This window comes from Vitis riparia, chromosome 18 (genome assembly GCF_004353265.1).
Source record: "Vitis riparia cultivar Riparia Gloire de Montpellier isolate 1030 chromosome 18, EGFV_Vit.rip_1.0, whole genome shotgun sequence".
NCBI classification, from domain to species: Eukaryota; Viridiplantae; Streptophyta; class Magnoliopsida; order Vitales; family Vitaceae; genus Vitis; species Vitis riparia.
The window spans coordinates 21471442-21543530 of record NC_048448.1 but is presented as its reverse complement, the minus strand read 5'-3'; the positions used below and the strand labels follow the sequence as shown (position 1 = coordinate 21543530).

The 72089-nt window shown below is 34.8% G+C and overlaps 4 protein-coding genes, 1 non-coding gene and 1 pseudogene across 7 annotated transcripts; 2 read left to right on the top strand and 4 right to left on the bottom strand.

The window, feature by feature from the left end:
* Nucleotides 1–6974: 6974 nt before the first annotated feature.
* Nucleotides 6975–9728, bottom strand: LOC117906455 (laccase-15-like). The gene is made up of 6 exons (XM_034819477.1): nt 9610–9728; nt 9208–9359; nt 8701–8945; nt 8481–8609; nt 7223–8173; nt 6975–7114 (listed from the first exon to the last, which is right to left on the bottom strand). Exons 1-6 carry the CDS (start codon nt 9709–9711, stop codon nt 6984–6986), a joined length of 1710 nt encoding a protein of 569 aa, XP_034675368.1. The 5' UTR covers nt 9712–9728; the 3' UTR covers nt 6975–6983.
* Nucleotides 9729–14426: 4698 nt separating this feature from the next.
* On the top strand, nt 14427–16762 carry LOC117905536. Its single transcript, XM_034818440.1, has 2 exons — nt 14427–14754; nt 15246–16762. Exons 1-2 carry the CDS (start codon nt 14427–14429, stop codon nt 16760–16762), a joined length of 1845 nt encoding a protein of 614 aa, XP_034674331.1.
* A 3213-nt stretch (nt 16763–19975) lies between these two features.
* Nucleotides 19976–20069, top strand: LOC117908014. Its single transcript, XR_004650134.1, has one exon. It is a non-coding gene; the product is annotated as a small nucleolar RNA Z122 (small nucleolar RNA).
* Nucleotides 20070–20324: 255 nt separating this feature from the next.
* On the bottom strand, nt 20325–26857 carry LOC117906432. 3 transcript variants are annotated; one of them, XM_034819453.1, is made up of 14 exons: nt 26485–26857; nt 23677–23732; nt 22984–23559; nt 22737–22877; nt 22563–22643; nt 22292–22472; nt 22082–22168; nt 21760–21955; nt 21578–21662; nt 21421–21498; nt 20974–21105; nt 20780–20883; nt 20595–20670; nt 20325–20498 (listed from the first exon to the last, which is right to left on the bottom strand). In XM_034819453.1, the coding sequence occupies exons 2-8, from the start codon at nt 23710–23712 to the stop codon at nt 21858–21860; spliced, it is 1200 nt and encodes a 399-aa protein (XP_034675344.1). In that variant the 5' UTR covers nt 23713–23732; nt 26485–26857; the 3' UTR covers nt 20325–20498; nt 20595–20670; nt 20780–20883; nt 20974–21105; nt 21421–21498; nt 21578–21662; nt 21760–21857. The 3 variants fall into 3 exon arrangements, with proteins under 3 accessions (XP_034675344.1, XP_034675346.1, XP_034675345.1); XM_034819455.1 differs by having other exon boundaries at nt 22082–22126; XM_034819454.1 differs by lacking the exons at nt 20325–20498; nt 20595–20670; nt 20780–20883; nt 20974–21105 and adding an exon at nt 21139–21329.
* A 7088-nt stretch (nt 26858–33945) lies between these two features.
* Nucleotides 33946–51649, bottom strand: LOC117907811 (annotated as a pseudogene).
* LOC117907812 (pentatricopeptide repeat-containing protein At4g14050, mitochondrial-like) lies at nt 49442–51456 on the bottom strand. Its single transcript, XM_034821471.1, has one exon. It carries the CDS (start codon nt 50164–50166, stop codon nt 49507–49509), a length of 660 nt encoding a protein of 219 aa, XP_034677362.1. The 5' UTR covers nt 50167–51456; the 3' UTR covers nt 49442–49506.
* Nucleotides 51650–72089: the final 20440 nt, after the last annotated feature.

The following is a 72089-nucleotide window of genomic DNA, read 5'->3' as shown; positions in this document are numbered from 1 at the left end:
CCAATGTAACCTATTTCACTTTGAGAAGCATTTTTTAAAGAACTATTTCATTCATTATATGAAAAATTATCAAATTTGACATAATTTTCATGAATTTCATAAATCTAAAATCTCATTTAGAAATCAAACTTAGAAGATTCCCTATTAATCAAGAAAAATAGAAAATCTTACATTACCTATACATCAAATTCTATATTTACTCCAATCTTAGAGTCTAGAGAGTCATTAAAATATCTCTAGGGATAATAGAGAGAAGCCTCACATTTAAAAGAACTTCACAAATGAAAGATCACTCAAAATAAATAAAATAGTGAATGTATTTTCAATATTTAATCATTATATATATAAAAGAGTTAAAATAAATAAAATAAATTTAAAGTATAATATAAAAATAATTTATTATTTAAATTTTTTGTCTTACTCTTTTTCCTTTCCATTTTATTATTTTCAGATATTTTAATAAAGAAAAAAAATGTTAAGGGTCTTTTTCATATTTAATCTCATCATAAAAAATATAAAAGAAAATTAAATATATAGTTAAAAATTTTATATTTTAAATAATTTAATATTTACATATGAGAATAAGTGAAATCGGTTTTAAACCAGAAATTTAAATTTCTTTAATCTTTGCATATGAGAAATAAGTGAAATTTATTTTAAGTAGTATATAAAAATAATTTTTTAACTTTTTAATTTATGTTTCCTTCTTATTTTCTTTTTATTTATTTATTTTTTAAGTTGTGTTTTGTTTTTAGAAATTATTAAGAAAAAAAGAAAATAATAAGAAAAATGATTTTCTCGTTTGATTACAATATAGAATATAGCAATAAAAATAAAATATAATTAAAATTAATAAAAACTTATACATTCTCAAATTATTTAATCTATGTATTAAAGAAATAAAATAAATAAAATAAGTTCGAAGTAACATATAAAAATAATTTATTGATTTTAAATTTATTTTTTATTTTTCTTTGTGTTTTTTTCTTTCTTTCTATTTTCTTCCCCTTTCATTTTCCCAAAAATGTTTTTGAGCCAAACATAGCTTTTGAGTTTTAGTAACCAAACATAAGCATGATGTTAGAACTTTGAGGAAACATGAATACAATTTATAGTTATAATGATACATGTGATCTCTCTTTCATGATCAATCCAAGAAGAACTTGGAGGCCCCATCACCTAAACCCTTATCAACTGCTATTTTACATATCAACTACTATTTTACATGATCAATCCTAATAGTCTCATACACTTCTTTGTTAGACTTCAGCCAGCCACAAGTATTGGTTGAAGGAAATAAGACAACATTCAACAAACAAGAATTGATTTCTTAATTCATGATACAATGAAAGGTGCTAATTACTTGGTCAATGTTTTATATTAACACACTACTAATCATGACTTGGCTAATAAAATAGCCTTACAATAACTAATTGATAAGAAAAACAGCCCACGTTTTACACTAACAAATAACGTGGTAAAGAGTAGAGAATAAGTCAAAGCTGGAAACTACCCTGCTTATAAAACTACCCTGCTAAATAGGGATTATTAAAAAAAAAAAAAAAAAAACTAAACAATCAGAAAACTTAAATCTTGACAAGGACATAGTTCTGATCAATTATGAGAAGATGAAAACTTGTTGCGAAGACAGATTCTGATTTTGCAAGCTTGGGTAGACCAGACATAGCATTACTGGTACATGTTGATGAACTAGCTGTTGAAGATTCCCAACTTGAAAACTATTGATCTGTCTTGAAACCAGCCTAGGAGTGAGACACCAAGGCTAATCTACTGGAATGAAGCATTGCAATACCTTGGGCTGCCATGGAAATGCAATGAAAGTTGGCTTTCTTGACAAGCTTGATCTTGGGATGCCAATCATTGCATTACTAAGTGATGCTTATGGGGCCACATCCCCGTTATGCTTGTTGGAGACTTTAACAGCATGCCACCAAGTACACCGTATCAGTTTCTGGCCTCATCTAAAATGGAACATCAGTCACAACATATAGCATCCAGAACAAGGCCATTCATGCATACATGGAGCAATGAAGAATTAAGGCCCGCCACTGGCAGCGCTGGAGTTATCTCATATGGTCCTTGTCAAACTCCTATTCTTGGCTTCTGTGTACAGCACCACTGGAAGTTTTCCCACTCCAATATCAGAAAGTTGAAATATTCTCAAGAAATGACCTGACCTCCAGGTTGACCTTGGCTGTTGATGCTGCTTCCATTGGACCTCTTCCTCTCTTGGATTCATTCATCACTGAGATGGGTACAAATGACTACAGTTCAATTCCTTAACAACTCAAAGATCACAAATGCGAGGGATCATATGGAACTAGATGGCCTATAGAAAAAAGATGGTAAAAGAACAGAGAAGGTGGACTCATTAACAGCTGAAGTCAAAAGGCTAAAGGATCTTTGCTATCACAGACGCAATCAGAAGAAGAGGCCAAGCAAGCTGCCTCTAGTCTATGTGGCACAACCCAAATAGATGGCATTGGAGATATGCTTGAAGTGAGTTTGAAAGAGGTTATTTAGGCACAAGCACAACAACATGAACTGTCTTTTAAGCTAAATCAGTCAGAATGTATAATGGTCACAAGATATGTGGTTTTGGTAAGACAAGCATGAAAGTGGATCCTCTAAATCAAAAGGTACGTGTTTGCCCAACATGAGGAAAGATGGTCCTTGACAACCATAGAGCAGTTGCATTTCTGGCTTCCTTTGAGGAATCTAAACTTATGGGTTTGGGAGTGATAGCAGGCCTAGTTCATGGAGACTTTCAAATCGACAATCTTGTATCTCGTCCCATTGCGGATAGAGTGATTGGTATTCTTGACTGGGAGTTCATCAGCAGCTTCATTGGCACCGTGTTCGGACCAAAGATGCAATCTAGGAGTATAGCCTTCAGATGATAGCTGTTTAAGTAAGGGCAATCAGTGCAACTACACATTTCAGTTTAGCAATGCTAGTAGATAAGCGTAAAAGGGCCATAGCCTATGTATGCTCTGGCTTATCAGTGGCAGGCGGGATCTAGGCAGCAGGCTGCTCCTTCTGGGCTTGAACCAAATGAAAGCAATTGGGATGGGAATCAGTTGGAAAGATAAAAGCAAGCGGGATAACTCCTTCCCCACTAAATCAGCAACGTTTCAAGAGACATCCAATATAGTTTCTACCAGATATTACGCTTAGAGCAAGAAGTGGTTGGGAATGACACATCATCCTTGCAATGTGTTCTTAACTCTTATATTGAAAGAACCCAACTTTTTGCAGAAAAAATCCCAGATCAATAAGACTATCTCCACTCATTTTTAAAGAGGTAACTAGGAGGGTTCACTTGGAGAATATCTAGCAAGTAATACTCAAAGCAACTTGGAGAACCCCATGGAAATAATTAATGAAACTAGAAATTTCTGCTTTGAGGTTCCACCGAGCACTGGTCAATATACATGTGTTGTAGTCTACAAGGAAGGCGTGACAGAGTTGAAAGAAGTTGGACGCAACCTTCCTTAGCCAGAGACAATTAGTTTTCCTGTGTCAAAAATACTGCTGCCCACATACTGAATTCAGCAATTGCTCCCTGTTGATATTTAGTCCTTTTTCTGGTCTCTTAATTCTGAAGCAAATATGGCTTTGCAGAATATAGGTGCTGGGAATAGTGATGATGCCTTTTACAGGTATGAGATGCCCAAAATGGTTGCCAAAATAGAGGGTCGGGGAAATGGTATTAATCAGAAGAGTTCAGCGTTTGCTCAATGAGTTCTGGACCTTGCATGTGAGTATCCTGAGCTGAAAACACTAGGAAGTTGTGACTTGTTGCCTGTCGGTTGGATGTCTGTGACATGGAATCCCATAAACTGAATACCCATGAGACAAGCATTAAAAAATTCAGATGCTTGCCTTCTAGCTTACCATTCTCTTTCTACGCCTATGAAATATAGTGGAAATACACAAGCTGCAGTGGAGGTCTATCCCAGTGAGATGGAGGGTGCCCCAACCCGGTGATTTAGATTTTCTTGAAGTTTTGGAAATAAAAGATGGAGCTCATAATGAACAAGAGAACACAGAAGTTGAGGTGCAAAAATCCAGAAGTGAATTGTGAGAAAATGGATGAGTCAGTTACAATGTTGAGGACTTGAAGATGGAGAATGAGTAGCAGCACAGGGAATCTGATCTGGAATTGGACCTCACTACTCTACCATAAGCTTTTGTTGATGATTCAAGTTGGGATTCTGAGAAACTAGAGTTGAGTTGGAGTGCCTTGGCTGATGAGGTAGTGCGCCAAAACCCAGTGAGCCCTCTAAAATCAGTATGGTCAGTTTCTTTTCCAGACTACCAGCAATCTGCATAGGTCTCCTCATGCAACCACCAGCAGTGCAGTCTCAGTCCTATCCCTGGGCCTCACACCTGCATGGCTACCTTAGTGCACACTATCCTCTCCCAAATGCATTTCTATTGTTTCTTTGTGATCTTACATGTTTTAAATCGGGTTTTCAAAAGTTTTTTCATTCAAATAATCTCGGGTTTAAAAATTAATCCTTAGACATTTTTAGGCATTAAAATCCTGATTTTTAATAAACACTTGCAGCCATTCTTCTCCTAGCATGAACCTTCCTAATTTTCTTTAATTTTCAACAATTTTCTCGATTTTTAATAAACATGAATAAATTCCATAATTCCAAAAATAATGGAATTCCTTCCAAATTCCTGTGATTCCTCTATAATCATTAGAGTTAGAATTTATAGGATTAGCTCATGCAAAAATAAAATTAGGCCTTGATGGGAGCCCAACATCCATGATATTTTCCTTCATAATAATCCAAGTGAAATGCATCTTAGGTATTTATTGACTTTGATCTGTTTGTGAAGTGTGTGATTATTTGCTATGGTACACTAACCTTGTTTCTTTGAGGCACTTTTCTTGCTGCACAGGTATGCTCTCATCTCTACCTTGTCTATTTATTTATTCCTCATTATCATACATGATTTGTTTTAGTCCATGACTCTTGCTCCTTGGCATCTACCAATTAACTAGTCAATTACCATACTTGCTTCAACTTGATTAGTAGAAACCTGATTTTAGGGCTTGAAGGAGTGCAATGGCTTATCATCATACCTTCTTGATAGATAACTTGACCCTCGGATCCTAACTCGATTTTCACAGACTTGCTTTTCCCTTTTAAGAATCACAGTTAGGGTTTTTTTTTTTCCTTCTTATTTTGTTTTCCTTTCTTAAAAATAATAAAAAATAATTGATGACTCCAAGTCTTTTCCTAAAAATAAAAAAATTCACAAATAAAAAGCGAGTCATGCTATCGAGTGGAAATGCATGTGAAAAATGCAACTCCACAAGATCCTATAATGGGACATGATTCTATTCTTGAGACTATCAAACCTCTTGTCATTCTGGTCATCCTTTCGAGATTTGATTTGGAGCATTTCGTTTGAGACATGGACAAATTTATATTTTGATTTCTTAGTTCATTATCATTGAGTTGGAGACGTCACGATTACCATAGTTTCTTCAGGAGTATTTTTACCCAATCAGATAAGTGAGGATGTTTATGCTTTTTAAATATGTAACAAAGTTCTATAATTGCTTCAATCCATGTTTTAAAAATTGTATTTCTTTCTAATATTGGAGCAAACTTTTTCTTTCTTTCTTATAAATTTCATTTGGGAATGATTTAAAAATAAATAAATAAAACTCCTTCTAAATATTAAAAAGTAACACTTTCTTATAAAAGTGGATGGTAAGGTCAAATTTGGGATAGCTTCATATTTTTTTCTTTAACTTAAAATTAAAATCAAAATTAAAGTAATAATTTTTAAGGGGTAATATTGATATTGTAAGAGTTTTACTAAACATGAAAGAACTTCTTATATATATATATATAAAATAGAATTATAAAATTCTTATAAAAAAAATAACATTTTGATGACTTCTACATGAAACCTTTTTTAAAAGTTATAAGTTTTTTAAAAATATATATGAAAATTACTTTTTAAAATCCAAAAAATCCCTTAAAAATAATTTCTAAACATTTTTTTAACTTAGATTTAAAAATAAAAGAGTAAAAAATGATTTGTTTTTACTAGTTATTTAATTTTAAGGAAGCAATAAAGGGTTTAATTTGATGTAAAATAAAAGATAAATAAATAAATAAAATGAGGGTTGAAAAGTAATTAAATCACTAAAAAATGGAATTGGAGTTCCTTCGGTGTGGGGTTAAACTCAATTTGTCCCATGCAATGGAAATGGACGATTTTTAATTTTTTTTTTTTCCTTTTCCTTTATCTTGGTGTAGTCTTGTGATATTGTTACTAAAATAGCAGGTAAAAATATACATTATGTATCAATTATTTTAAATTTAGAAAAAAAATGCTTATTTTAATTTGAAATAAATAAATAGAAAAAAAAAACTGATTTTATCTCAATTGTGCAAGACTTTATAAAAAATTTCTTATTTGCAAAATATTTTGAGTTGTAAAAGTAAAATTTAAACAAATCATTTCATGACCTTTTTCACAAGTATCCATTTAGATCATAGTCTAATTTTAAATATTTGAATAATCCAATTACTCTCAACTATATCATTTATAATTTTTTTTAAATTATTAATAGGATACCTAAGCTTCTACAGAATTGGAATAAAATATGGATAAGTAAAAAATGTCAAATAAAAGATAATTTCAAACTTTTCTAATACAACATAATATTTTATCATGTTGAATAAAATTGGAATGGGCAAAAGTTGTCAAATCAAGACTTACATGGCAAATTCCACCATTGCATATCTCAAAGATTATTCTACAACATTATCTTTGTAGACTTTTAATAATCCAAGAAATTGACAAATTATATAATAATCCCAAACACACAATATTCTACAATTTTTTTGAATAAAAAATAAATAATGAAATTTGAATAATGCAAACATTCAATGAAATCTTTGGCATGTTAATTCTTTGCAGCTTCAACATGGTGGCATGTCGGATGGCGGAGGTAGCATTTGAGCTTCTGGGTGTTTACCATTTTTCACTATGAACGCAGTTTCCATGCCCCAAGTCACATGGCGTTCTACATGGCAGTGCATGAACCACACTCCTGCAATAGTGCAAATATACCAACATTACACCTAACTTATTGCAATATTAAGAAAAATTATTTCAAGGGTTTTTTTTTTAATAGAGGATGTGAGTGCTTGCAACATACCAGGGTTGGATGCCTCGAATCTGATTGCAACCCAACCATTCGTAGGAACGGAGATGGTACTCTGAAGGGGAGGATCCACCAGATTATAGCGCAAAGGGTCCCTATTTTTATCAAAATTCCCAAATCCCCATCCAACAAGGTAGAAACTGTATCCATGGAGATGCATGGGGTGGTGTGTCCCTGCAACCAAGTTTGTCCCTTGAAAAACAATCTCCACTGTGGAGTTATACTCGAGCACCCTTACTTCTGTTTCGATTTCTGGCGTCTGATACTCTAATGGAAGATAATCCGCTGTAAAATCGAACACCAGTGGTGGAACGCTAGGAAATTTATCTCCATATACACCACTGATGTTATAATAGTAAGCTTGTAGTATGTCAATCGTAGGGGATTGGAAGCTTATGTTGTTTATACTTGCGGAGAATCGCGTCCCATTGGGCCCTGCACATGAATTATTGGGGCATAGGAACGAGTTTACAGAAACAGTGTAAATCAGTTTAGTGCTCGGGCTCAATGGGACATTGGAAGGGTGTTCCACATCTGCTAAGCTTCGGAGGCTAGCCATGACTTGAACCGATGCATTTGTGTCATTATATGCAGGAAAATGAGGCAAGGTGAGAGGTGAAGATGGAGTGTAGTATCCTCTGTACTGTACAATAGCTGTGGTGGTTGTGTTATCATAAAAATTTTGAGCTACCGGGGCAATGGAATAAGTTTTAGCCGCCATGTAATAGTGATCCGGGCGTTGGTTAGCTTCTAGTAAGACATCAAAGGTTTGGCCAGGATATATCGTGATATAATCTCGTGTCAATGGTTTCGTGTAGCTACCATCTGTTCCAACCACTGTCATTTTATGCTTGGCAATGGAGAAGAAGAGAGCCTCATGCAAGGCAGCATTGATTATGCGAAGTAGATAGGTCTTTCCATGATCCACTGTTAGCTTGAATGTGCCTGCAATTAGAAAGGAAAAGTTGTATACTTATGACTAGCGAAAATAAAAAAACTTTCCATGAGCATCCACCAATTATGAAGTGATTGATTAATTAAGGGTGTAAATTTGGCTCCATAGTTCAAAATTATATTTGGACTAGCCTTTTCTTATGTGTTAAGTCATGGCTCTACCATCCTCATAGCTATATTCCTCTTTCTTAGCATTAAGTTTTAAATATGTTTATATTAATAAGAAAAAGTAATATGGTTAACATATAAGAAAATGACATCAGTGCACAATTTTAAAATGGGAAGTTAAACTTTATACCTGATTTTGAGCATGGATATAGATCACCGGGTTGTCCATTTATCAATAAAGAATCAGAGGCATTAGGGTCAGCTCCGGTTGCAAGCCCTTCATCTCGAACCGCATTCACATCACTCTTCCACCATTGTCCTGCATTTCAACAACTCCAATAATTTAGATTTCGCTTTGTTAGTTAATTCATGATATGTAAATTAACCTTTAAAAGGAACTACACTTATACCTAATATGATGGGAATTTCTGCGTTAGGTTTGGGAAAAGGATACTTGGTTCCATTCTTGAAATAAACGATTATAGCTCCATGAACGGTGGCTCGGGTCCAGTCACTGTGAGCATGCCACCATAGAGTGCCTTCCTCAGAGGAAAGGATGATCTTCTGGCTAAACTTTGACCCTGGTTGAATTGGGCATTGTGTGATATACTCGGGACCATCTGTCCATGGATATCTAGGCATGTTCACCCCATGCCTGCAAAACGATAACTATACGTTAAAACTAGTACTAATTTTTGGACTAACAAAAGATGGCATGTAGCAACATACTATCATAGTAACAAGAGGCATCAACTATATTTCAATGGAATTGATGCAAATAACCCTAAAATATTATTTTAAATTTAACTTTATTTGCAAAGCAATACATTGCAGCCCCCTCTTAGAAATAAAAGAATGTATGTCATGCAGGCATGTTGCCCACTGCTATCTTTCTCCGAGACACGCATAGGACTTACCAGTGAATGGTGATATTTTCTTTTCCCCTGTTATAAACGTCGACAATGATCGTCTCTCCTTTCTTAGCATATATAGTTGGTCCTGGAAATTGTCCATTTACTGTTAAGATGTTCTTGGTGCTACAAAGCCTTGTATATGAAGCCTCCTTCACCTGTAACCAATTAAAAGTTAACCATGCAATCTCATCCCAAAAGAAATATTACAAGCATGAATAGTTGCATCGATCCACTCATGCAAGTGTATAACCAATTAGAAATTGAAAGCATGCATGAACGACTCAATGACACCAGGGTACCCAAAGACACCATGAGGGTCATACGGTGGAAAATGAGAGCCATACTGCTCCCTAAATATTATGAACAGAAGATGGCGTTAAGGCTAGAATCATATATAGCATTTACCACAAAAGTAAGCCGACGAGTTGAAGCTTGGCAATGGATGCCACCAGTAAAAAGTAGAAACGCTAAAATTTGCAAGAGGAAAACCTTCATGATCAGCCACATCTTCTTTGGAATAAAAGCCTCTTCTCTTTTCCTAAACACAACTCCTTCAATTCTCTTACTATTTCTAATAAGCACGACTTATCTTCTCTTTGACATGAATAGATGAATTCTTAAAGGTATTTATAGAGGCTGGAGAGAACCAAAACTGGAATTGGTGAAAGCTGAACAGCCGGTTTCTCTCGAACTTTTGATGTATTTTTTTAATATATAATTCATAATCTATTCAAGATGATTTTCCTGGGGCACAACAATTCCTTGCTGCGTATCAATATAAGAGAAGTAATTTGAATGTGTACTGGTTTTGAATGTTCTTCCAGCACCACTTCAAAGAGCAGGTTGTGTATGATATTTGATTACTCACCAAAATTTAAATAAACCAAATGCCTGAAGAATGCTAACAATTGTGAAAATTTCTCACAGCTCAGCTTCAATCAGGCTGTGTACCATAGAAGACGAGTTTCTTAGAATCTCTTGAATTTTCTAATTCAAAATACAAGTTTGACTTTGAGAATTGACCAAGAAATTAATCAAACACAGTATTTTAGAACAAATTTAAAATATATGTAGAATATTTTTAAAACTTTGACCTCGCATATATAATCATAATCCATCAAAGATACACTATGTGCTACCGTGGGCGTACCGGCCATTAGTAATGGGCCAAAATGTTCTCTAGAAAGAATTATTTTCCTTTTTATTTTCTCATTGGGAGAAAGTTGGAGATTCACATTGTTTATATTTTTATAATAGTTTTACAGTAGTTTTAAAGTTTCCAAAAACTTCTCCCTTATTTTTATTTATTAGATTGGCTTAGTCGGGTACCCAAAAACAAACCCCATAAATTATTATTTATTGAATTGGGTCAATCTTAATATTTTCATAACCAAATCAGACATTAAATTAAAAAAATTATCGATTCATAGTTCACTGGTCAGACTAGTGATCGAATCGGTGACATCATAAATACATAATTTATATTTTATTAAAATTAAAAATAATTTTAAAATATATACATATATAATTAAAAATTAATAATATTTGTAATATTATTTATTCATTTTTATATAAATGTATTAATATTGTTAATTTATTAAACAAAATATATATAATATTTAAATATGAAAATGGGTATATATATAGGTAGTCTTTGAGTCAACATGCATAACAAGATTGGACATCAATTAATTCATTTAATAATTATGTTGATTAGTTTAATTATACTTTTTAAAATATTTAACTGTGTCCACTTCCAACCCACTTGTAGCTGGTGGTGGGGTCTTGTTCAATACTTCCGTGCTGATTTGAGTTACGTGGAGGGGATTACTGAGAAAGTAGTCAATTTTTAAAAAGGGATAAATCTCTTGCGCTGTCTCATTTGACCATTGTTTTGGCTGAAGCATTTTTCTTGCGTTAAAATATTTGGCAGCATTCCGAACAAACCTCAACTTGAATACCCTACTTCCTAGAAATATATATATATAAATTTGTGCTTTTATTTTTATTTCTCATTTTATAACGAAAATTGAATTTAATTTGTAAATGGTTGGATTCATATATTTTTTCTGTTTTTAAATTTCACAATAGTCTTTTTGAGACTATGAGAAGCCTAAAACAAAACTAATAAAATATATTTATTTTGAAATTTAAAAATATTTATTTTTAAATAAAAAGAAAAATAAAATTACATCCAAATGACATACGTTGTCCGAGTTCAACGAGTGTTGGGCTGATGTGATCACATAAACCTTTGAACCTGTAGCTTAAGGCCTTTTAATTGTTCTAACTTACCATTAACTGTAATTTAAAATAAAATTATTTGAATAATAAAAATAACTAAAAAGATGTATATAGTAAAATTTGGTGACAAATTAAAAGTAGATTTAATACAAACAACTTAACATGATTCGATTTTTTTATTAAGCATTATTTTCTGAATTATAAAGGCCAATATATGAGTTTCATAAACCATAATTTAAAATAAAGTTTTTACTATTGTCATTAAATATACATTTTGAAACATAAAATACGATATCTCTTTAAATATTTATTTAATTTTGAATGTGCCAAAAATTCCCTTTTTCCATCAATTCAAACTACAGAAACTGCCATTCAAAAAGGGAGAATTACCCTTAAGGGTAGGCTGGGGAAAAAAATGACCAATGAGGGTGGGTAAATTTGATAATTATTGTAAAGGGTAGGGTAAAATTATGATAATTCCTCCAAAGGCCTTATTTTGTGTAAATGCCAATACTACCCTTAAAAGTGAAAAGCAAGCAAAGTGAAAAGCAATAGAAAATAAAAGAGTTTATTCTCCCTTTCTTTAACTGGAGCCGAGTTGTAGAAGAAAAAGGGGAAAGGAAAAAGGTGCGCACTTCAGGTTATTAAATTCTCCCTTTCTTTAACCTACCTGGAGCCGAGTTGTAGAAGAAAAAGGGAAAAGGAAAAAGGTGCGCACTTCAGGTCATTCTCTGCAACCGATACACAAAACTTGTTTTTTTTTTGTGAATCTAGCAAGAAATCCATTAAAGGTCAGTTTTTTTTTTAATACAAAAAAAAAACGTTAGTTTATGGAAAAATAAATAAATAATTTAAAAATCGGATCGAATGAAGGAAAAGTTAATTTTAACAATGTAGTTGTAAGATATTAGATCTGAAATATTGAATGAGGTTTTGAGAAAGAAATTACATTTATTTTTAAATGTTATTTAAATTTATTATTTTGAATTTTTTTTATATTATTTAGGTCATATTGAAGATGTGTTTTCATATTTAATTTATTTTCTGGGTGGGTTGTTTGATATGATTATTATTGATTTCCATTGAAAATGTTTGCACTTTAGTTTGTTTGTTAAGACTTTTTGACATGATTGAAGAAAAAATGTTCTCAGTTGTTTCATGCTTATTTGGGACCACTTTGTTTGTGTATTTATAAACATATTTGGATTGTCATTGAAAACTGAAATCCCCTTTGTACGAGATCACTTTGTCTTTTATTATGAATTTGATAAAGAGTTAAGATCACTATATTTTTGTTATAAATTTGTTACCTTTTGTATAAGTATTATTTTGGTATGATGAGTCGAATGCCTAGTAGTTTGAAGGTTGTGTAAAAGAACCATTATTTCAGTTATATAGTATAAGTACAATACAAATGCAATATAGTTACAATGAAAAAATATTAACATTATGATACATTACAATATACCAAAATGACAAAATATTGAATTATTTTTTACTGAATTGGCATTTCTAGGCTATCATGTTGTATTCCTATCATAAAGCATCCTTGCAAGCCAAAATTATAAAAAAAAACAACAACAAAAATACACTATTGTAATTTCAATACATGAAGTTGTTGATGATAATCCAATGATGGATAAAAAAAATCTATAAAATTAATTTTTTTTTATATAAAAATATAGAGGTATAATAAAAATAGAGTACAATTACAATACAAATACAATAACATTATGATACATTACGATAAGGTAAAATTTTGAAAATGACAAATTTCTTATGAAACTGGGCAATTATGGGTTCTTTGGCATATCCCTAACATGTATAATATACAACAAATATTGTTATTTATTATATAAAATATGTCTCAATTGATTATAATTTTCATTTGTTTATTTTGTATTAATTGTAAAATTTTCATTGATTGTAATATTGTGAAATAGTTGTTGATAATAATCCAATGATGGATAAAAAAAATCTATAAAATTAATTTTTTTTTATATAAAAATATAGAGGTATAATAAAAATATAGTACAATTACAATACAAATACAATAACATTGCGATACATTACGATAAGGTAAAATTTTGAAAATGTCAAATTTCTTATGAAACTGGGCAATTATGGGTTCTTTGGCATATCCCTAACATGTATAATATACAAAAAATATTGTTATTTATTATATAAAATATGTCTCTCAATTGATTATAGTTTTCATTTGTTTATTTTGTATTCGTTATAAAATTTTCATTGATTGTAATATTGTGAAATAGTTGTTGATGATAATCCAATGATGGATAAAAAAAAAATCTATAAAATTAATTTTTTTTATATAAAAATATAGAGGTATAATAAAAATACACTACAATTACAATACAAATACAATAAAATTACGATACATTACGATAAGGTAAAATTTTGAAAATGTCAAATTTCTTATGAAACTGGGCAATTATGGGTTCTTTGGCATATCCCTAACATGTATAATATACAACAAATATTGTTATTTATTATATAAAATATGTCTCTCAATTGATTATAGTTTTCATTTGTTTATTTTGTATTCGTTATAAAATTTTCATTGATTGTAATATTGTGAAATAGTTGTTGATGATAATCCAATGATGGATAAAAAAAAATCTATAAAATTAATTTTTTTTATATAAAAATATAGAGGTATAATAAAAATACACTACAATTACAATACAAATACAATAAAATTACGATACATTACGATAAGGTAAAATTTTGAAAATGTCAAATTTCTTATGAAACTGGGCAATTATGGGTTCTTTGGCATATCCCTAACATGTATAATATACAACAAATATTGTTATTTATTATATAAAATATGTCTCAATTGATTATAATTTTCATTTGTTTATTTTGTATTCGTTGTAAAATTTTCATTGATTGTAATATTGTGAAATAGATTGATTTGATTGTCGGTGAAAGAAGACGTACTTCTGAATTGGTAAATGGACTTGGAAAATTCCATTTATGGCTACCTTCATGAAGGAGGGGAGATTGTACCTAAGGAGGATAAACAAATACAATATAAGGGTGGACAACAAAAAGGCATGTACATTGGACAAAGGATGTCATATGCTGAATTTGTTTCAAAGGCATGTGAACGGTTGGATATTAATTCAAATGGATATACATTTCATTACACCCTTGAGTTTGATCCATCTGCACTTCAACAGTTGGATGATGATGAGGACATGCATATGATGTTATCCCATAGTTATGATTATGCTCGTATTTATGTATTAAAACGGACTCGAAGAGTAGAAGTTGAAGGAGGTATAGTTAATGGGCAAAATGATTATTGGTAAGTGATATATTTTGTATTAGTTGTCATTAATTCCATGATGCAAAGTGCTTTTAATATTAATTAACTGAGTGTGCTATAATATGCAGTCACAATAGTACGGAGGAAACACACAATTCAGTTGCATCATGTCAAGCAAACAATGAGTCTAATTTAGGACTTTCTCAAGGCTTCATGTCCAGATGTGCAGAAACTGAAGTTATGCCACATGATTTAAGTCTTTGTCCTCAACCTATTATTGGGAGTGGGCATAGTTTTCCTAATGCAGATGAATTTAGAAATGCATTATATACGATGTCATTAGTTGGTAGATTTCAATACAAATTCAAAAAGAACTCTCCAAAGCGAATATCTGTGTGTTGTTTAGTGGATGGGTGCCCTTGGAGAATAACTGCTAATTCAGTAGGCACAACCAAAATTTTGAAGGTTAACATCTTCATTGATGTACACAATCATTGTGCAGATGTTGAGTGTTCAAGCCAACCTTCAATGCGGGGAAGGAGAGGTGCTCGTGTCATAGAGCAAGTAATAAGGGCAACCCCTCAGTATTTGCCCCGTCAAATTTGCAAAGACTTCAGGAGTCGGTATGGTGTTTCATTGAGTTATAAGCAAGCTTGGACATACAAAGAAATGGCAAAAGAGAGAATATATGGTCTTCCAGAAAACTCATATATGTTGTTGCCATGGTTATGTCAGAGATTGGTAGACATTAATCCAGGGACGATTGCTGAATATAGCAGACAAGATGGGCATTTTTGGCAATTGTTCATTGCACATTCTTTTTCAATTCAAGGGTTTTTAATGGGTTGTCGACCTGTTATTGCAATTGACTCAACTCATTTGAGTGGACCGTATAGGGGCTCTTTATTTTCTGCAACAGCTTATGATGCTGATGATGGCATGTTCCCAATTGCATTTGGTGTTGTAAGTTCAGAAAACTATGAGGATTGGCTATGGTTTTTGCAGAAATTGAAGGGCATACTTCAAGATAAAGAGGTAGTCATAATATCAGATAGGCATCAAGCAATCCTTCGTAGTGTTTCTCAACTTTTTGGAGTAGAAAATCATGCATATTGTTATCGTCATGTGAAAGAGAATTTTAGTAGCTATGTGACGAAACATAGTATGAAGGGAAAAAAATGTAAAATGGATGCATTGTTGCTACTTGATAATGTTGCGTATGCTAGGTTGGATGATGATTATGTTGTAGCCATGGAAAAATTAAAGACATATAACAGTGACCTAGCGAAGTGGGTTGAAGAGAACAGTCCACAACATTGGGCAATGTCAAAGTTTGCCAAAAAACGATGGGATAAGATGACAACTAATCTTGCTGAATCATTCAATGCTTGGCTGAAGGAGGAACGTCATTACACAATTTTCAACTTAGTAATGACACATATGGATAAGTTTGCTCATCTAGCATGTGATCATATGGGTTCTACAGAAAATTGGAAAGCTGCAATTGGCCCAAAGACCGAGGAAAAGTTGTTGGAAAACATTATAAAGAGTGGGTCATTGCCTGTATATCCCTATGTTGGTGGTGTGTTTAAGGTATTCAATATGAAAGTATATGTAGACGTGAATTTGAGAGAGCGTACATGTACTTGTAAGGCTTGGCAAATGGTCGGAATACCTTGTGAGCATGCATGTGCAGCAATACGCCAGATGAAACAAGATGTTTATGAATATGTTGACTCATATTTCAAGCTTCCAATGCAAGAGTTGATATATTCTGGACACTTCAATTCAATTCCAAATCACAATATGCCTACAGTTGATGCTGATGGATGTGTTCGTGATGCTCAAGGTCGCTTATATCCTTCACTTAAACCTCCATGCTCAAAACGACCACCTGGAAGGCCTCGACACCGTCGAATAGAGTCTCAATTTAGTTCAAAAAGGCTTATCTTTTGTTCACGATGTCAAGTTGCAGGCCATAATCGAGCTTCATGCAAAAATCCATTACCCGCTCCATGATTCTAGTGTTATGCTTGTTTGATGATATGTGTGGTTTATGAAATTAGAATCTGTAAGAATTTGTTTTGGAACTTACTTATTTACTTGATTGTCATGACAAAGATGTTTGTATTACATATGCCACTATTTTAGACTTATGATCTTATCATTATTTAGGGTGGTTTGTAACCATGTTTTTAATGTTATTTTGAAGATCATTATTGACTTTGTACTTGTTCATTACATTTGTTTAACTTGTTTTCCATTGAAATACAGGTTACATCATGGCATCTTCAAGTGCTTCATTTAGAAATATAAGAGGTAATACTAGAAATGGTGAATATCTACTTTATCATAACTGTATGTGTAAATGTTCACCCAGACAGAGGGCAGCTGTTAGAATCTCTGAATCAAAGGATAACCCAAATAGGTTATATTATTGTTGTCAATATGCAAATACTAGAGATGACTGTCATTTCTTTAAATGGGCATTCCCGGAAGGAAATGGTGATGGCAACACCTACCAAGAACCAGAAGAGGTTGTTCAAAGAAGAATGTATGGCGTGGATGAAGATTTTAAACATATTTGATTACTACCAAAAAGTGCTATTTTGTAGACCTAATTATAATGGTTTTAAGCACCTTTGAGTAGTAATCATATTCATTTAACCCAATTAATTCATTAAGGTCCTTAGTAATTGGTTTTAACCATTTTGTGGCAAGTTTACATGTTTATATCAGCTTATGAATCAATTCAAGCATGCCAAATGATGGAGGAGCTACTTAGACAAGCCAACCAAAGAAGAAAAGCAAAGAAAAGCAAAGAAAAGCAAAAGAAAAGCAAAGAGAAGCAAGGAGGAAATCTGAGGTCAGCAGCTGCAGTGTTCTTTGGCACTTTTGGAGCACTTCCCGAAGTCCATTTTTTACATGCTATATACCATTTTAGAGCTCAGGAAGTCAAGAATCCAACGCTTCAAACCGTGCACGATTTGGAGCTGAAACGAGGAAGTTATGACCTTCGGAAGAAAACTGCTCCAGGTATGCGAAAATTTCGCACACCTTCTGAATGGTGTGCGAATTTCGCACACCCCTATGCGAATTTCGCACACCTATGCGAAATCTCCCCTGTTTTGCCGACTCCACACGAAATCTTTTCTTTTAGATATTTTTGTATAAATTTCCATTCTTCTCCTTGTAATCCACCAATCATAAGATTTCTTAGCTAGGAAAGTTGGAAAAACTTCTCTATTTATACTCCTTTGCATTCGTTGAAACATATGGAGAAATATATGTAATATACCCATATATATTGAAATATACCACAGAGCCTTGCTCTGTTTCTCCTTCTCTTCTCTTTCTCATTTTCTTAGTAGCCAAACATCCTTGGTGGATGAAATCCCCAAGGATGAGAGGCTAACCTTTTAAGTTTCTCAAAGTATGGATGTTATGTGATGGCTTGGATGCATTCCCATGGAAATTTCTTGCACCCGGAAGGTAAGGTAGTCGTTTTTCATTAATGGTTCATTAATGCAAAGTCTAGTTTTTATTTCCATTAGACAACTTCCAACGGCCAATACTTGATAAGCTTTTGGATTTCTATCCATTAGTTATCTCCTACAAGCTATTGGAAGGTGAGGTTTTCAATTCCAAGTTTTGCATTAATCCATTAGAACCAATTTCAATGGCCATTGAAAGGTGAGTTTATCACCCGGAATGACTTTGAGTTGCCAATATTTGGTAAGCTTTTGGCTTTAGACCATTAGTTATCTTTTACGAGCCATTCAAAGGAAGTCTAAGGTGAATAACCATTGATGAAATTCACTACCATCTGTTTTGCCATTTTAAATGATTAAAACTTGATTTGCTAAATCCATACCGGTTCGGGAAGCAAGCATCACCATAGTTGCAACCCCAACGCGAGGAGCCTATCCTGAGATTTCCAATTTGCGTAAGAGCCAGAGCATAGCTATCCTATCTTTGAGAAACTTGTTTTTACACCCTTTCATTTTAGTCTTTAATGTTAGCTTAAATTAGTTTAAATCTTTCTAAACCATTTACATCTTCTTTTAAAGCTAACATCCATAAGAAAATCACCTATTTTCCTAATTTGAATATCACTTGTGTTTGCGAAAACCCTTCCCAGTGAACGATCCTAGAACCACTATGCTATAGTAGCTTGGCTACTTTAGTAATAGTATCTAAGGTATAAATTTTGTTGATACACCTTTAAAGCTAAGCTACCATGAGTCGCATCAATATTTTAACAAGAATTGAGTTCATGCAGAAAGTAATTGTAGTAGGACTACTTTTATTTTTTGTTCTATGTTTGAAAATTGCTTAATCATACACTTACTTCATGTCTATTAAGTTTTGGATTATATATGTAATGCTTAATTGTATTGTACTTTGATGTATTTGTATTTGGAGTTATTTGTAATAGGTTATTTATCTCCATTATGTGGACTTGTATTAGATTTTTAATTATAATAGTTCACAGTTTTGCCTACATTTTTAATTACATTTACAACATAAATTCACTAACATTACGATAAAAAAACACTAACTGTATGATAAATTACAACATAAACTAACAATGCAATCTTTTGACTAAATAAAGTCCAATTTCTTGGGTTGATTACCAATTTCTTATATATAATGGTTCAATAATTTTTTTTTTTTTTTTTTGTAACCTCAAATTAGAAATGTCTTCTTAGCTTTGATAATGAGCTATTGTCTTTTATTTTTTTTTAAAAAAAAAATTGCAACAATCTGAAAACATTATAGAATAGAATTATTCATAAACTTATTTGCCTGTAAAAATAAATTATATTAATTTTTTAATTTATTAAATTAAAAGCTATTTATTATTTTTCTATTTTTTAAATAATTTTTTTCGTTGAAATGGACTCAAAATGGTATCTTTTACCATGCAAAACTAGAGTGTAAAACCTTTTGTCATTTAGTTATAAAGACTTTGAAATACTTGAAATAACTCTCTTATAGGTTTCTTGAAAATGTAATATGTTTAATAGGAAATTTTTAAAATAAGATAAAATAATAGACCTCATTGTGTGTTTATTACTACAGTGAAAAAAAATTGCTACAATGAATCAGTGATTGTGCAATTTTATGTTGTTGGAGTTATAATAATAGACCTCACTGTGTGTTTATTTTATGGGTTAGATTTTTCATTGTATGACAATATAATTATGAAATCAATCTCATATTTTGGAGTTTGGGAAATGATGAGAGATTCAAACAGGTTAACATAGGCTTAATGGTTTTTTTGCCATGCTGAATATTTTTTCCATGTCAGTCTGATCCCAAACTTTGTGAAGTACAACAAATATGACAGTCTTTTTGTTTTGTTCTTGATGTTGTTATTTCAATTCTGCTTTGGCAGAAAAAAAAAATAAATTTGATCACCCAAGTAGCTGAGCTAAGTTATCCCAGATTGACCTATCATTGATGCGTTGGAGTTATCAATGTGTGATATCATTTTGATACCATGGAGTTTGGGAAATGATGAGTTGACAGTGCAATGCCTACAGCAATTCAGAGAAATTTGAAGATCACAAACAAATGATGCCATAACAATAATTATTAATAAATAGTAGCAGCTATGAGTTCCAAACCATAAACCAAAAAAATTACAACATCACTGATCCATAGCCTGGTAGACATTTTCCCTGACTTCATTTTCTGGAGACATTATCAGTTGTGTTAGGAGTTTTTCCCTGTACTTTATGACCTTGTCCTGTACAAAAGAGTATATAATATAATATTAAGAAAAATTCATGATCATAAAATATATATATATATATATATATATATATTCACCACAATATAATACATTTGCAATTGCACGAGAAATTCCACGGTTACTCCATAATTGCATAAACTTGATTACAAATACGCCGCAATCCGTTCTGCAAATAGTAATTAAGGAAATTATAAGTCAATTGGGTATCAAATTAGTAAATTTATTAACTGATTTGCTTTCCATAGTTAAAGAGGAATACAAATCTTGCAACTTACGGATTCAATTGTTGGACAACTTCTGGAACAACAAACTCAAATTCTGTCATGTTCACTGCTGGTCTTCTTTCTTGAATCCCAATGACAGTTGACAAAACGTTCACCTTAACACGATATACAATTATAAATATGGACATCTTTAAAAAAATAATGACAACGATTCACATAAGTAATTGGACTATAACTATATTTACCAGTTTCTCTATGAAGGCATCCATCCGTTTTTTCCTTCCGTCAATTAATGAATCCAACAACTCGATTCTTTTTGCATGAATGTTCAAAATGATTAAATACCAATGATTTTTCCTGCATATTGGTATGAACAACTAAAAGGAACAAAAAAATAAATAAATAAAACAATGATTTTATCAAATTAGTTGTGTTCATGTATTTTATGCACAATACTTAAAAATATCCAACTACAAAGTACTTTTATTAAACTAAATAAAACTTGTTCATATGTGCACAACCGAGTATTTTTTAAATATTTCCATAAATTGTCACATATGTATTTTGGAGATAAGGAACCCCTCTTGTTTTCCACATCAGACTGTAATAAAAAAATTACAAACCATACATTAGATTAAAACAATCTACGTAAAACAAGAAAACCAATCTATAATTCTTACAACATATCTTACCACAAAGTTTGGAGATAAGAAATGCTTCCTATTTTCTTTATCCATACCATTCAAAATTCGACAATGCATGGTTACAACCTTCATGTAAATTAATGAAAATTAGATATATAGTTTTAGAGTAATTTTATCCTAACTTCACATAACTAAATATGAATACCTTATTGTCAACCAATTTGTCGGGTCCCAAGCATTTCAAGTCAAACCTTGTCAAGAAGAAATTGTGCATGGAACATAATATTTGGCTACACATAAATAATTATGATGTTAGAAATTAAAACTAATTATTTCAATTGCCTATCTTAATTGTATTTGTTTATACTAAATTAAGTTCAACCTTACCTTTCATCACGTGTATCGTCCAATGCATATGCCAAAACTTGCTTTGCTACAGATGAAGACGCTGAAAATTTGATTGACGGTTGTACCACGTATGGTGATTATAGGGCAGTAGCATGTCGACGTAGCCGATATGAACGTATTGGAGGATGTCCAGTCTCGTAAGGAATAATAGCATTTATCTGAACTTCATCCTCAACTATACGTATAGAAAATAAAAGAAAATAAAATTCACTAATGAAAATAACACGCACATGAAATACTAGCCATTATTATATACTCATTATTATTTTGATATTAAAACATAAAGAAGCAGAAAGTATACTGTTATGCTGCGCCGCTGGCTGTGAGGTTGATGGGCCTACATTATCTTCACCATCAGCAAAACGATCATTTAGTGGCGATCCATAAGCTAATTTCAGAATGCATAATAACCAAAATTATTTTTTCCAAAAAAAAAAATTTATACAACATTTGCAATTAAATTAAAAGTAATACAAAATTATAATGACTAGTGCTATAAAAATCGTACTACCATGTGGTGGTGATGGGAAAGAATCATTGATATCAGGTTCATTATGACTTCTGTTTTGATGAGAAGATGATGGGGTTTTATTTGTATTCTGCCGCTTTGCTAGTTTACCAATTGCTCCTCTCATTGTTCGAAGCAATTGGTGAATTTGCCTCTCTGCTGCATTATATTCTGCTATAATTTCCTACAAAATGGTACAAAGTGTGAAAGATGTATATTATTATGATGTTTGGTTTTCACTTTAAATAAAAGAATAGATGTAGAAGGTTCTCACATCAGTAGTCTCTTCTTCAACTTCATTTACTGGATTACCAGGGTCTTCATGTGCATCTTCCTCCCTTTCATCTTCTTCAACCTACAATAATAAAAAGAAGAATATATAATTTTTATAAATTTATTTGTCAAATATGAAAATAAAATAAAATGTTGAAAGAAAATTGTCCCTTACATCAGCTAGTCCAAAATCACCATAATCATGCAATTCCGCATGCACCCTTTTCTTCATCAAGTCATCAGTCCACGCTGCACATATTGGGATGGTACGTGGTACCAACATGGTTGGAATGTAAAATTTATTTACATAAAAAAGCTGAAACACAAATATTCCACACATCAATACGTTATTTAGAAAAGACTTGTTAAAACATATAAAATGAGATGGAAACCTTCAACATTTAATAAAAAAAGGTATCTACCTGTAAAAAAATAAGGCAACCTGTAAACCATGAGCCTTTACCCAATCGAAAATGTCTAATTCCAGCAACCAGTGTGTCAAGTACGAATTGACCCCAATTAACATTGATGTCAAAGTCTCCAGCAAGCAAAGTACACCACAACTCATGACTACCATCCAACTTTGATGTTGGAGCAAGTAATGTAGCACATGAGAAGAAGATAAACAATTTTTTGAACTCGGCCATGTCTTCCATTAAAATCAGCCTATCTCTAAGATCTGATAGGTTTTCCATCCTATTATTCCTATTGGTAGGTGAAAGTAGGAGCCTCCTACCAATATATGGAATACCCAGAATTTCGCCTACATCAGAACAAGTTATTGGAAATTGCCTTTCTTGTCCTATGTCTAACCTACAGTGGGCTATATTGAAATGAGTTATTATCCATCTACATAAGCTATGCCTTATCTCTGTGGAAGAGAGCTGAAGTAATCCACCAAAGCCAATTTGTTGAATTATACTCTTCTTTTCATCACTTAGCTCATCAAGTAGATGTCTAAGTTTTTTGCTGGAGCATCGACTATTTATTTTGACCTCCTGTAAAAGTAAATAAATGATAATATAAATTTAAAATTAAAACAGTCAAATTAAACAACAATGTCAAACATTAATATAGTCAAAATAAAATAATACTAATTAAAATAATGTTCAAACCTGGTTGTATTGTATTGTTTTTTTCCTTTTATCCATGTATTATACTCCACACTGCACTATGGAATTTATATCAAATAATCAATTGTCATAATTAAATGTATAATGAATCAAGTAATGTTGTAATTTATTGTACTTCTAGTGCAATTGTATTGTAAATGTAGGGCATTTGTATTGTACCCTTATTTATTTTGGTTTAACTACTATTAGTGATCCCAAATACAGTTACATACATGCTACTAAAAACACACAAAGCCATTGTATTAACGGATAATCAAATAATCAGATGCAAATTACTATTGTGCAAATGTGATTATTACCCAAAAACAAATTAACAAAAAGTGATCCTAAGTAAATATAACATGGCCCAAAAGAAAAAAAAAATAGAAAAAAAGAGATTCATACAAGGTTTTTGAAATGAAAAGCCCTATGAGCCACCCCAATCCATATATAGCCTTTTTGTTGTCATGCACATTGGTAACGAATAATTAACCAATGAAGGGTCCTTCAATACAGTACACTAGTAGTAGAAAAAAGTGGATATCCAACAGGGTACTTGGAAAAATATGAGGCAATGCATACTCCCCCACCTTATGTGGAGAAAAAATAAATAAATAAAAAATTATTGAGCAGTCTCCCAGTGAGGGCCACATCCACATAAGACAAGCAAAGCCCTAAAAATGGTGGATATCATATCATAGCTTTAGAAGCTGCCATGACTACCATGAGGAGAAACGAAGGAATAGTGGGTCTATCACAAGTGGCTCTAAGTGGCATTCAATCATCCATGTAGCTCTCCCAAAAACCACTCCTCTACTGTGAGGTGTTTTAGAACTTGCTTCCACATGTGATTTTGAAAACATTTCTTTAAAAATAGTTTTTATGAACTGTTTTTAAAAACGGTTTTTAATTACTTTTAAAATTAAAACTATTTGAGAACTTAAATATATATATATATATATATATAAAGGATTTCTTGAATCATTCTTTAAAAACTCTTTATTTTAATTATTATTCATCACACTTTTGCAAGGAATATTTTGAAATAAATTCTCAAAAACTTTTTTTTTTATCCAAAGTTGAACATATTTGTATTTGGAAAAATATTTGTAAGAACACTTTTCAAAGAAAGGCTTAGTATTTCAGTAGTGACATTTGAGGTAAAGAATAACCATTGAAGGATGATGAACAGATAAACAGAGAGATCTGATCATGGGGTGTGAATTTGTGGTGGACATGGAGAAATGAAGTTTGAGAAAAAAGAAATGACACAAATCATCCAGATGTTATTGTGACAGTGGGGCGAAAATGAAAAATCATGAGACAACTTCATTTGTCTTAGAGACAAGACAAGAGGAAAAGAAGAAGAAAGGACCACACCCACATGATCTTCACCTTTCAAACCCATAAAATAAAATGTGTTCTTATACTATAGGAAATTTTAGGTATCCATATTTTTTTAATTTGGACCTTTATATATATATATATATATAGCTAAATCTAAGAAATTAAATAAAAATAAAAGAAATCGATTTCAATATGATCAATGACAAGGAAATACGAAAAAAAAAATAAGAAAGATAATTAGTTGTTTCGTTCTATCCCATTCTCTAATATTTGGTTATTTGTATATTAAAAAAATTATTTTTCATTTGAACTATTGGTGCATACGGGTACATATTCAACAATGTTGAGAACCCTAAGAACAAACATTTTAATAATATCTTTTATCAATTAATATTTAGATGGGTTTAAGAATGAGATTGGTAATGCTTTGTCATGTTACTATTTTTTTATTTGGAGAACACTTTTCATATTGAAAAAAATAGCTTCATAGCTTATTGAATTAAAAATATAAATAACTATGGTCTTGTTAGACCACAATTTTTCTATTCTCCCAACAAAAAAAACATTTTTGGTAATTAAAAATATATATATATATATATATATATATATATATATATATATATATATATATATATATATATAAAATTCTTTTTCTTAAATACAGAAAACATAATGTTTTTGAAAAATATGTCAATTATTTTTACTTATTTTAAAAAATAATTATATAAATACAAAAAAAATATGATTAAAAATAGGATATAATAGATAAAAATTATTTTTAAATTAATGATAAAAAATAAATTAAACAAATTTTATGGTAATAATTTTTAAAAACTATACTCAAAAAAGTTTTATGGTAACAATTTTTTGAAAATTATTCTAAAAAATACTTACCAATGAGAACCTCAATTTCCATAGAAGGGCTTTCATATCTTACTTCTGCCTCCCCCACCACTCATAATTCAAAGGAAGACACAAGGAAACTAAGCTCGAAAACTGAGCCACACAGCAGCATGGTCTCCTCTCCATCTCTCTTTCTCTTGATGCATATTGCAGCAGAAGAGAAGCATTGGAGGGCAGGCCAAAAGAGTCAAAGACAGCCACTGCTGCTCTCTCCTCGGTAAAATGAAATCCTGCTGTGAAAAACTGGTTTTTGTTTAGCAAAACCCAACCCCAAGTTTGATAAAAACGATGCGTTTTGTTTCTTCTTCACCTTCTTGTAAAAGACTATCCACTAAGCTCTCTCCCTAGTCTGCAAGTTTAGTATTTTTGGGAGGTGGGTTTGAAGCAAAAAACTTTAGGGCCTGTAGATCATGGGATATTTTAACATCATTTTCATCTAAAAGCTTTTTGAATCACTAGAGTGAAAGTTATAATTGAATGAGACCTGGTTAATGACTAGAAGAGAATGATTTCAGGAACAGGTAGAGGCATGTATGAACAGAAACTAAGGTAATAACTCACCACAGCCAGCAACTGCACAAACAACAGATCCAGACTCAGGTTGTTTCTATTCCCGCTGACCCCTCCTGCATCCACCAGTTTCGGGGTAATAACTCACCACAGCCAGCAACTGCACAAACAACAGATCCAGACTCAGGTTGTTTCTATTCCCGCTGACCCCTCCTGCATCCACCAGTTTCGGTTCCGACGAGACCAAATCGGAGCGGTAGTGGTTCGTGGACGCACTAAATTCTCTACAGATCCAGCCTCTGGAAGGTTCTTCACCTCAGGTGGCGGCCTCCGAGACCAATCTGGATTTTCTGTTTGGGTTGGATAAAGGGATCGCTCCTCCTCCCCCCGTGAAATTGCAAGATCCAACGCCTCCACCCACGGTTCCAGATGTGCTTCCCACGGATTATTCAGTGAGAGGATCGGAAATTCCTTATAAATTATAATTTTAGAATTTAATTGAGGGTATATTGGTCTAATAAAAATGTTAGGCCTTCTGAAGAATTATCAAACTTACCCACCCTCATTGGTCATTTTTTTCCCCAGCCTACCCTTAAGGGTGATTAGTTTAATTATACTTTTTAAAATATTTAACTGTGTCCACTTCCAACCCACTTGTAGCTGGTGGTGGGGTCTTGTTCAATACTTCCGTGCTGATTTGAGTTACGTGGAGGGGATTACTGAGAAAGTAGTCAATTTTTAAAAAGGGATAAATCTCTTGCGCTGTCTCATTTGACCATTGTTTTGGCTGAAGCATTTTTCTTGCGTTAAAATATTTGGCAGCATTCCGAACAAACCTCAACTTGAATACCCTACTTCCTAGAAATATATATATATAAATTTGTGCTTTTATTTTTATTTCTCATTTTATAACGAAAATTGAATTTAATTTGTAAATGGTTGGATTCATATATTTTTTCTGTTTTTAAATTTCACAATAGTCTTTTTGAGACTATGAGAAGCCTAAAACAAAACTAATAAAATATATTTATTTTGAAATTTAAAAATATTTATTTTTAAATAAAAAGAAAAATAAAATTACATCCAAATGACATACGTTGTCCGAGTTCAACGAGTGTTGGGCTGATGTGATCACATAAACCTTTGAACCTGTAGCTTAAGGCCTTTTAATTGTTCTAACTTACCATTAACTGTAATTTAAAATAAAATTATTTGAATAATAAAAATAACTAAAAGATGTATATAGTAAAATTTGGTGACAAATTAAAAGTAGATTTAATACAAACAACTTAACATGATTCGATTTTTTTATTAAGCATTATTTTCTGAATTATAAAGGCCAATATATGAGTTTCATAAACCATAATTTAAAATAAAGTTTTTACTATTGTCATTAAATATACATTTTGAAACATAAAATACGATATCTCTTTAAATATTTATTTAATTTTGAATGTGCCAAAAATTCCCTTTTTCCATCAATTCAAACTACAGAAACTGCCATTCAAAAATCCCATGCCTATGCTAGCCACATATTCACAAGCCTTTCACGTAATATTAAACCCATAATTCTAGCATCTTAGCTGCACCACCAACCACCATCCAGCCGTCTGTTATTGCTTTTCCCTTACCAAGATCACCTTCACCCAGCCATCACCAGCCGTCCTTTCTCACATGCTGTAACCCATCCATTTGGCTGCCTAAAAGCATACCAGCCATGCCAAGATACCCAGCACCAGCCGTCCATTCTCCTATGTTGCAGCTCAGTTTTAGCTGCCCAAGACCCAACTCCTTCACCCATCAATCCGTACTATCCCCCATGATATAGCCATACCTTTTAGCTGCCCGAGATGCACCTTAGTACAGCTCCTGTTAAGCCGCCCCATCCCCTGCAACAGCTCCATTCTCGGCTGCCCAAGACCCATCTCTCTCTCCCTGTCAATGGCTCATCTCACTTTTCTTTCCCTTGCTTCACTCCTCTCATTTCTCAGCCTGGTTCATGTTCGAATCCCCGGCGTTTTCTCCAGTGGGCCTTGGGAAAGAGCTCAGCTACAGCGCTTGCTTCGAGATCAAGTGCACCAACGACCCCAAGTGGTGCCACTCCGGCAGCTCCTCCATCTTCGTCGCCGCCATCACTTTGATTCAGCTGGGTCGGATACAGGTGAAAGTCCCAGAGTATGGTCAGTCACGTTTTCCAACTCCCATGTATTCGGTGAAGCCATTTTTTGAAGGGAAGTCTCCAGGAGAAGAATCTTTTTCTGTTGCGGGAGGAGAACTGACATAGAGAGTCTCTTTTTCTGGGCGTTTTTTTGGAGGAGAGTTCAAAGATCTTCTTTCCGTAGAAAATCATCACATAAACCGATTCAAAGAATTCAGAAAGCTTCTCGTTAGAGCCAAGGTTCACCATTCTAGATCTTCATGAACATCTCCTTCATAGCGGCATTGGCACCCCGATCCCTGTACGAATACACAATCAGCCTGGAAACCTCTTCTCCATTCTCTGAATTGCCTCTGCATCGTTACAGACTGACGCATTTTGTTGATCACACACATGAAGAGATATCTAAACATCTCAATGGTAGGAACCTTCATGATTGATTGATCTCCATCATCTTCGCGATCGTGCACAGTTCTGAAAGAAGAGACGAGAATCTCTTCATCGTCTTCACTCTATATGCTTATATCTCGAAGGTTATCCCGGTTTCTATGTGCATCGAATCTCCATGGATGAACTCGGATTCTGCATTGACCTGAATCTCGAGCATGCATTATTTCATGGACGGATAGAAGAAAAAAGAAGAGACTTCCATATTGTGCTGCCAAACTTGGTGTTTTTCTTCATTTATTCTTCACCACAACAGTTGGACATAAAGGTTAGTCTCAATGAATCTTTACCATTTGAATTAGTTTATTAATGATTTTTAAGTTATTCATTGATAAAGTTAAAGGCTAATGGGTTACATTAGTAGCAATGATGGAGAAGTGATATAGTTGTGTTAATGGAATTGTATGGCTGAAAATGCTGTGTGATCCATGAAATTTATGTGGCTAGGAAAATTAGAGAAGGAATAGAGGCTGGCTATGATTACTTGTTGAAGTTTTAAAGGAAATATCTAGATATATGTTATGGAATAATGACAGTTGTAGTGAATAATGCACAATTGGTTATGGGATAATGTTGATGATGCTTGTTGATTTTTTAATGTAAATGGATGTATATCCAGCCATAAGTGTTTTTAGTGGCTCTTGATGATAAGTATGGTGCCTTGTTCATATGTACTATATATATATTTTTTTTTTCTATATGTTTAGTGTTGTCATTTTTAGTTCTAAGTAAAATATTCGATTCCTTAATTCTAATCTTTATTGCCAATATTTTCACTTTATTCATTTCTTCCCACTTCATGATTGATTTTTTTAATACATGTTAGTTTAGGTTGGGTATGGACAATTTGAGCCACATGAGTGTTTATAGAATTTGATATTTAGGAAACTAAATGATTAAACGTGGATTACTTGATGAATTACGATCGAGATTCAGTTATTTTTTTCTTTTCTTTTTTTCTTCAAAATTTCTTTTCATCTAAATAAACCATTGGATAATCACATGACAATTGACTTTGAATAAACTCTCTTGATTTTGATTCATGAAAATTTGATTTATATTCATTTTCTTAAATAATTCTCACATGTACACTTACAATTTTTTTGGTAATCCAAATTTAAAAATATATATGAATTGTTTTTCCTTTTGAAAATTGTTTTTATACCTTATTCATAACAGAATTAATCTTAGTCTCTTTTATAATGAATTGTTTTTATATTTAAAATCTATCTTACTCTCTTTTAAGTATGAAATTTCAATTTCTAAAAAGAATAATGCTGCCCATTTTTATTCGGTATGGAACTTTGACATGTTTTAAAAATGAATTTTGGTTTTAAATGTACGTGAATTAAAATTCATAGTTCCAACTAATGGATTCTTTATGAACTAATTCATGTAGATAAAAATGGGATTTAATAAATCCCTACATACAAAAAAATTTCAAAAATAAAGTTTTCTATTGACACTATTGACAGCCCAATGCATATTTGAACTTGTAAATTATAATCTGACCATTTATAGACTCCTTAAAAAATTTATAATTATTCCATGATATTCTAACTCTTTGAAATTAATTTTAGAATTTTATTTTGGTAAAAATAATTTCCCAATTAGAAGATATAAATCAATCTTTCAAAAGGTTCAGCTTTCACTTTGTTTTTGATACTTAGTTTTTTTTTTGTAAAATTAAATTACTAAAAGATCTCTTTAAATTCATTGAATATTTTTTGCTTAATCTAGACCTCCTAAGTTTAATTTTTGACACATAAAATATTAATATATAATTACTAAAAAGGGAGATATAATTTGTTTTCTTGAACCTATTGCACCTGTGCTCTGCTGGAGCTGAATGAAGTTTACTTATTTTTAAACATATTATGAATGTAATATTGCCTTGTGATTATTTTTCATTCAAAATAGACATGTTAGGCTAGTTTTAAGAATTTTTATTTTTATTTTTTATGATTTTAGGACATCTCCAAATTAATTTAAAAAAATCAATTGTTGAATACTTTAACAAAATGCCCTATTCTAAACCTACTATTAGCATTATGAAATCTGGTATTAAATGAGAGCTAGTTGATTAATTTGATCACTTGGATGATAAACTAGACGTATAGAAGATATTCTCTAAAAATTTTCATGATGAAATTTAACTTCTAGATATTTGTTTTAGATTTATTTTGTAGAAACCCCTGGTTTGACCATTTGCTTTTTTTTTTTTTTTTTTGTAAAGAAACCCTCTTGTGAATACATTTGACATTGGTTATATATAAGTTTAGTTTTTGATTCCTTTTTGAATTCATTACTATTATTTGTGAATTAATCTCATTTCTATGAAAGCACTTTAAAACGATTGTTATGAAATATGTGACTACTTAGAATACAATGTGATGCTATTACTTGTTATTTAAATTTTGTGTTTTCTAGAAGCGCTTGGAATGCAAATTAGGTATGCTTTTCTTTATTAAATTGGTGAATTATGTTGATGTGTTTAGTTAGTTCATAGTGTATATGAATTAATCAACTAATCCTCATAATTATCTCAACTTACTTAGTAGAGATCTAGTTTTTTAGGACTTAGAGGGGTGCTGCGGTTTTTTTCTGTACCTTTCCAATAAATAATCTGACTCCCGGACCCAACTTGGTTTTCACAGACCCGTCTTTTCTTTTAGGAGTCACATTTAGGGTTTTTTTTTTTCTTATTTTGTTTGTCTTAAAAAAAAAAACAAAGTAAGTGGCGACTCCTTTATTTATAAAATTAATTTTTCACAAACAAAAAATGAGCCTCGCCATCGAGTGGGAACACATGTGAAAATACGGGATCACAAAGTGGTGACTCCACTAGGGACCTTAGAGGGTCAAAGCTTGAACTTAAGTTAAAGTAAATTTGACGTTTAATTGCTTGATTAATGAATACCCTTTCTTTGTGACTTTGTGTGATTAATGGCACATTGAAGATTTTTTTATGCTGTAAATATCTATGATAGATGCAATGTTAGACGATGATATTTATTTATGATTGTTTCTCTTGTCTATTATGTTTTTCTTAACATGATTGATTGTATTCTTATCACATGCCTATTATCCCTTAGCATGATGGTTGATCTAGTTGTATGTTTTATTAGATTATCATGTCTTTGTTTAATTTGAATATAGTGATGGATGATTTATACTTGTATTGCATGATTGATTGTTGCATGACTACTTTGTATCCCCTTAACTCCAATTCTCTAATTTTGGTCGGCTTTGTTTCCCTTGATCTTGTATTATATATGGGTGTGGACCCACATTTTTCACGCGCGCCCCCACTCGATCGACGAGACTTGCTTTTATTTGGTGAAAATTTTAATTTTGGAAAAGTTAGAGTCGCCACTTATTTTATTTTATTTTAAAGGGAAAATAAAATAAGAAATAAAACCCTAAAAATGACTCCATAGTTTTTGAAAAAACATGTATCTTTGAAAAATCTAAGTCTAGGTCTAGGGATCAGGTTACTAATTGGGAAGGTACTTCTAGAATGCAGCACCCCTTTAAGCTCTACAAAGCTCTCTACTAACCAAGTTGAGGGAAATGTGGAATTAACTAGTTGATCATGGATACCTAGGTAGGCTAAGGTGATTTCAAAATTAGCATGCCAAACAAGAAAAACCAATCATACTCATAAAGGAGATTTAGGGTGTATACCTGGACTCCTTTTTAAGCGCTATATATCACAAGACATCAAAATTAGTTTGGAAATATAGCACACATGTGTTTTATCCAAGAAAATCAAGCATACATCTAAGCACCTAAGGATCGCATCAAGCATAAATAAGACTTACCAACATGCATGTTCATAAAATTTTGAAAAGTAAGTGATAGAGAGCATACCTAGATAGCATGCATAATTTATAAGATTCCTCCAAAAATGCTAGAGTGATTAAGACAAGTATGAATTATATAACATATTCATTATGTCTAATACATGGTACCAAAGCAAAAATTGAGCCAAGGTAAGTCAAATGACTCCAAAAATAAATAACGAATTCAAGCAATGTACAAGATCATCAACATGTAATTAGAATAGGGAGGAGCATCAAAAAAACAATTTCTAAAAAATGGATTAGAGTAGAATTTAATTACAAAAAATTTCACAAAACAACTCCTACACATCTAGATCAACATACCGAAGGCCAAACTCTCATTCAAAGGACAGATTGTAGCAAAGACACTTAAAAGTTCTACAAATTCCAGATTAGATAAGAAAAACTAACATGTGTAAATGAATTTTTAAAAAATAATAAATAATCACATAAAATCATACAAAAAATCACACACATAGTTCAAAGTGTCTATATCACAAAAAATGAATCTAGGGTCAGATAGTACTCAAAAATATTTTTAAAGCACTCAAGCTAATCAAATGTCCATAATTCAGCATGTGCAATAGATACGACTTTGAAAAATCATATATCTCCCTTAAAGAAGCATATTTTTTTAATAGTTTATATATCTAAGATCAATTTCAAGAAGCTTATAATTAACGAAAAATATCGAATTAAATTTAGAAAGTCATCCATTATTTTATTTTTGCATTATCCATAACTGGGTGAAAATAGAGCCCCCCTAAATATTCATTTATATTTTCTGTTCTGGAATTGTTTTCTAACTCAAACGAAACTTTAAATTCAAGTTCAAGGAGTAAGGAAAGTCATACAAGCTTTGGAAATTTTTTAAAAATATTCTAAAATTGCTATAATGAATTTAACTCTAAAAGGCCAATGGTTGAATGAAAACAGGCAACAAGGAAAAAAAAAAATTTTGAAAATTTTTGCAACACTAGAATTTTCCTCCCAAAATGGCTATGCTGCTGCGTTAGGAAAATGTCCTCCAAGGTATAAAATTCAGATTTACAAAATCAACACTAAACTCACGATGGGTAGCTGGAATTTTTATGTTATCAAAGAATTGAAGAGGAATTTTAGTGGGTCCCATGAAGTACTCCCTATTCTAGACAGCAAAGAGGATGATGGTTCCCATAAGAAGAAGTCAGGTATATGCAGCCAAAAGGTAATTAGGAATAGGGAGCACGTGTCTTTTGAAGAGTCAGAGATTACCCATCCATATTGTGGAGATGAATCAATAACAAGTCAAATCACAGTAGTATTCTTGAAATCCGTTCGATTTCAAAGATGAATGTATGTTGTTATTGTAGCCATGCATTCTCAATCACTTCTGCATATATTTTGCATGTATTGACAAATTCAAGGCTCGTGGGACCCTTCACGTCTATGAACATATTCAACCGTGGGCGAATTATAACTCTTCTTCGGAAACACCCATCATCACACTTCCGGCCAAGTCTCTTGATGCTGTGTGGTCTCAATATTCCCCCTCTAAAAATCTGTTGAATCTGCTTCACCGGCGCGTGTGTGGGCTGTACAAAGGAGTTTCTAGAGATACATAGAAAAAATGCGGAAGTGGCTGCTGCCTCCTCCCATATGGCTGCGTCATGGCTGCCTCATGCGTACGTGGTGGCCTTATTGTGTCACTCACTTAAGGTGGCCTTGTGAGCGACTATCAATGGAGGAAAGAAGGTGACTATGAGGCATCAACCCTCCTCATGCAGTCCATGCGGCTGCCACTTAACAACAGAATATCCGCTTAGAGAACTCCTTCACCAAAATCTGCTGAATCTGCTCCCGAAAATCCCCAGATAGCCTCACCAAAACCAGAACCTGTGTGGACCTTCCTTCTCAAAAAAAAATGGTGCCTCTCTCTCAATCTTCTATCCCCCACAAAAGACCACCAGCCTGTGTCTCCCATTCCAATCAACTGAAAGAAACCCAAGCTTTTAAAACCCACCCGACTGTTTTCTTCCCGTATTCATCCAATGAACCAGCAGTTTCAGAACACATTTGCTGACCCCTGAACTCGCATTCCTCACCTTCTCAAAGTGCAACCTGCTGCCAAAAGAGAGTGTTGAAGCTTCACTAAGTTCATAGCCTCTTAAACTTGCAATTGCTCCCAACAGGATGGCACTTGGTGTTTTATATTGCAACAAAAGCATAAACCGGTACATTAGATCTCGGGAACCAAAAAAATTCATCTTATCATCTAAAAGAATGATTCCAATTCCAATCAAAGTACCAAAAGCCTTGCAACACTAATTCCAATTACAGTCCGAATTCCAAGTTTAGATTCATATGGACCCTCAGCAAGCATTCCTCCAAGGATAAGCAACACGAATGGAATTGTTGCCCCAGCCAAGATTGATAAGTTGTCTGTGATAAATGAAAGTGGAGCATCATAGTCAAAAACAAAAGATTTGAGCTGAGGAAACATCCCAATAATAATGGCTAACAGAGAAGCAACTGTAGGAGGTTGAAGTATGTGCTGAATTGGTGTTTGTTCAGCAACGATTCTAATTCTCCTAACCACCTTCGGCTCCACCAAACACCTAATGGACTCGGGACTGTTTGGACCTCCCTCCTCCACTAAACCAACATCAGGAAAAGTACTTGGTGAAATGCTAGAGATTCTGGTAAAGACCCTTGCAATAAAGGGTGTCTTACAATGCTCGCTTTCTTTATCTTCCATTCCTGGCCATTTAGCTTCAATAAGCAGCGGCCTACTTAAATCGTTAGCAGTGACCACCTCCTTAACCTCATTCCCTTCCTCAACAATTTCATAATACTAAAGGGGCGGTTCCATCATGTGGTATACAAGTGTGTAAACAAGAATTACAGCAACCCACTGAGCAAAAGAAACATAAAACACACCAGAGGTATGACAATCAGGACCAAATGGGTTCTTCGCACTGTGGGATATTGACCCAACAATGGCAAGCGGGAGATTACCCGTGTTCCCAAATGCAGTCATGATGATGGTAAACCGAAAGAATTCGGGTGGTGGCTGGCATATTATTGCCACCAAGTACCTCAAAATGCAACCGACAGCAGTACTGATAATGACGTTTACGGGTATGAACCACCAGAGGACAAAATTCTTGCCAGTAATGGATTGTCCCAATTGGGTGAAGATTAAGCATGGTAGGAATAGGACAAAAACAAGCTTGCTGAGAAGCCTGAAAGTAGCTTTTGACATAACTTGGAGTTTTGGATGGGTGAGAATTAGGCCTATGACAGTGAGTGAGAGCAGTTTCATCAAAGGCACAACTGCTGATAGCCAATTTTCTCCACCAGATTTCACATTCCCATCTGATAGATCCCAGAAGGAATCCATTTTTTTCCCTCTGTCTAAGAGGAAAAATCCCAAAAGGAAACTTCCAATGAATTTGACGAGCTAAGCAAAAAATCCGAGAAATCCCTAGAATTAACACTATATTCCAACAACTAAATTTCAGACTCCAATACCACAGACGAGAGTCCAGGAACACCCAGAAAAGGCCGGATCCGGAGTGATGGATGAAAAGGATTGGTCCACTGAGTGATTGATTTTCGGGTGGATAGTTAGCGATTCATCGCCTCACCACGGGGTTCACCTTTGACGATGACTGACTAATTGATATTGGTTGGTACATCTATCTGCACTTGACTCTCTTATTTCACTGTCTTTTAAACCTTTAGATGAGAATAGAGTGGCAGTAGAGGCATGTGGGTGCGCGAGAGTGGCGGGTAGCCGAAGGTGATGGCAAACGAAGTGGTGTGTGGTTGCACCTCCTCTTCCAGTTTTGGTGCTGCCAACCGTGCCCTCTACTGAAAGAAACCCCACTTTTCCAAAAGCCCTATATATAGGAAGATCACACAAAGACAGATTTGCATCAAAAGCTACGGAGGGCCTGGACTGAATCTTTTAGCAGCCAGCAGAAGAGCATTTAGCAAAGCATCTTTAGCTCCTAACTGCAAGTAATATCCTTCATTTTGGATCTTCCGCTTAAGAATCTGGGCGGCGAAGAACTCGAATTCGAAATCAGAAAGAAAGGAATGATGATGACGATGATGATCGGAAGTGAGGATGGAGGTGACGACATCCCAAGAAAGGTTAGTATGCTGGAACTGGACGAGCCACTGATTAGCAGCTACGCGGTTGCAGGACTGAGAGTCATGATTGAGGGCGTGAACAGCCTAGGCGGCCTTAATTTGCAACTCCATCTACGTCTCTCTTCTAAATAAGCAACGGACGAAAGAGAACCATAGAAAATGAACGAGGAGAGACCAACGCCTGTAATTCCCCTTATTTCCTACAGGCTCCTTAGATCAGACGGTTGCTGCCTCAGATTTGTTGCACTGAGTCTTAGATATGTGCATGAAGTGAGGGGGATGAGCAGCGGAGTAGTGTAATTCTTGGAGAAGAAATCAATCTGACACTGGCAAAACCACTTTCAGACATGTTTGCTAGAATGGAAAAGTCAACCCTCCAAAGTGTTTTTCTGGTGGCACGCCTGTTAATATAGAAACCACCCATTCTTGATCAATGAAGGAGCGAATCAGATTGATCCACACAAACCCCAAGGCAAACTAAACTTCATGGATTTTCCCTTCTCAGATTCTTCAGAGGCGAGTTGTGCGCTGGTTATGGGTCCAGAAACTGCAAGCAATCCATGAAGAACCCAGAATCAACAGCATCATGTGGTCTTTAACGGCCACTCTAATCATCCAAACGAATATCAATAATTGCAAATGGAATAAAATTTGAAAGAAACATGGATGTAAAATGAAGAACTTATCTTAGGAAGATGCAGGCTGACGAATATCCCCTTAAGAATCCCAGTGAGGTCCTCCCCCTGCTTCCAACTAGGTTCCTCACTCTTCTTGCAACAACTCTCCTTCTGGACGTCCTCCTTTCCTTCCTAAAAGATCAGTCAACCCTCTTATCTTCATTTTTCAGCCTGTGCTCTCCTCCCAACCCTCTATTGCAGGCACATACATCTCCTTTTTCAGAATAGCCAGTCCAACCTCCCTTCCAAACTCTCCATGATATCTTCCTAAAAAGAGCCTCCTCATCCAAAAACAATCTCAAAGTTTCCAAAGAGATTCTTAAACCTTCCAAAACCAAAAATCCCTTTCGTACATGAATATCCCCAAAAATTGCTCTTTGTCTGCAATTGTGGAATTTCACTTGTCTTCCTTTCTAAAAAAAAAAACCTCAAACTCCGATCTCTTTCCCCAAGCCGTGTCTATCTTCAATTGCTTCCTTATCTCCTAGAGCCACCTTTCCTTAAACTTTCCCAAAACTTCCACACCTATCTTCCAATTTCAATATGGTATCCATCACACATTCCAAATATCAATCTCAATGTGACCGTGCACACCTTCCATACATTTCCTACAAAATTTCAAAGTTAATAGATTAAATAAAATAATAAAAAATAAAAAATAATAACAATAAAAATGAGTAAAAGTATTAATAATAATAATAGTAATAAAATAACAATAAAAAAATTAAACAAAATTATTAAATTAAAATAAATAAGTAAGGACAAGTATTACGGAAAAATGACAAAATAATAGGAAAATAAAATCGAGGAGGTAATAGACAAGATAATAAATAAAATAAACAAAAATATAATAAAAAGTCAAGTCATGTGATTTTACAAAAACGAGCCATGCAAATCATGCAAGCCATACAAAAAATGCAATCCATACTAACCATGCAAACATGTAAAAATTACCTGAAAGGTGACCTAAGTGGGCCTAAGGTGTTGCCTAATGGGCCAAGTGTATCTAAATGGGCCTAAGGTGCCTAAGTGGGCATAAAGTCATCCCTAATGGGCCAAGTGTACCTAAATGGGCCTAAAGTGCCTAAGTGAGCCTAAAGTGGTGCCTAATGGTCAAGTGTATCTAAACGAGCCTAGGATGCCTAAATGGGTCTAAAGCGGTGCCTAATGGGCCAAGTGTACCTAAATGGGCCTAGGGTGCCTAAGTGGGCCTAAAGTGGTGCCTAATGGGCCAAGTGTATCTAAATGGGCCTAGGGTGCCTAAGTGAACCTAAAATGCCTAAGTGAGCCTAAGGTGATGCCTAATGGATCAAGCGTGCCTAAATGGGCCTAAGGTGCCTAAGTGGGCCTATGGTGCATAAGTGGGCCTATTGTCACAAGTTTATTCCAAATGAGCCTCCCCATGGCCTTATATAGGGTAAGGAAGCTTCTGGAGACTCCTAGAGTGGGAAGAGTGTGGAAGTTTCTAGAGAAGCCTGGAGGAATCCACACAATTCTACATCATGGTGGAAGGCACGAGAGGAGTCCGGGGCTTTCTAGAGACACCTAGAAGACTCTTGTATATACTTGTATATAGGCTTGTACCTAGAATGGTGTAGGACATTCTAGAATAGTCTTGAGTTGTAAGGAACCCTCCAAGGTTCCAGAGAGTTCCATTGGTACCTATAAATAGGTGAGGGCCTCATTTGGCCAGGGTACCAAGCAAGTGAGCATCCAAGCACTTGTAAAGGCTTCTTTGAGTAATAAAGAGCTTCCATTCTTTCAAGGGTTGCCTACCAAGCTTCTTGAGCTTTTGAGTCTCAAGTGTCTTAGCCGAGCAAGCTAAGCATTGGGAGCAAGGCTGACTTAGCAAGATCAAGCATCTTGACTTGCCTAAGTGCCGCACGAGCTTAGTGAACGACTAAGTCCGTGACAAGTGGTATCAGAGCACGGTTAAGAGGTGGGCATATTAAAGGAAGCATGTCGGGCTCTAACGTGGAGGAGACTAGCGAGCAAACCCGTGGACGGGAGATGGAGCATACTACACGGGGCCGAGACAGGAAGGATAAGTCTCGTGACGCCTTAGCCAACATGGAGGCAAGGCTAGCCAAGGTGGAGCTAGCCATGGCGGACACCCAGGAAGGGGTGGACTTGATCGAGCAAGGCATGGAGAAGGGATTAGAGGATCTAAGGGAGCAGATCCAAGGCCTTCGCGAGGGTGTGCTTGGTTCACAAGTTCAGCCGGTGTCACACGAGGAGTTCATGTCCTTCCAAGACAAGGTCATGACCATGTTCGCTAGTGTGGAGTCAAGAATGGAGGCCTTGGCTGCACGCATGGATGCCTGAGACCAAGAAATCCGTCAAAAGCTGGCCATATACAAGACTGCGGTGTCAGCACGAGTCATGGCCACTCATGAGGCACCAAGGGTGGAGGTGCCCAAGCCACACTCGTTCAGTGGCAAGAGGGATGCTAAGGAGCTGGACAACTTCTTGTGGCACATGGAGCGTTACTTTGAGGCAATTGCATTGACGGATGAAGCCACTAAGGTACGCACCGCGACCCTTTACCTCACTGATAATGCTACTCTATGGTGGCGTCGACGGTTTGCCGACATAGAGAGAGGGACGTGCACCATAGACACATGGGACGCCTTTAAGAGAGAGATCAAGAGGCAATTCTATCCCGAGGATGTGGCTTATCTAGCAAGGAAGAGTTTGAAGCGTCTCAAGCACACGGGCTCGATCCGTGAGTATGTCAAGGAGTTCTCTACGCTTATGCTTGAGATACCTAACATGGCTGAGGAGGAGCTACTGTTTAACTTCATGGACAACTTGCAAAGTTGGGCCGAGCAAGAGTTAAGGAGGCGTGGTGTCCAAGACCTAGCCACGGCCATGGCAGTAGCGGAGTCCTTAGTGGATTATAGAAGGGAAGACTCCTCCAAGCCCAAGCCACCATCCAAGGGTAACCAGGCCAAAGGTGGGGGAGACAAGAGGTCGCAAGGCCATACTTCTAAGGAAAGGTCAAGCAAGGGCCCTAGTGGCAAGGAAGGCAAAGGCAAGGACAAGCGGAAGGAGTTCACGCCCAGGACCAATTGCTTCTTGTGTGATGGTCCGCACTGGGCACGGGACTGCCCTAAGAGAAAGGCTTTAAATGCTATGATCGAGGAGAAGGAGCAGGAAGGCAATGCTAAGGTGGGATCGTTACAGCTCCTAAATGCCCTTAAGGCCAAGCCGTTGCCTAAGACGCCTCAAAGCAAAGGGCTGATGTATGTGGAAGCCCTTGTGAACGGGAAGGCCACCAAGGCCTTGGTGGACACAGGTGCCACTCACAACTTTGTCTCGGAAGATGAGGCAAGAAGGTTGGAGCTCCAAGCATCCAAGGAAGGAGGATGGCTCAAGGCAGTTAATTCAGCCGCTAAGCCATCACATGGAGTAGCTCGCGGGGTGACTATGCACATCGGCTCATGGGAAGGAAGGGTCGACTTCACAGTGGCACCCATGGACGACTTCAAGATGGTGCTAGGAATGGACTTCCTACAGAAAGTCAAGGCCGTGCCACTACCTTTCTTACACTCAATGGCTATCCTAGAGGAAGAGAAGCCATGCATGGTCCCTACGGTCACTGAAGGTACGCTCAAGACCCCTATGCTATCCGCTATGCAAGTAAAGAAGGGGTTAAAGAGGGAAGAGGTGACCTACCTCGCCACCCTTAAGGAAGAAAGGGATGATGGGTCGGGAGAACCCATTCCTAAGGAAATCGAGGGGATCCTTGATGAGTTCAAGGACGTGATGCTGCCCGAGTTGCCCAAGAGACTTCCTCCTAGGAGAGAGGAAGATCACAAGATTGAGCTGGAGCCGGGAGCCAAGCCCCCTGCTATGGGGCCATATAGGATGGCACCACCCGAGTTGGAAGAGCTAAGGAGACAACTCAAGGAGTTGCTAGACGTGGGGTTCATCCAACCATCCAAGGCTCCCTATGGCGCGCCGGTTTTATTTCAGAAGAAGCATGATGGGTCCCTACGAATGTGCATAGATTACCGGGCACTCAACAAGGTGACGGTGAAGAATAAGTATCCCATCCCGCTCATTGCTGACTTGTTCGATCAACTTGGAAGGGCAAGGTACTTCACGAAGCTAGACTTAAGGTCTGGCTACTACCAAGTCAGGATTGCGGAGGGAGATGAGCCGAAGACTACATGTGTGACCAGGTACGGCTTGTATGAATTCTTAGTGATGCCTTTCGGACTCACCAACGCCCCAGCAACATTCTGCACCCTCATGAACAAGATCTTCCACCCATACTTGGACAAGTTCGTGGTGGTGTACTTGGATGACATAGTCATCTATAGTAACACTCTAAAGGAGCATGTGGAGCACTTGAGGAAGGTCTTTAAGATCTTGAGGCAGAACGAGCTATACGTGAAGAAGGAGAAATGTTCGTTTGCTAAGGAGGAAGTGAGCTTCCTTGGGCATCGCATCAAAGATGGCAAGCTGATGATGGATGATAGCAAGGTGAAAGCCATCCAGGAATGGGATCCACCAACCAAGGTACCTCAACTCCGGTCTTTCCTTGGTTTAGTTAATTACTACCGGCGGTTCATAAAGGGTTATTCGGCAAGGGCTGCTCCACTCACTGATCTTCTTAAGAAAAATAAGGCATGGGAATGGGACGAAAGGTGCCAACGAGCCTTTGAGGATCTAAAGAAGGCTGTGACTGAGGAGCCAGTGTTGGCACTACCCGACCACACCAAGGTCTTTGAGGTACACACAGATGCCTCAGACTTCGCTATTGGGGGAGTCCTTATGCAAGAAAGGCACCCGATTTCATTTTCTTAGCAGCCTTATCCAAGTCGCAAGCTTTCAAGTTTGCAAAAGGATGGCACGAGCAAGCTGACATAGCACGCTCGTACTTGGATAAGGCTGCTAAGAAAATGAAGAAGTGGGCTGACAAGAAGCGACGACACGCGGAGTACAAGGTTGGAGACATGGTGCTTGTCAAGCTCCTTCCTCAACAATTCAAGTCCCTAAGGCCGGTGCATAAGGGCCTTGTGAGGAGGTATGAAGGACCCTTCCCCATACTTGGGAAGGTCGGCAAGGTGTCCTATAGAGTCGAGCTGCCGCCGAGGTTGAAGATTCATCCTGTCTTCCACGCAAGCTACTTGAAGCCCTATCATGGAGATAAGGATGATCCAAGCCGAGGGTTGTCTAAGAGGGCACCTACAGCGGTCGTGACCTCCTATGATAAGGAGGTAGAACACGTCCTCGTAGATCGGGTCATCAGGAGACGAGGGGTACCTCTTGCTACGGAATACTTAGTGAAATGGAAGGGACTACCAGAAAGCGAAGCTAGCTGGGAGCCAGCAGAGGCACTATGGCAGTTCCAGGAGCAGATCGAGTGGTTCCGGGCAGAAGGCGCGACGAGGACGTCTGCGGCATAGGTGGGGGAGAGTGTCACAAACTTATTCCAAATGAGCCTCCCCATGGCCTTATATAGGGTAAGGAAGCTTCTGGAGACTCCTAGAGTGGGAAGAGTGTGGAAGGTTCTTGAGAAGCCTGGAGGAATCCACACAATTCTACATCATGGTGGAAGGCACGAGAGGAGTCCGGGGCTTTCTAGAGACACCTAGAAGACTCTTGTATATACTTGTATATAGGCTTGTACCTAGAATGGTGTAGGACATTCTAGAATAGTCTTGAGTTGTAAGGAACCCTCCAAGGTTCCAGAGAGTTCCATTGGTACCTATAAATAGGTGAGGACCTCATTTGGCCAGGGTACCAAGCAAGTGAGCATCCAAGCACTTGTAAAGGCTTCTTTGAGTAATAAAGAGCTTCCATTCTTTCAAGGGTTGCCTACCAAGCTTCTTGAGCTTTTGAGTCGCAAGTGTCTTAGCCGAGCAAGCTAAGCATTGGGAGCAAGGCTGACTTAGCAAGATCAAGCATCTTGACTTGCCTAAGTGCCGCACGAGCTTAGTGAACGACTAAGTCCGTGACACTATGGTGCCTAAGTGAGCTTAATGTCACATGATGCTTCAAATGACCCTCCCCATGGGCTTATATAGAACCCAAGAAGCTTTTGGAGACTCCTAGAGCCATCTACACTAAGCCATTGGTGGGAAGAGTGTGGAAGGTTCTAGAAATGCCTAGAGATGTCCACACATCTCTACACTATGGTGGAAGGCATGGGAGGAGTCCAAGGCTTTCTAGAGACTTCTAGGAATTTCTTGTATATTCTTGTACATAGGGTTGTACATAGAATAGGGTAGGATGTTCTAGAATATTCTTGATTTGTAAGGAACCCTCCAAGGTTCCAGATAGTTCCATTGGTGCCTATAAATAGGTGAGACCCTCATTTGGCCAAGGCACCACCCAAATCACTTTCTAACCAAGCAAGTGAGCTTCCAAGCACTTGTAAAGGCTTCTTTGAGTAATAAAGACCTTCCATTCTTTAAGGAGTTGCCTACTAAGCTTTTTAAGCTTTCGAGTCGCGAGTGTCGTAGCCGAGCAAGCTAAGCATTGGGAAGCAAGGCTGACTTAGCAAAATCAAGCGTCTTGACTTGTCTAAGTGCCGCACGAGCTTAGTGAACGACTAAGTCCATGACATTAAGGTGCCTAAGTGGGCCTATGGTGCATAAGTGGGCCTATGGTGCCTAAGTGAGCTTAAGGTGCCTAAGTGGGCCTAAGGTACTTAAGTGGGGCTAAGGTGCCTAAGTGGGCCTATGGTACATAAGTGGGCCTATGATGCCTAAGTGAGCCTAAGGTGCCTAAGTGGGCCTAAGGTACCTAAGTGAGCCTAAGGTGATGCCTAATGGGCCAAGCATGCCTAAGTGGGCCTATGGTGCATAAGTGGGCCTAAGGTGCCTAAATGATCCTAAGTCTAAATAGGGGCTGCCAAGAGTCACAATGAGGTTAGGTAAATCTCTCAACCAAAGTCCCCAAGGTGGCTTAGAAAATATAGGCTACACGAGTAGTAATGAGCCACCAAGGAATTACTATAAAGTATCGAACAAATACCTAATAGGACAAAATTGAGGGTTTACAATGGGACTTGTTAATTCATGTATGCTTTCGATCAAGCTAGAGACTAGGACTAGGGTCTAGTAACGGGCTATATTAATGTTTGGGTGCACTGTGGAGATGGGCATGTTAATACCAACAAGAGTCCTATCATTGAAGATCTATATGGCACAAAACTAGATTGAATGGATACTCGTGTGGCCAGTTTGTTCCCTTTATTGTTTTAGTCACATAGGTTTTTCGGAAGCACCCACATCATTCTAAATGTACACTTAGATTAACCCTAAATGTTGAGAAATGTAAAAGCTTTACCTATAGGAAACCCCATGGGATGTGAGGAAGTGCATGTGTGGAGGTGATGACCACCTTGCATGGAAGCACCTCGTCTCTTAGGAGGCGTGCAAAGGGTTACGTACCATCGGAGCATACGATCACCTTTGCTAGGGATTCCCTTAACCCACCTCCTTAATTTTTTAGGGTCACTGTGGACCCGCATTTTTCACGTGCGCCCCCACTCGATCGGCGAGACTCGCTTTTTATTTGTGAAAAATAATTTTTGGAAAAGTTGGAGTCGCCACCTATTTTATTTTTATTTTAAAGGGAAAATAAAACAAGAAAGAAAAACCCTTAAAAGTGACTCCATAGTTTTGGGAAAAGCATGTCTTTGGGAAACCTGAGTCTAGGTCCGGGGATCAGGTTACTTATTGGGAAGGTACCTCTAAAAGGTAGCACCCCTCTAAGCCCTAAAAAGGTCTCTACTTACAAAGTTAAGGGAAGTGTGGCCATTAATCATTTAATTATGGATACCTAAGCAGACTAGGCGATTTTGAATATTGCATGCCTAACAAGAAAACCATCCACAAGAGAAAGTCAAAGTGCATACCTGAACGGCTTCTCAAGTGCTATCATGAAACATAGGAGATTAGTTTGGAAATATGACACATTACATGTATTTTATCAAAGATGATCAAACAAGCATCAACACAATCAAATATGGCATCAAACATGGTCATGGTTCATGATAACATACATATTCATAGAATTTCAAAGTTGGGGGGTAGAGAAAGCGTACCTGATTAGCGAGCATCCACACGTCTATGGGAACAAGGGTATCTCAACAATAGATATGAACAAATTCATGTATATCATAAAAAAAAAAAAAAAAAAAAAAAAAAAATCAACATGTCAAGCAAACAATATTGAAGAGAATATTATGAATGTCGGGCCCCCACCAAAGCCCTAATCAATTTTGCATGAGTTGATTCTATGAATTCCATTGTTTGGAATCATGAATTTTATTCATGCTTGGGAAAATCAAGAAAATCAGTTGAAAATCGAATAAAACAATGAAAGTGCATGCCCGAAGGAAAATGGTAGCGAATAGCATGTTAAAGTTGGGATTTTATTCCTAGAAGCTCCTAAGGAACTTTTAAAGAAAACTAAAGTTATTTTGATGAATCTTCAAAGCTAAATTTATTCAGTTGAAAAAGGGTTTGAAAGATCAATTCAAAACTGTAAATTCTCAATGAAGAAAATGGAGGAAGAGGTGTGCGTCAAGATGGCCATGCTAGAAGTAGAGTTTGGAAGCATGAAGGTGCTAATGATTCAACTGTTGATACTTGCATGAAAAGACCCTTGTTGATAGCTTTGCAATCTGCTAATTATTAAAAAAAAAGTGTTTGATGGACCATTCTGCTTCAATCTCGAAATCAACTTAGATCCCACCACTCGTTTCAATTGGCATGCTACAAAGCCTTTCTGATATGGATCTAAGCATCAATCATCTGTCTAGTTCAATTTTTTCTTTCTCAGAACTGATTAACCTTATTGGCCTTTACCCGACTTCCTTGGATCCGCATAGCAATAGACTCACTGGTAGTATAACCGAATACTTTGGCCATCTCTCACAACTTCAGTGCCTGGAAATTTCTGAGAACCTCCTCCATGGACTGATTCCATATGAATTATGTGACCTTGCTGATCTAAGATTCTTGAACATCTCAAACAATATGTTACATGGTATCTTGGACTGTTCTCAATTTATAGGATGGTCTTTTCTGAACATTAGTGGCTCTTCTGGATCTGCAGAAGTAGAGATCACAAATTTTGAGATGAGGCCTTCCTCTGCAACTTTTTCTGTATAGCGTGGCCTTTCCATTAGAACTTGCATCTCCTCCAAGGCTTTGTTCTATATAGAGTGGTCGTTGGGGGTGATTCCAAAAGAGCAGCTTGGAATTTTAAGTTCATGCCTCTTTGCTTCTATTCTTCTATAGAGTTCCGAAGCAAAGGATTTGGAGTAAGCTCCATGACCTGAGCCTTTCTCTGCATATGGGGCAGGTCTTCTCTTCTCTTCAGAAATTTTCGTGAATCGACTTCCTCTCACAGCTATGCCCACAGACGATTGCAACTGGATCACTCATCATCTCTTTGCGCAATAGGCATCTGAAAGACTCAGTTGGATATTGGTGATGATATGCAGTAATTTCCTCATCTTGAGGGCTCATAACAATTTCTGTACTATACAAAAACTGCATCTATTGAGATGACTGAAATGCCTCTGCCTGTTTCTTTTGAGCTTCCATCTCTTCCTTCTCCCTCTTTAAAAATGCCAGCTCATGTTCTTCCATCAGTTGCTGCTTCCCAAGTAGTCTTGAATTATCACAAACTCTTGTAATTAATTGGAGCTCAGTGTCCCTATCAATGGAGTATGGACTGTAATACATACAATGCTGCCTCCTGTCAACAAATTCTGGACGAGGCCTTTTAATTGATTTTGGGAGAAACAATGAATTACAAAGTGGACATCTGATTTGTTGTTACCCATTCCAAAAGCCAGGGTTACGCAAGTCGTATTAATCTTATTTTTTTACTCAATTGCTTCTGAATGAAGGCACGCTGAGCAAGATCCATGGAACGATGATAAAAATGTTGCTTTGTGTCCACATTCCTTTAACCTTTCAGCAACTTCTTCATAGTCTAGTCTTGAAGGACAATAAATAATTCCACATTCATCAAAATGATTTCTTCTAATGAATATAGCTGGAAATGGGGCAGCTTCTTGTCCTGAGAAGTGCCTCCAAGAGGAGTTCAGATTCTTATAAGTGCTTGCTCTTCCCAAAAGTTGTTAGATAAGCGCTTCTAGCTTTCTACAAATCTGTAGATTTCATCCTTCACACTCGGCAGCTCAGGAGTTAATATTTCCAACTGAAACACTAACTTTCAAGGTGTGCAATCAAACCAAAAGAGGTCACTTCTCTCTCAGCAAAGGGCTTAACTGCATATTCAGAAGTGGGATTGCTTCCGGTGTTAAATAAAGACCTCTTGAGAGCCACAATAGAGGAGAAAAGTATGATGATTCGAGTTTCGACCGATTCAGCTTCTGTTGGACGGATTTGAGACAGGTCTTTCTAATAAGTAATGGATTTCGTTTCTTCTGTTGGTTGGTCTTCAAGCAGGCTTATCAGTGCACGACATGCTGATACAAAACCACTAGCTCTAGCGAATCCTTCATGCTAGGAGGGATCATCAAGGGCATGAATTGCAAGGGGCCTAACATATTTTGGATCTGTACTAAAACAATATTTGAAAGACTGTCAGATGATTTAACACTGAGTTGGACAGTTTGGCGTATGTATATGTCTCGGGAAGCCTGATCAAGGGTGGATTAGGCAGTGGGACTCACGGGAGATCCAAGTTCCTTCTAGAAAAGCCTCACATTTTTTTAGAGAACACAAAACACCGGTGATAATCTCATAACACCATTCAAGCTAAGCAAGTGTATGTTCTCGAATTTCTGCATCAAGTCACTCATTGGAAGCATCACCTTCAGGGACAAGGGCTTGTGCCTTTTTTGTAGTGGTAAAAGAACCACAACTTCATAAAATCTCCAATCCTCAAACCTTTTGCAAACTGCTCACAAATCTGCAGGTTCTGGAACTTTATTCGAGAGATCGAAGGCCTCTCTAGCGAGGTTTTCCTTCTCTTCGGTGTTAGAAGTTACAACAGCTTTCTCAAGAAACTCCACAGCTAAGTAAAGTTTGTGATCGGTCCCCTTGTAATAACCTAGCCAACCCTCTCGCAATCTTGCGCTAATATCATTAACTGTTACTTTGTCATTAGGACCAGTGTAATACTCCATTAGGGAAGACATTAACCTAGTAGCAAGTCGATCACCTTCCTCGGAACAAACAGGTTGGTGGAGTGCTAATTGAACTAATTTTTGTTGTAGATTAACATCAAAACCCTGAACCAAATGTGTCACATGATGCTGAGGAAGAAGTTGGAGCAAAGAAAACAGAGCTTCAGCATATCTAAGAAACAATTGTCTAATACGTTTCGCGGTCACAACTAAACACTTAGGAATATGTCCTTGAAGCCGCTCATAAAACTCTGATAGACCTTTCTTTTGACTACAACATTCCAAATTTGAATTTAGGTCAAATGTCACGCATGAATTGATAGTTGCATACGCACATTGCTCTCTTATTTCTTCCCTCAGATTGATCAAACTGAAGGAATATCTTAGGAAAAGGAAAACAACCTGTTTCTGTAAATGGTATAAAGACATGCTATACACTTTGGAGAGCCTTCAAGACAGCCACTCTCATTAGGCTCGATTTAGCGAATTGGTTGGAGCAAAAGCTCTTGAAAGTATTCATGGAGAACTCGCAGCAAAGAAACAAGAATTGAATATTGTAGACGGATATATAAACTGAGCCTAAACATTAGCATCAACAACTTGTGTTTAAAGTACAGAGATGCATAAGCTGTTACAATCCCCTTGCTTCTCATTTCCATAAATAAATAAAACGAATCAACCCAGTTCCCAACTTTGTACCAGCCCAGATATCAATGTTGTCCAAGAAAGTAAATTCTTCACTGGCATTTTCTGGAATAGCTGAATAGCATCCAATTTTCGGCCACTTTGAGCATATCTTGGAATCATAGCAGTCCAAGAAATTGAATTCTTTGAAGAAATTGAATCAAAAACCACATGACCAATATCAGGCGAACAGCATTTTGCATACATATCAATAAGGGATGATTTTACAACATCATCATCAGAAACTGGTGACACAATAAAGGTTGCATGCACTTGCTCGCCTTGCTTAATTGCACCCAAGATCGCATAGGCCTTAACAAGGCAAGCAAAGACATAATGATCAGGTTGCAAACTGTCTTGTTTGGACATGGCCGGAAACATGGAAAGTGTCAAGTGGGGGATGTTAGTTTGGTTGTTGGCTGTAAGAATTGGGGTCCATGAAAGTGGGTCTCTATGGGGCAGCTGGTTGAACAAGTTAAGGACATCTTGAATGAGGCCACATTTGCCATACATGTTTATGAGGTTGTTGGAAAGGGACCTGCATTGATCTATGCCAGTCTTGATGATATTGCAATGGAGTTTCTGGCCAATAGGTGGGAATTGATGTCTGGCACAGGCTTGCAGTTGGTAGACAAGGTGAGAGTAGCACATCCATCACCCTTGCTGACTCAGAGAGAAACTTTGTATATCTTTTCCAAGAGACGAGGGACTCGAGATTCTGTCTACCTCACAGATTTGGCTCTTGACCCACTTTAGGTTTGAAAATTGGTCTGCTAACTCTTAAAACTGGCTGCATCTTCTGAGTTCAGTTTTTTTATTTATTTGCATATTAGAATCTATTGCTCTAAGATTCTCATTGGATACTGCTTCACGCATTTCTGAGAGCAAATCCTGTTGTCCCAATTTTTCCATCTTTTCCACTTTTCTTCCAAATTCACATAATACTTTAGCTCACTGTAACCATAATTAGAAAGAGTTGAGGGGGAAGAGTTCTTTGATCTAACAATCGTTAGCATTATTTTCATCTTTAGAACTCTTGACAGGTGAAGAATCACTGCTTTTCCGCCTCCATGAGGCAAGCATGTCAAAATTCCTCATCAAAGCATTCAAGCAATCATCAGTTTCATCACTGGTAGGACCTCTTCTTGTAGGTCTGGGATACTCCCATGCCCTGTTCCTTTTTCATTTAAGCGATGAGCATTATTGAACATCATCAAAGTCACATCTGATGTATGTAAACACTTAGTTTATGCTTCTGACCTCTAACAAAAGTTGCTCTCAAATCAGCCATACCCATATCCGTTTGCCATGACAATCTTCTCCCAACGTGGGTCCTGAGGGGATAACCTCTAAATTTGTCACATCTTTCCCAGATTTCCACTGAAGGAGCTGCACATATCACTTGACTGAATTGGCCAAGACCTTCGCGGTAAGAATCTGGGCAACAAGTGAGGATTGTCCTTGGTTTTAGCAGATGAACTCGCATAGAAACCTTGTATCTTCTTTCTGTCTCATCCTTCCAACTTCGAATCCCCCACTCCAGCAGTTCTCAGAAGAATCTCATAAGCAAGCATCGGAAAGAGAGAATGGTAACCGAAAACAGAGTACCAAAGGAGAAGAAGAAAGAAAAGAAAAATAAAACAAAATAAAATAAGAACAGAACTAGGAAGAGCCACGTTTCATATTTCGAATCAACGGGCTTTGAAAAGGTGAGGCAAGCATAAAAAAAAAGAGATATTTGATCAACAAACACCAGACTCAAGAATGAATCCGACTGCTCAAAAAGGGGAAGAAAAATCAAAACGATCAAATTCAGCAAACAAGCAGGTTAATGGTCGTGGCATTCATACTGATACAAATGATGTTTTGGAATCAGCAAAAGAATCAAAGAGGACAAAATGTGAATGAGAGTATAGTAAATATCAGGAACCGACCTCAACACAACAAATTTGTGGCCCTTTCCGTCCACACCAATCAACAATGTAAGAATATTCAGGAACGAACACATAGAGAAATCGAAAATGGGTAAGAATTCCAAGAGTAATGAGAAGCATACTTGGACAGCCTTGGTTGCAATTGTTCTTTTCCGTTTCCTCTGTTCTTCTCCACGAAAAATTTTCAGAAAAAAAAAATCCCCCATCTCTCTCAGAATTTCTTTTCTCACATATATATATCACTTTTTCCTAAAACCTAAATCTCCTTAAAAAAAGGCGAAATCTCCTATTTTCTCTATTCTTTTCTCCTTATCCTTTTTTAAATCTTCCAATTCAAAAGCAATCTTCCCAATTTCAAATTCCTCTCCAAAACCTTCCAAAGAGAGTCCCGTCTTCCTTAAACTCCAATAGTAAGTTTCCTTGCAAAAACATGAAATTTTTGAAGTTAAATAATTGAATGAACGGATAAGCAAGTAAATAAATTAGGAAATGGTAAAAATAAATAAATAAATAAATAAAAATAAATAATAAATAAGTTAGGAAAAATAATATAAAGAGGAAGATAACCAATAAAAAGTGAATAATAATCATAAAACTAAAAATAAAAATAAACCAATAAACAAAAAGTCAAGCCCAAAAGTCATGTAACCATGCAAGTCACACTAAAAATGTCCAAATGGGCCAAGGTGAGACTAAGTGGGCCAAGGTGGACCTAATGGGCCTAAGTGCCTAAGTGGATCTAGGGTGCCTAAATGGGCCTAAGTGCCTAAGTGGGCCTAGGGTGCCTAAATGAGCTACCCTAAAAGCTATCCTAAAAATGAACAAAAAGCCTAAGTCTAAAATAGGGCTACCAGGGGTCAGATAATCCCTCGACCAAAATCTCTGAGGTGACTCAGAAAAAGGTAAGTGGTGAGTAGTACTGGGCCACCAAGGAACTACTGTGGAGCACTGAAAACGAACTTAAAGACATGTGTTAAAGGGACAAAATTGAGGGTCTACAGTCACCTTCTTACCAAGTGGGTGGAGAAAACTTCTTATACAAGATTGACATTAGCCAAAGTTGTTGGCTTCATCATATCACACATCATTTGTCGTTATGGAGTCCCACATGAGTTGATATCTGACAGAGGAGTGCACTTCAGGGCAGAGGTTGATGTTTTATTACAAAGATCTAACATTTAGCATCATAAGTCGTTTGCATATAGACTGTAGACTAACGGGGTAGTAAAGGCCACAAATAAGAATATTAAGAGGCTTTTGCAGAGAATGGTTGACACTTCTCGAGATTGGTCAGAGAACCTACTTTTTGCATTATGGGCTTATCACACTTCTTTTCACACCTCTATAGGAGCCACACCCTATTCTCTTGTGTATGTTATAGAGGCAGTGCTACCAATTGAGATAGAGATGAGATCTTTGATAGTTGTATTTGAGCAGCAGATATCTGAGGTAGATTGGGCTTGAACACATTTTGATCAACTTAGTCTTCTTGATGAGAGGAGATTGAGAGCAATAGACCACACATGCTTAGCAGAGGAAGATGCCCCGTGCTTTTAGAAATTGAATCAAGCCTAGACCAATACTGAGCGGAGATTTGGTTTTGAGGGTTCTTAGAGGCTCAGTTGGAGACCCTAGAGGGAAGTTCAGACCGACTTGGAGTGGGCCATATGTCATTAGAGAGTTAACTCCAAAGTATGCAACATGGTTGATGGATCTAGATGGAAACCAATTCTCAAAGCCAAGCAATGTAGATAAGTTGAAGAAGTATTATGTTCGGGACTATGGTCGCAGGATGGGTGGCTTATACCCTATCACCTTTTGGATATTTAAACCATTGCTAGCCCTTTGAGCCTCTCATGATCACTATAGCCTATTCTTTTTTATAGCCTTGTTTACTTTTTATACTTGGGACCCTCTAATGTACATATGCTTTATTTAGGAATATCACGAGTCTTGGACCTATTGACATACTCTTTCCATTTGTTTTGTCATTATCATGATACCCTGTTTTATTCTCACTTCCATTGTTTTTGTTCTTTGTTCTGCCCTTTTGATACTATTTGATTTATCTTGTTTCTTCTCATACATTGAGTGATGATCTTTCATATTTCATTATATGCAGATCAGTCATATCACCACTTACATTCCATCTCGTAGACATTACTACAAAGGTCTTTGGTTGAGAGGGTCATTTCATTAGGGAGAGCTCGTTATTTTTTGGATCACTGTTTGAGAGTATATTCATACCATTGTAAATATATATCTATATATATATATGTGTGTGTGTGTGTGCATGAGATGTATTACTCCATTGAGCATGTATGAGATATTTGAGAGTTTATTATGTGGAGTTCATTGGTTGATGAGATTGCATGAGAGTTTGTGATCCTTAAATTTATCTTGTATGTGTTCTGAGTATGAGAGATGGGTGATTCCTTCCTAAAGACTCTAAATCATTGTCTCTTTCCATCACTTCGGTCACCGCTGATTTGATCGCTTTCTATGTCTTGTCTTGAGTAGATTGAAGCTCTTCTGATTCCTTTTGATCTTATTTGTTATTTATATTCTTCATCATTCACCATACATTCATCGTTCTTCATTCATATCTATCCCTATTCCATGATTGATATTCTCTTCACATCATCTCTCTTTGTAGCTTGATACTCACTTCTATTCCTTTTCTTTATCATCATTAATTTTGCTGAGACCTTTTATGTCCCACCCATGCTCACATCGGATATCTTTAGGTTCATAGCTTATGAGATTATTTATGCATATTATGTTTTGTACATGAGGGTATGAGTTTGATCATTGGGTATTTGAGCCTAGTTTCCTTTCATTTTTTACCCTATTACCCTAGCCTACATTTTGTCTTATGTTTTAAGACCACTTTGAGGCCATGGGTTCGAATATTAGCTTTAAGAACCTCTACTTGGGCAAGCGTTTGGGATTTGGTTGATGTGTAGGCATTATAATATTCTTTCTTTTGGGGAATGCTTCTTCGATGTCTGGAGTAAATTCATGATGGATGTAGAGGATTGCTTGATTTTATGGTGGATGAGAGATGTTGTCTGACTTCCCATTCTGCTATATTTTAGATGTCATACTAGGGCATATCCTTTTTACGTCAAGATTGCTAATCTAACATTGGTTTTCACTTTGTTTCATGATGATGGTTGTTGATTTTGACTATTTGATTTCTTTACGATCTTTACTGGAGTTACATCTCGACTCATTGGGTGAGACTTACACTTTCTGATATCCTCGTTATTTTTTATGGAATTACCCTAGTGAGGTATGCTTCTATCCAGGCTTTCAGTGGATTAGTTCAACTTCATTATCATATCCCTTGGTGGAGTTCCATCTCGAGTCATTGGGATGAGCTTACACTTTTTTATATCCTCACTTTTTTATGGAGTTACCCTGATGAGATATGCTTTCATCCATACACACAGTTGACTAGTTCAGTATGATCATTTCTGATCATTAGTGGAGCCTGTTTGACCTAAGATGATTGGTTGATGCACATATATCTTCTGAGTCATTTGATCATTTCATCCTTAGAAAGAGATGTGATAAGTTGATATCATTTGGTTATCCCTATGATTTTGCATTGGTTGCCATACTAGGACGTAATCCCTTTTTTTTTTTTTTTTTTTGGTTGAGATGAGATCATAGGGGAGCATTACCTTTGAGCTTGGATATTTTCCATGGATCAGAGATTCTTAGTGGAGTATTTTGTGACAACATTAGTTTTGATGGAGCATCTTTTTTAAGATTATGACAGTTTTCGCCATCATGATTCCTTAGCAGAGTGTTTATAAGATGGATTGGTTCAATTATTCTACATTCTAGTTCCTATGATTGGTTGATGCACATATATCTTCTAAGTCATTTGATCATTTCATCCTTAGAGACAGATGTGATGAGTTGGTATCATTTGGTTATCCCCATGATTTTGCATTAGTTGTCATACTAGGACATATTCTTTTTGCTTTTGTTGAGATGAGATCATAGGGGAGCATTACATTTGAGCTTGGATATTTTCATGGATTAGAGATTCTCAATGGAGTATTTTGATATGACATTAGTTTTGATAGAGTATTTTTTTGGGGGATTACGATAGTTTTCGCCATCATGATTCCTTAGTGGAGTGTTTCTGAGATGGATTGGTCCGATTGTTCTACATTCTAATTCCTTAGTGAAGCATTTTTTAGATAGATCAATTGGTTGTTTTTGAGTTGGAGATAGTCTTTAGCAGAGTTATCTCCCTGAGTGACCGATTGGCCATATTGATTTTTCAATTGATGAGCTAGTGGCATTTTGGGCCCTTGGAGTATTTTCAGATGATCTATCCTTAGAGTATTCTTGATGTTATGGTATTGCCATACTAGTAGTTCATAGACCTTGCATACTGGAGCATATTTCCCCCACGTTGAGATTATTGAGATCATTACTTGTTCAGCTTTCAGAGCAGAGGCATTTAGTGTCATCTTTCAAAGCATAAATCATGTGATTGATCACGAGTTTGTGTATCACATCCTCCTTTACCATTAATTCATTAGCTTTCAGAGTAGAGGCATTCGATGTCATCCTTCAAAGTATAGATCATGTGATTGATTAGGGGTTTGTGTATCACATTCTTCTTCATGGTCGATTCATCATCTTTCAGAGTAGAGGCATTCGGTGTCATCCTTTAGAGTACAGATCATGTGATTGATTAGGGGTTTGTGTATCACATTCTCCTTCATGGCCGATTCATCAACTTTCAAAGTAGAGGCATTCAGTGTCATCCTTCAGAGTGCAAATCATGTGATTGATTTGTTTTTTTTTTTAACTTACATTTAAAAAACAAAAAATTAAAAATGATTTGTTTTTACTAGTTATTTAAATTTAAGGAAGCAGGAAAGGGTTACTCTAATGTTAAAAATAAATAAAAATAAAATGAAATAAAAATTGAGGGTTGAAAAGTAATTAATCACTAAAAAATAGACTTGGAGTTCCTTTGGTGTGCGATTAGACTCAATGTGTCCCCATGCAATGGAAATAGACGATTTTTTATTTTTTTATTTTTGTTTCCTTTTCCTTTATCTTGGTGTAGTCTTGTGATATTGTTACTAAAATAGGAGGTAAAAATATAAATTATATATCAATTATTTTAAATTTAGAAAAAAAAATGCTTATTTTAATTTGAAATAAATAAATATAAAAGAAATGATTTTCTCTCAATTGTGTAAGACTTCATAAAAATTTTCTTATTTGCAAAATATTTTGAGTTGTAAAAGTAAATATTAAAGAAATCATTTCATGATTTTCTCTCAATTGTGTAAGACTTCATAAAAATTTTCTTATTTGCAAAATATTTTGAGTTGTAAAAGTAAAAATTAAAGAAATCATTTCATGGCCTTCTTCACAAGTATCCATTTAGATCATAGTCTAATTTTAAAATATTTGAATAATCCAATTACTCTAAACTATATCATTTATGACTACAAGAAAAAAGGCTTTCATTGACAGTTTTTCACCATCAAGATAGGGTATATCTGTCAAGGTATGTTATTATTCATATATGTCATCTATGCCAGTGTCAAGAAAAGTTTAAATCTACCTTGACATTTACTTATATCAAGATTGTTTCTATTTCTACTAATTATGGAATCTTTGTTAGTATGACATATGTCAATGTTTCTTTCACTTCTGTTACGGTTAGATTCAACATATGTCAAGGTTCTTTGATCTTATGTTAATGTTAACTTGCTTTTCTGTCAAGGTTGTTGCAACAAATGTTAAGGATAAGTATAATATGTCAAGGTTTCTCGCTATTGCAGATGTCAATGTTGGGCATTAGCATCTATCAAGGCTGCCTATGAAAAATTTAATATTATTTTATTATAATTTTTAGTTTTTAATGGAAAATGAACTTATTACCATATTTGGTACAATTTAATTATTATAATAATAATTAAGTCCTAAAACCATACAAATAAACTATTACTCAAGGAAAAAAATTATTATATATACATTTGAATATTAAAAACACAATGGAATAAATATTTTTCTAGTTACTCTCTATTTTCTACATACAAAAAAAAAAAAAATAATAATTACAAACTTTCAATTAAGATAATATACAAACTTAAATTAAAAAGTACAATACTATCTTCGTAGGAGGGTCTCTAATTCTTCATCATCTTCTTCTTCTTTTGCTATATTTCTTGGATACATAATAGGATAGACACAACATTAATAGAAAAATAAGTAACAAGTATCAAAATAGCCATTTTCAAATTATAAGGTACTTTCAATTATAAGAATACATCAAACATATATGCAATTTGTAGATACCATATCTCTAGCATTAATATTCAAGCATTGCCCTCTTAAAAGACCCCAAAATTGCCAACACCTCTATCTCAAACCTATGATAGAAAAAACAAACCATGTTAACAAAAAGAAAACTCAAATTGAGAAATTAGATATCTAACTACAATTAAATATTTTTAAGAATGAATTCTAAGTTTATTTATTGTGCTTTTATATTATGGACCTAAATAGCTATAAAAAATATATTTCTTTTTAGTTTTTAAAAGGAATGCAAAAAGGAAAAGAGAAAAAGAAAGTTCCAAATATATCTTTCATGTTATGTTGGCTATTAAATAGATAAAAACTCACATTATCCAAGAAATAATTGAAATTAAAGCTAAGCCAGAAATTTTAATTATCTCAATCATAAATAATGAAATATCTAAATTCAAATTCATAGAAATCATACTCACTATTAATTTCATGCACCAAATGCTTCTAAACTTAACAAAATAAAAAATCAAGGATATTCTCCTTCAATTTTAATTGGGTAATAGATATTATGTGTGCAAATTTTGTCTTTATTCAAGAATTAATAAATGCACAAGCTATCTAGTTGAGAGCTTAAATCTATAAATTTTGAAAAGAAATTAATTAATTAATTAAGGACTATAGAAACAATTTTAGTTGGCTTGTGACTATAAAACAGAAAATTAAAATTTTGTGAGGGTTGATTTATTGCTTATCAATCAAATAGCACATCAACATTTAACTAAAGAAAGAGTTTCAAACAATCATGAATCAAAACATTAAAATTTAGTCCTAAAAAGAGAGGAAAAAAACAAAGAGAAAGAACCAAACCAAAGGAACCCAAGTCAAAGTTCAAGTGCATAAATAAATAAAATTAAACAATTAACCATATTAAAGAGAAAACCATGTCACATTATGCAAATTGTTTTTGTGTGCCCCAAAATATAGTTCTGTTTCTTCAAATTGAATTAAAAATCCAATGGTATTGATATACACCTGTAAAGGAAATAGTAGAGATAAAAGTTAAAAGCAATCTACTCATAATTATTTCAATTAACACATCCAAATATTATAGATCAACATAGAAATCAATTTAAAGAAAACGAAACATCAGCCTTTACTAGCAGAAAACAAAAACAAAAGTTTGAAAAAAAAACTCATTAGATATCACATTATTTTTGCACAACAAAAATGAGACACATAATTGCATTAACCATTGATGCCTATAAACTTAATTTGAAACATAAAAATTAAATTGAACATGAATTTCAAGTTTCAAAATTGTGAACCAAATAAACACTTTGCTTGCTTATGATAAAATGTTAGAAAAGAATGGGAAAAAAAAAATCTAAAATAGGATATTCCAAGATTTTTTATTTATTATCATTTTTTTTTTTGTAGTTATCTTCCATAGTTTTTCTATAATCAAAGAGAGTAAAAAGGGAAAAGATAAAGTGAAAGATGATAGAGAAGATAAAGAGTAAAATTCACCAATACATGAACATTGTGAAATCTTAGAAAAGAACAAATTCAAATAATAGGATATTCAAAGCTCTCACTTTTTTAGTTCTTTTTTCCTATTGTTTCTCAACAAGCAAATACAGAGTTGGTGGCAGTGTGTTGAGGTGCGATGGTGGAAGCCTGTGAAAGGAAGAGGGGCGATGAGTAATGGTGGTAGTCGTGCGAACATGGGAATGACGACCAAGAAGTACAAGTCAAAATAATCCTAACCATCCAATTTCTTGTTGAGAATCAAAGGAACAAAAAAAAGAATGAAAATTTGAATCCTTCTTTTTACATTGTTGTTTCAGTTTCCAGTAGAAAAAAGAAAAGAAAATAAAAAGTCCTATAATGCAGAGTACAGTCTAAGTTTCGTTCAGGCCAATGAAAAATAATTCAAAATTTCACCCTTATTTACTCAAAATGCCTTAGCAGGAAAAAAAAAAAAAACCTAATTTCAACCAAGATTCTCGTTAATCAAACAATCAATTACCAAGAAATATGACATACACTACAATTTGAGAAAAAAAAAATCCAAAACTGATTGAAGCAAAAAGAGTGAGCTTATGATTATTTTCTACGCAATTTTTTTAATCTCATTCTCCCTCAGTTTTTCTCACCAACCAAACATATCCAGAAAAGCATTCTAAAAAGATCTAGAGTCACCAAACCACTAAATTCAATGAAAAAGAGAAAATGAAGATATGATAAGTTTATGCTTTAATTCCTCCTCTTTTTCCTCATATTTTTCTCGACAACCAAGCGGATTGACAAAAACAAATTAAAGAAAAGACCAACAATCGAGAGAGATAGAGGATTACCGGGCTTCTGGGAAACACCATTAACCCATTTGGAAATGGAGAAATGGACCTTCTTGCGAGTGAGGGCTTTAGATTTGAATGGCTTCTTGAGGCAGTTCCTCACCAGATTCACGCAGATGTTCAAGTAGGATATGTACGTCATCCCCACTGCTCTCCAGAACGGCACCGCTGCACCTAATCCCACTACCGATGTCATTAATTTTCTTTCTTTCCTTCTCTCTCTCTCTGCTCTTTGCCTTCTTCACCAAGGAAATTCGAAGTCAATGAAACCCTAACCCTAATATAAGCTACGACATGGATATTCGCTTAGACTGGGTCCGAATATATCGAAATGGGTTGAGCTTAATTATGGTCTGGATATTGTATTTTCCTTAATTAGATTATATCTAGAAAATTAGTTTACCAAATAATACCATTACAATATTAATTAAAATATTATAGATTTTGTAACGACTATACCCCTATGTAGACACAATGTCGTGTCCCTTAAATTAAAATTTCAATTATCTTAATTTTCAAGTTCACATAAATTAATTAATTAATTTTAAATTAAATACAAGTTAATTACTAATTTAACAATAATCAATTTTTTTTTTTAAAAATAGATTATATTAATACAAAATAAATAAAAAAAGAAAATATTCATTAACATCAATGAATAAAAAAAATAGTTTATTAAGATTGATTTTATTTATATCAGTTATTAAAAAAAACCATAATGTAGCAAATTTTATTTCACTAAAATTAGTGAATAAAAAATTATTTATAAAAAATTATTTATTGTTATTGGTATAGACTAAAAAATGATTTAATCAATTTGATAAATAAAAAATGAAAATTGATATTAGCATTACTCAAATAATTTATTAAATAAACATTGACTTCCTTAATCAAAATAGATTGTTCTCACTTTAATTTATAATACTTAGTAAGTAAATTAGATCTACACATATCAAACAAATTGTTATCATTATTGTTTTTATTTAAGTACCTTGACATATGAACATATTAACTATACATTGACTTATAAATTATCTGTCAAGATTCTATTATATAAGTCATGAAAGAATTCAATAAATTTTATATATGTCATTATTGGTTTAAACAAGTTGTATATGTCATTATTGTTCATTTAAATAGATAATATTGACATATATCACCTTAAGTCAAGACAATATATGTCAACAATGACCTTTTTTCTTATAGTGTATATAATTTTTTAAATTATTAATATGATACCTAACCTTGTATGGAATTGGAATAAAATATGGATAAGTAAAAAATGTCAAATGAAAGATAATTTCAAACTTTTCTAATACAACTTCTCCCTTAAACTAATATAATAAATTAAATGATAAAATTGATTTGCATAACAATAAACAAATCATATGATATTCCCAATTTATTTTATAAACTAAGGAACAAATCATAACATTTTTAGTAAAATATTATTTGATTCACTTTAAGGAATCTAAACATTTTGATAGTTTAAAAATAGATGAAAAAAAAATAATAAATTATAAAATGGTTTACTATACTATTAATCCTTACCTTGAAGAAATCATTCAAAATCCCGAAAGACTTAATCTACATCTAATATAAATATAAATAAAAAATTATTATTAAAGACTAATTATCTAAATCAATGACTTCATAATTTTTTTGTAAAACTTATTTCAATTCCAAACCCTTTTCTAAAATTCTATTTTTTTTAATTAATTTTTTTATTAACCATATTATTATTATCATTTTCACTTCCCATAATTACATTAACGGGTTTTGTTTAATTATTAATGTTAATATTCTTTTTTTCTTCATGGTAGGAAGTATGTAATTATTTATTAATTTACTACTATTTTTACTTATGTCCTACCCACAACCCAAATCTTATTATTTATTATTTCTTTGCCACAACCACTTTCCTCATTTCCTCAATCCTTCTTCCTATTAATCTCATGGTTAAAGAAAGATAAAAGAATCTAAAAAGTAAATCATACGTGAAGAACTTACCTTAAATTTCATAATGAAGCAAATAAAAAAAGTTTCTTCTTACTAACCCTTTGAACCATACTTCTCTATAGACCTTTCTATTGTTTCTTTTTCCCCTCTATTTTATATTTTCAGTTTTTAATAATATGGAGAAATCAATGGAATTTAGGGGTTTATTATACTTATGTTGCTAAAACTAATTTTTATCTAAGGAATTTTAGATGTTGTCAATGGTGCCAATTTTTTGAAAACTTTTTCTGACGAATTTGAAAATTTCATCACCAAAAGACATGATGGGAAAATTTTAGTGTCATCATTTTTTTGGCACAAACACTTTTGTGATAGAAAAATACTATTTTCTCACAAAAATATTTGTCACTAATTACAATTTTTGGTGACTAAAGGTTACAACTTTTTATATATATTTGCTTGCAAAATGGTTTCATTAAGTGATTATATTATTTCTTGACAAATTGAGCAATTTTATCATTAAATAATGTTATTAAATTGTGATCTTAATAAGTAATATGGATAAATAGCTAGATGATTTATATTGTGAAATAACATATGTATTTTTTGAAACTTAATATTTATACTATAATATTTTATTTCTATAAATAATAATAAAACAATTCAAGATCCATGGAATGAAATACTACAATATAGACTTATTTAAATTTAAATGTTTTGTAACGTAATAATAGTATTGTTATGAAATAATAAAAAGATTAATTATTTGAGCAATTAATTTTCATATTGTAATATGTTATATATATATATATATATATATATATATATATATATATATATATATAAATAACAACAAATAATTCAAGACGTGTAAGATTATATCCTATAATATAAATTTATTTAAATTTCAATATTATTATATAAATAATACTAAATGATTTTCATTATATTAGGTAAAAATTATCTATACAACTCTAAAATAGTATTGAATTTAAGTAAGTTATGAATAAGCTATAGTCCATAAATTTGTTCTCATTCAAAATCATACCTTGTCTACTTAAGAAGTAAACTTATACTAACTTTTAATTACATAGTTTAAACTAATAGAATTTTTTTTTTCAATTATTACTTGGTTTTTAAATAATTGTTCAAAATGGAATCTATCAAATAAATTGCCTAGCATCTATAAAGACATCTTATTTGCATAAAATTCCAAATATGACTTTGTTTATTAAGATATATATTGTTAATAAAGTTATGATTGCAAGATAAATATTATATGATATAATATGTGACACTATATGTCTAACTACTATATTACTATTTACAAAATAGAAGTATGCATTAAAAAACTAAAATTAAGGATGTTCATCCTTTCCTTATAAGGATGTATGTCGCGTTCCAGGGTAGGAAACAATCTCCAATCATTTCTCAAGTCTTTAAAGGAACAAACAAACCTTAGATTTTATTTGATATTATGCCTCATTGTCTATATCTTTTATATTTGATATTATGTTTGTAGGGTTTTCATTAAAGGTGCATATCTATATATTCCTGCTTAGATTTTATTTGATTAAGTTTGTTTGATTTGTTGGGATTGCTACTGAGGTTGTTAGGGTTGTTATCTTGGTGGTTATGGTTGTTATCCTTATAACTAATTATTATTATCCTTAACATCTCTCAGGATATCCTTTGGATATTAATAATTAATTTATTTTATCCCAACAATCTTTGGATATCAATTAACCATAAAAATCAAGTTTTACCATTCTAAATTTGTGGCGAACTCCTTTTTTAATATCCAAGATAACCTTGAAAATTTCTTAAAGTTAAAAAAAGTTGATATAACATATAAATCTTTATTTAAATTTTTAAATCACCCATTCATCTCACATTTGGATGTTCGCTATTGGACTTTCAATTGTTATTGAAGTGATAAAGCAATACCCATTTTTCAATTGCTATCAGAGTGGAATAAATAATCGATTCTTTATCCTATTAATTAAAAATCCAATTTTTATTAATCAGATTGTTTAAAAATCAAAATTTTATTAATCACATAGGATAAAAATTTTATTGAACTTATAAGTCTAATATGGAACAACAAAAAAGTGGTACTCCTTTGAATATTCCACCCTATTTTGATGGGAATAATTACTCCTATTGGAAAGTACGAATGATGTTTTTCCTCAAAATGTAAGGTGAAAGGGTGTGGAACTCAATTGAATATGTTTGGGGACCACTATTAATCCTTGATGCTCAAGGAAGATCAATAGGTGAACTTAAACCTAAAAAAGAATGAGACAAATCCGATAATGAACGTAATGAAGCCAATGTTAGGGCTTTATTTAATATTTTTAATGGAGTTTATCTAGATAGGTTTTGCAGGATAGCAAATTGCAGACGTGCAAATGATGCATGGGATATTCTTCAAGTCACTCATGAAGGTACGTCCTCTGTAAAGATTTCTAAATTAAAAATGCTTGCTAGTAGGTTTGAAAATATTAGAATGCATGAAAATCAAACTTGCTCTTTCTTTTATTCTAAATTAAGTGATATTGCAAATTCTTCGTTTAACCTTAGAGAACTTATTCCTAATTCTAAGGTAGTTAGGAAAATATTGAGATTTCTTCCATAGAAATTTGAACCTAAAGTAACCGCCATAGAGGAGAGTAAGGACATTGATTTCATGAGAGTTGATAAACTTGTAGGCTTCATTCAAACATATGAGATGACTCTACCTAGTTCCTAATAGCCTAAAGACTACTTTTAAGGTTTTTGATGATGAGAAAAAATATATTAAAATGTCATATGATATAACTAAGGATGAATTGGCCCATATGGCCAAAAGGATTAAAAAGGTCATGAAATTCAATAAAACGTTCTACAAGAACCAAGAATCTAGAAAAGGAAAAAGACCTAATGAACAATCATCCAATAAGAAAAGAAAAGATTCCTCCAAAGGTAAGAAAGTTGAATGCTTTAATAGGGGAGATCTAGGACATTATGCTTAAGATTGTCTTAGCCCAAAGATGCCAAAAAGTTTATGCAAGCAACATGGAGCAATACTGATTTTGAAGAGAGTGCTTCCACAACTTCGGAAGATGCAAGGTATGATCCCAATGACTTGTTAGCTTTTATTGCTTTTATGGAACTTGTGCATGATAGTGATGATGATGAGTTTTCTGATGAACAAAGGGTTGAATTCTTGAGTAATCTTGTTGTTGAGCATGAAAGACAAATTAAGAGTTATATGAAAAATAATAATATCTTTGATGCTCATAAAAACAAAATTGATGTGCTTAATGCTGAAAAGTCTAATTTGCTTGAGAAAGTTAGGTTTCGTGAATCTGAACATCATTCTCTCCTTGAGAAGAATAATCCTCTCACTCAAGAGATAAAAAAATAACGAGCCCTTTTCATCTATGAATAAAACTTTTTACCCCAAAACTAAAATGCTTAATGCAATTCTGGATAAATGCAAAACCCATGGTGATAAAAGAGATTTGGGGCACATTAGTAAATATGAAACTCCATCTAGTGGAGATATTGTGTTTTTGAAAGGTAAGGATGATACCCCTAACCAAGTAGAATATGCTAAAAAGAAATCACTATGCACACACTAAAATAAAACTAGACACTCAGTTTAGATGTTACACTAAGTTTCTAGAAAGGTTTGAAACTCAAATAAATAGACTTATAAATAACTTTAATTCCCTTAAAAAAATAATATCTTGAATAATGGGAAATGGAATAAAACCAAACAAAAGCCTAGAAGTCAATCTAGTTCCTCCAAGTCACCACCTAGGACTAAGCGAGTTTGGTTAAGAAAGGCTAAGCCAAAATGTCAAGTCGTGTTCAAGGCTCTTAAAGCTAAATCTTCTAATAAGTGGTACCTTGATATTGGGTGCTTTGGGCACATGACATGAGACAAATTCTCTTTTACTTCTCTTGAAAATTATGATGGTAGGGTTGTTACTTTTGAAGATGGAAGCCTAGCTTGAGTAAAAGGTAAGGGCTAATAGTGATCCTTGTGTGTCCTAAACCAGATGGAGTTCTATATGTTGAAGGATTGAAGGCAAACCTCTTAAGCATTAGTCAAATGTGCAACAAACACCATAAAGTGAATTTTCACCAAGACTTATGCGAGGTAGTTAATAAAAAGGAAAAGGTAGTCATCATAGGACATAGGACAATTGATAATTGTTATTACATAAATCCTAACTCTAGAGCACCTCTTTTGTGTAGTAAGGCTAAGCTTGATTCTACTAACTCTAGCATAGAAGACTAGGTCACATAAACTATAGAGATCTTGTACACTTAGTGAATATTGAAAAAGTTAGAGGTATCCTTAGACTTAGTGGAGAACCTAAACCCATTTTTGGTGAATGCATGAAAGGAAAAAAAACTAAAAGTTTACACAAAAAGGTTAAGGAGATAAGGACCACTAGACCTTTAAATCTTCTTCACATGGATCTTATGGGTCCAATGCGAATTGAAAGTAAAGGTGGCAAGAGATATGTCCTTATGGTAGTAGATGATTTTTCAAGATACTTTATGAGTTTTCTTAGGCAGAAATCAGAGGCCATATAACATTTTAAGTTTTTATTTAATAGAATACAAGTGGAAATAGTTCATCCAATTGTAAGAATTAGGAGTGATAGGGGGAGAGAGTTTGACAATGTTGAAGTTGACCTCTTTTTTTATTCTAAAGGAATTAACATGAATATTCAACCTGATTACTATCCAAAAAGTGCTATTTTGCGCCTTTAATTCATTATGTTTTAAGCACTTTTGTGTAGTAGTTCTCCATTTTTATTCCAATTGGCATGTTAAGGACCTAGCAATGACTTCTAATCATATTTGTGGCTAGTTTTAGTGTTTTGACAGCTTTTTGGATCATTAAGACAAGCCAAGCAGAGAAGAGAAGCAAAGAGGAGAAAAGCAAAGAGGAAAACAGAGGATAGCAACTGCAGTCTTCCTTCACACTTTTGGAGTACTTCCCAAAGTCCATTATCTACATTCTATATACCATTTCAAAGCTTAGGAAGTCAAGAATCCAATGCTTCAAACCGTGTATGATTTGGAGCTGAAATGAGGAAGTTACAGCAATTGGAAGCCAATCACTCCAAGCTGAAGGAAGAATTTTGCACGGCTGCGAAATCACCCTTTTACTGCGAAATGATTTCGCAGCCATTTTGCACAGTGCTGTGGAATTTCTCCTGAAGTTTCCCGATATTTGCGACCGACACTTTTGGATATTTTGCTTCAGATTTTTGATGTCTAAATCCCCATTTTCTCCTTGTAACCCACCAATTATAGGATTCCTTAGTTATTAAGTTTGGAAAAGGGGTGAATAACCTCAGATATTTTGTTTTTTAATTTTCTTTATATATGACTCTCTCGGAGTAGCTTGTTCGAGGAGATCCATCATATATAGATATATAATATATGTGAAATCGACAACAGAGCATCCTTTGTACAAATTTGCAAGGAAGTAAAATACAGAGCACTTGCTCTGCTTTTCATTTATATTCTTGTTTTCTCGTTAGTTTTCTTTCTAGCCAATCAAACTCTGAGGATTTTTCCTCAAAGGATGAGAGGCTAGGCTCTTCGTCTCTTGGAGTGAAGAAAGCCGGGTAAGTTTCCTCATGCATAAATTGGAAGTTTTGTTGTTTTAGTTTTTAATGAAGAGAAAGTGTGACCCGTTAATGGTTTTTATCTTTTTAGTTAACTTAAAATGCCTTTAAATCACCTGGGCCAACACTTGGTAAGGCAAGTGATCTCCGTCCATGGAGATTCACTAGTTTACCCCTTGCGAGCCTCTGGGAGGTGACTTGAAGGTAGGATTTTCTAGAATTGCCAACACTTGGTAAGCTTTTGGACTCCAAGGAGACATCCATTAGTTATCTTTTGCGAGCTTGTGAAGGGAAATCCAAGGTTAAAGATCACCTTGAATGGCAAGTGCTAGGTGAGAGGTATGAGCCATTGCAAGGTGCATCAGTGAGAGGGATTTAGTGTTTGAACCCATTAATGGGAAGCATCTGTACAACACCGATTGGAGAAGGAACTATATGTTAATTCTCTAATGCGAGGAAAAGAAACAAGTGACCGGAACTCCCTTTTTGTATGAGGAATATGAGCCTAGTGATCTGAAACTCCAAGAAACACTTTTCTTTGTAAGTAAAATCAGTTACTATTTTTGGTTAGTTTAAAACCGAACCTTTTTCATTCAAACATCATTATGTTTTCTTTTAAAGCTAACCTTGAAATGAAAAGGCACTAATTCAGCTTTGAATTAATATCATTTATGAAGTGAAAACCCATCCCAGTGAACGATCCTAGAGCCACTATGCTATAGTAGCTTTGTCTTTGCTACCCTAGTATATGGTGTAATAGGTTATAAATTTTGTTGATTACTCCCTCAATCAAGGAGCACCAGTTGGACACGAATCAGCTGAGACACCAATTAGGCATGAATCAAATGGCGCCGTTGCCGGGGATGGTGCCACTTTGCAGTGATATGATATTTTGAGAACACTTGTGATCTTTATCACAAGTTTGGTGATTTTTCTTTTCTTTTGCTAACTCTTTTTAATTGTTCTTTTTCTTTATTTATGTTTTAGTTTACCTTTCAACTAGTTTTAGTTAGTCTTAAATTTTTTAGAATTGTTTTTCTTTTGTTTTCTCTGTTTTTAATTCACAAATTGCTAGTTGTGCATGCCATGTTGAATACGAGATAGCAGAGGAAGCCATGAACTTCATGAGTTATGTGGTTGAAGTTTCAAGAGGATGGGATGAACCAAATGCTAGAGATATGGGAAGAATGACATCTCAACCTAATGCTAAGGGTGAAATGTATATTTTGAATGACGGCATAGACATGAGGACAAAGTTTGCAGCTATGGAAAGGAGATTGGATGAGATAGAAATGAAGAACATGCAAGAAGTGCAAGCCATCTCTCAAACACCATTGCAAGCTATGCCTTGTGCCATTTGTCTATCTTATGAGCACTTAGGGGAAGAGTGTCCTACCATTCTAGCAGTGAGGGAAATGTTTGGTAATTGCAACACCTACAATTCCAATTGGAGGGACTATCCAAATTTCTCTTGGAAACCACAACCACCTCAGTACAAGCAACCTGCTCAAGCATTTCAGCAAGCCTCAAACCTTGAACAAGCTATAGTGAATCTTAACAAGGTCATGGAAGACTTTGTTGAAGCTAAAAAATCTATCAATGCTCAACTCAGTCAAAGAATTGACAGTGTAGAGAGTTCATTGAACAAAAAGATGGATGAAGTGCAAAATGATCTATCTCAGAAGATAGATAATCTCCAATATTCAATCTCAAGGTTTGCCAACCTCAACATAGTGCAAGAGAAAGAAAACTCTCATTCTCAACCTTATCAAAATTCCACGAGTATCCATGAAATGGAGGCTAAGGAGGGAGAATCTTCACAAAAGAGGGAAGTCAAAGAAGTGATCGCTCTGAGGAGTGATAAAGAGGTTGATCTGCCCACATGCAAGCTAGAGCATGATGAAGAGAGTGAATTAGAGAAAGAAAAGAGGGAGGAAATCAAAGGAAAGAGAAAGGGGAAAAGTACAGAGAAAGATGGCTATGATCTTAAATTAGATGAAGAACCACAAAGGATAGTCATCAAGGAAGAAATGACAAAGAAACACATGCATCTGCTTTTTCTCCAAGCTTTGTATGGGAAAATCATACAAACCAAGCCCCAAGTGAGAGATGCAAACTTCATATGGGATCCGAGCAAGCTAAATCAGGATCAAATTTTTTGATGGACTTAGTCTTTTTAAAGACTAGCTAGTCCATATCTTTTTGTTTTATTTATTACTTGTTTTAATTTTGATTTCAAAGCTTTAATTCTAATTTGTTTTGATGTAATATAGGTTTTTGGATGATCAAAATCAGGAGGAATTGTAAAGAAATTGAAAGGAAGTCTTTCGGAGCGCGAAAAGTGCAAAAACAGGGGTCTGCGAGATTTCGCAGCCTCTGTGAAATCGACACTTTGCTTCGAAACCATTTCGCAGCCTCAGGCCCCTCTCTGCGAAAAGTTTTGCAGCTGCGAAACCAATTTTGGCACACGAGTGCCACTTCGCAGCACAAAAACCCCCATTTCGCAGCTGCGAAACGGCTGCGAAGCTCCAAAGCATGAAAACTCCCAATTTCGTAGCCAAAGCTCCATTTCGCAGGGTATTTCGAAGCTGCAAAACCACTTTTGGCACACGAGTGCCATTTCGTAGCACAGTGACCCTCATTTTGTAGCTGCGAAACGGCTGTGAAATCACAAAGCGTAAAAACTCCCAATTTCGCAGCCAAAGCTCCATTTCGCAGGGTATTTCGCGGCTACGAAACCACTTTTTGGCATACGAGTGCCATTTGGAAGCCCTGTACACTCATTTTGCGGCTGTGAAATGGCTGCGAAACCTCCACACCTTAAAATCCTTCAGCGCGCACACCATGAACAAACATGTCACAGCCGTACCCCCATTTCGACAACTATTGGACACATTTCGATCACTTTCTGAAGTTCATTTCATGCATACCATATATCGTTTGAAATCTTGGGAAGTCAGGAGTCCATAGCTTCAAACGATGCTTGATTTGGTTTTGAAACGGAAAAGTTATAGCTGTTTGAAGATGACTGTGCAAACCATGAGCGAAAATGTCGCACCTCCATTTTGTTACTATTGGACACATTTTTGAAGCATTTACTGGAGCTCAAATTATGCATACCATATCTCATTTCAAAGCTTGGGAAGTCAGGAGTCCAGCGCTTTAAACGGTATGCAATTTGGAGGTGAAATGAAGAAGTTATGGCCATTTGAAGACGAGCGCGCAAAGTTGAGCGGGAATTTCGCAGTCGAGACGCCATTTGGAAGGGTGTTTCGCAGCTACGAAACAACTTTTTGGCACACGAGTGCCATTTTGAAGCACAGCTCCCCTCATTTCGAAGCTACGAAATGGTCTGCGAAAATGCCACTTTGCTGTGAAATCACCTCCAAGCTTCAAAATGGCTGTGAAATCACCTCCAAGTGTCGAAATGACCTTCAAATTGCGAAATTGACTTGCAAAATGGAGGGAGGTTTGCAAAAACACCTTGCAAAGCCAAGGGAAGTTGCTAAAATGCCAACAGAGCCCCATGACCATGCATATGAAGAGTAGAGCCCCGCACACCCTGAGATCACACACATGAAGCCTTTCACTCCATTTCTGATCTCCTTAAACCATCAAATCCCATAGCTACCAACTGAGAGCTCCAGTTGAGGAGACTATGCCACCTAAGGAGACTATCAGAACAGAGGCCAAAGTCCTGATCCAATCCACTCAAAAGGCCACCACAGATGCATTATCTCCACAGGACTCTACCATTACTTGATCATCTCTTCATTTTTTGTATTTACATATTAGTATAGATAATTCCATGTTTTGATGTCTTATATTCCGAGATTGGATGTATTACTGATGATACATCATACATAGACATCATTTTTGTTTAAACTTGGCATTTCTCTATTTACTCTACTCACTGAATCTTTTGTTTTTTTTTTAAACATGTGGTTTCTCCTATACGACTCAGACTCCATGTCACTCAGGAGGTACCACTTCCTCCCTTTATTTTTTAATCGCTCTTGAAACATTGAGGACAATGTTTAGCTTGGTTGGGGGAGAGTTGAGGAAGTAAGTATTGCTATTAATGCTAAGTTATTTTGGTAATTTAGTTGCTTTTTGCTTAATTTTAAAATTTTTTAAGTTTTTATTCTACTCTCCATGGCTATTAAGGAAAAAATTTTCAAAATGAAATGGGAGAAATTGAATTTTTTGTTCTTTTTACTTGACTTAGAGTTTGTATTATGTTTATTAAAGTTGATGAATTATTGAACTCCTATTGAATTCAACCTTAGTTCTTCCACTTTAAGCTATCCACACACTGTGCACAATAGGTTCCGTTTATAAGATGAAAAACTATTTTCCCCCTTGACTTAGGAAAATTTTAGACTTGG

Coding starts and splice junctions, on each gene's coding strand:
- LOC117906455 (XM_034819477.1), bottom strand. CDS start 9,711: ATGTGGCTGATCATGAAGGTTTTCCTCTTGCAAATTTTAGCGTTTCTA. Junction 9,360..9,609: donor CTCGTCGGCTTACTTTTGTG/GTAAATGCTATA, acceptor AATTGGTTACAG/GTGAAGGAGGCTTCATATAC. Junction 7,115..7,222: donor ATTCGAGGCATCCAACCCTG/GTATGTTGCAAG, acceptor GCACTATTGCAG/GAGTGTGGTTCATGCACTGC.
- LOC117905536 (XM_034818440.1), top strand. CDS start 14,427: ATGGACTTGGAAAATTCCATTTATGGCTACCTTCATGAAGGAGGGGAG. Junction 14,755..15,245: donor AAGAGTAGAAGTTGAAGGAG/GTATAGTTAATG, acceptor ATCATTGTGCAG/ATGTTGAGTGTTCAAGCCAA.
- LOC117906432 (XM_034819453.1), bottom strand. CDS start 23,712: ATGGATAAAAGGAAAAAAACAATACAATACAACCAG. Junction 22,878..22,983: donor GTTGCCTTATTTTTTTACAG/GTAGATACCTTT, acceptor TTTGTGTTTCAG/CTTTTTTATGTAAATAAATT. Junction 22,169..22,291: donor TTTCCCATCACCACCACATG/GTAGTACGATTT, acceptor TTCTGAAATTAG/CTTATGGATCGCCACTAAAT.
- LOC117907812 (XM_034821471.1), bottom strand. CDS start 50,166: ATGTGCTACTCTCACCTTGTCTACCAACTGCAAGCCTGTGCCAGACAT.